Genomic DNA, 71,664 nt, shown 5'->3' on the forward strand with positions numbered 1-71,664 from the left:
GTGAGCGCAGCTCTGGGGTATAATACAGGATAAGTAATGTAATGTATGTACACAGTGACTGTACCAGCAGAATAGTGAGCGCAGCAGAGTATGGTCTTCATAGAACATTGTAGTAACTGTGTAGTCATATCATGCAAAAATACCCTGAAGTAATACTCTAAAAGGGGTCATTCAGGAATTTAGACTTTACGGCCTCTTAGCATAAGTCATATATATCTGATTGATGAAGGGCCAACTTGTGGCCCCTGAACGGATCAGCTGTACGGGGTCGCCTCCAACACCCATGCTATAACACAGATGGAAGCAGTTCCCTCAGTGCCCTGTATAGAGATTGGGGGCGCCATACTGCAGCTCTGATCCTATTGAAGTCATTGATCAGATATAAATATCCTATCCTTGGCCATATTCCTGGACAATCCCTTTAAATATCTTCTCGGTACCATCCACTGTCCACCATTTTGAACATCAGAACAAGTCGCATTGTCTTGAAGCAGTTTATTTATAAATTGAAAGGGTTAAAAAAACCAAAACCAGTTTCCAGCATATAATAGATGAGAGAGGACGGGGGACGATGGTCTGGAGCTCCGGACCCTACAGAGACCCCAGAGAAGGGACAGAAAATGCATTTAACAAGATAAACAAAGATCAATCGCTTTCCGAAACTGCAGGGGTTAATATCGCCCCTCACCCATTCAACCAAAAAAAATAGCACCAGAAGGCAATGTCAGAAAACCGCCAGCTAAGACGCGACAGCTGCGATGTGCCGCGGACAATGGAGACGACGTTCATGGCACAAACATGACAAGTGGTGAGACAGAACAAAGTGAAGAAAGTGGTGTCGCCCCCTAGCAGTCATCTATCTACCTGGAGGACCCAAACTATTGCAACGAAGACCACCATTGCCCTTAACAGCCGAGGAAGGGAGTCCAATAGGGTGAGAATTGGCAAAAAATAAAAATTTGATTTGCTAGGCCCAACATGGCTACAGACATCTGACTTGCTGGACCAGTAACCATTGTATACATTGTGGCCTTATATTCTGATTTAAAGGGGCACTCCATCTAATACAAAAAAAACTGATTAATAGCGCACCAAGAGAGGGAAAAAGTCAATATGGAGCCTATCGACTATGCCCTTCCCCCACATTTGTGTTCTTGAGCTTAAATGGTTTGGCCAGGTTTAGAAAACATGGCTTCCTTCTTCTCAGGAAGTGACATCTCGCACACTGGTCACATGGCCATGCCGAGTTGCATTCAGTGATGTGATGTCACTTCCTGAGAAGAGTTTTTTTTTAATCTCTAGGACCATATAGAGAGGACCATGGTTGTTAGGCAGTGTATCCATAGCAACGGCACTGTCAGACTTGGATTTGTCAGACCTAACTTTATTGGCACTGTATCCATAATAGGGAAGGATAAAGACGCCACAGGCCGCTTTGCCTTATTAATCAGATTTTTCCTGCAATGGGGAGGTATTAAACAGGTGGAGGTAGAGAATGAAAAGGGTTAATGAGGGTTTGGAGGGATTTAACATATCATAGGCCTCATCACACAATACAGGCCGCCATTTTGTTAAGTCATTGTTATTGAGCCAAACCACTTCAAAATGGCCACCAGAGAATGTAGGAGACAAATACAGCTTAAAGATGGAGTGATGGCAACAAAAGTAGGTGGGCAACCTAGCACCAGAAAAACTGCAGGCAAGCATTCCAGTTAAATGGATACTGCGGATATAGATTAAAGGGGGCTCCCATCTAAACAAGCCTTTGGAAAAATCTGTTCAATATGGCAAGCGCCGAGATACCGCTCTGACCCTCCATTACACTATGCAGACCCAAGTAAGCCAAGGCTGGTCTCAACCGGTCTTGAGACTGTATCGGCACGGTAGGGATGGCCATGATCGGTAGAGTCAGCGATACCAGGCAACTCCCCGACACAGCCTGCATTAGTAATCAGATTTTCTATGGCCAGCTGTAGCCATATTGAATTTTCTAGTGCGCGCCATCACCATCTAGTGGCCATATAAGACATTACAGCCGCAGTCATTCCAATAGGGTCGTTAGACTTTTGTAGGGACACGTTAGACTTTGTACTCCAAGATGAAGCCCGACAAAGAGCCTCAAACATTTAGCAAAGGGTTAATCTTGCCGGAATGTCATTTATAAACTATATGGTATAAGCCACTAAAAACGGAGAGAATCGGCAGCCCATGATAAGCGGACGCGGTCATCTCCACCAAGGTCTATGTCCTCTCACCTACAGGAAGAACGGAAAAAACAGAAGGTCTAATTCCAGATAACTAGTGAAACCTACGGCAGCCTCGGACATTCAGACGGTTCTAGATATGGATATACACACTGTGCTACAGGCGGTGTGCATTGGTGGAAGATATGGAGGATACCATGAAACCCATAGACGGATACGGTATGGCGATATAAGAGACATTATAGAGGAGGCTGCCTCTATACTAACAGCGCATTGTCAGCGTGGGTGGCCTGACAACTAGCCTCAGGGTGGACGACAACTCAGATCTCCAGCTTGCGATTGATCAGTATCGAGCAGGCGGTCAGACATCCTCCGATCTTCGACACCTCCGTGCAAGATGCCGGGACTAGCGTATAATCTGTCAGCTTCTGAAAGACCTGCAAGAAGGAAACGGAGCAGATCGGTTATAGCGGGTGCAAGTCATGGGCTATAGACATGGTAGTCTTGCATTAGGGTGAAGGGGATTTTATACTGAAGGTCTATGTAAGAGGTTAGTGTCATGGTACCCCAGATTAGGATGGGACAGTAATGGAGACTGGCATAGTAAGGTGAACGGTGATGGCTGTAGACAAAGACCCATTCAGACACTATTACAGCGGACAGATGGTTGGCCGTTCTGGGTTTGTGTAGGATTGTTCGTTCCTGAAGGCTGAAGGTCCACCACTTCATCAGTCTACAGTCAGGCATATGGCCAACCTTTAGCATTGCTGCACAGCTTGGCCGGTATGATGTGTATTCTAGATGTATTCCCTACTGGAGTGAGAAGATTTAGGATACACAGCCTGCCACTGTCAGAAAGGAGAACGTAACCCATTCATCGTAAAATATTAGTTTGTCCTCAACATATAGTAATGGCAGGATTCTTGGGTGAAAGATCTGGCACAGAGAGGGGATGGGAATGATCTTGTGTGTACAGACATGTTGTGAACAAGTCTTTATAGTCATCTGGCCCAGGATAGAGAAGGAAAGGGAGAATTAATTAGGGGACGCAGCCTGTGGTGGTCCCGACTTCAACTCATTACACAGAGGAGTTGAATACAATGGTGAAGGCCTCTGCTTCTTGCATCACCATTTAGTGCCAGGAGCAGGACATGATATTGGGGCAACTGGAGGGGGCACAAAGAAATGGGTGGGGTCAAAGTGGTGGTGGGTGTGGCTAAATTCTAAATAGTCCCTTTAAGTCCTTTGAAAGTTGAGAGGAGAAGTTATGGAGGGTCCCTCGTGTCCCCCCCCCCCCCCCCCCCCCCCGAGTTTCAGCTCCGGGACCCATAAGCCTTTAGTGACGCCCCTGTTTGCAATGACAGCACAGCAGACCAGACAGTCATGGAGCGAGACCCTCACAGCCCAGAAAGTTATCACCTATCCTAAGACATCAGGGTAAGCTGTCATCTATAGGAGACCCCAGAGTGGGTCACACAGACAGGACAGTCACCTGAACACTGTTTGGATATTCCTCCGCACTGCGATGAACCAAGACGTTGGATTTGGGCCCCACGCGAGCGTAGATGCAATTGGCAGCAGGGTCATCGGGCACAGTCAGCGTCTCGTAATGGTGATCCGTCAGCTGCTCCATCATCTGAGAGGGAAGGAAGTTTATGCGGCTTTTAGGTTTACGTTGCATTATTTATAGGGACAGAGCGGCGAGGTCTAAAGCGAGCGACTCGTCCGACAAATGGGCAGGTGTAGGCGATCCCTCATTTATCAGTCTTACCTTGAGCGCCTTCTTCGCGGTGTCACTGCTGCCGATGACCAGGGTGTCAGGGCCGCCCATACTGCAGAAACTTTTTAGATGTAAATCTCCTGCAACAGGGACCGTGGAAACGGCGTAATCCTGAAAAACAGAATGGGGAAGGTTTAGGGCAATTTCCCAGGGGGATGAAATACAGAATTTGTGCAGGAACCCCCCCCCCCCCCCAAAAAAAAAAAAAAAAAAAAAAAATTAAAAAAAAAATTAAAAATAAATAAAAATTCCCTAAAGTCTCAACCACTGCAAAATGCTGCAAATTTTCCACGGATATTCTGCACCATGTCATCCTTGTGGAAACGCGCCGTCAAGACTTTTCTCTAACCATCTTGGTGATGACAAGCGGTTGCCATTGGATAAGACCGTAGATCCTGCCGCAAGTGTGAACCTAGCCTTAATTGTCTACAAACTAAATCTAGCGATGTTCATGGTAAAATCCCTTTAAGACCCAATACAGTCCAACCTCTAAAGGGTTAATAATCCATGCAGCTCGGAGTCCCTGGCGCCCCTTGGCTCTACTCTCTTGTACGGACCAGGGACTCCGAGCCGTTTAATTTGGAAGAATTGCAAAGACGCTTCATTGTTCCCATCTTTCCCTTAAAGCTGCAGAGCCCAGAACAAAGGTCCGTCCGTTACTTCTAGTCTGGCGCCCCTTTTACCGCTACTCACGAAGATCACCCAACAGCCCCGATCTCCGATTCTAGCTTATACCCTTCTCTGGTCACCTCCAAATCTACAGTCACAATTACGTCGCTTTCCTTTGGAACCGAGCAGCATCTCACCATCCTACACATCTCCAAACCATCTCCTGTCCCATAATGGAAGAACGTACTACCTCAGATTAAGGTTTAGGCCTTGGTTTCAAGATGAAAGTCATCTTGATGTGAATGGAGTAGAAGACATGAGGTTACGCTTCTTCAGTTCTATCCATGTTCATAGCTGACATTTCGGGTGGTGAGGACCTTAAAGTGTCTGGTTTTGGTCAAGTATGTGTAGTTTACGGAGACCTCAGGTGGCCTCATGGACATCAACGTGTGACCGTCACCAGATCTTGTGACCTCATATCCTGGCTATGGCCATTTGAGGTTTCTGAACACGTCTCACAAGGTAAGACCATCGACGTACCCAAATATGGGAAGGGAGCGCTAGTTTACCTGGTAGGTTTTTGCCACCATCTCAGCGCCTCGGAGATTGGTCCACTTTGACAAGCCCACAAAGATTTCTGTACCTGCGATAAGAACATTAGTATAGAAGTAATACCGGCCATGCAATGTACGGTACCGAGCTGCAAAATCGGCAAAGTCAACGAGGAAGAGTGGCGGAGTTCCTAGGACACACGCCGAAACTTTGCTACCTCACTGCTAAGATCGTCTATCCTAGTTTGGGTTTTATGCCCCACACTGAAAACTCAATCACCGCCAATGTTCAGGATGAGAACTAACTGAACGTATTCTGTGTATACAACCTCTACCCGTGTATCTCCATCTTATAGTCTACTCTAATCCTACAGGAGGCAAATGGAGACACCTACTGAGGTTCCCTCCCCTCGTAGGTTATTGCCCATCCAATCCTGTCCAACCCCTCTTAGCAGATTGTCTGCAGATCCCGAGCCTTTACTTATGGCCACCCATAGATTGGGCAACCATTCACATTAGATAGGACAACCTAGCTACAAAGTGGAGGAATCCAAAATGTCTGATCCTTTTTTCCCGCCCAACATCGGCCGTCAAGGATTTTCAGATAAAAGTGATTATTTGTGGGGCCGTCCTGATGTTTATGGCCAAGACCTTGACCATTCGGGAAGAAGGTCTACAATGTCATGAAGGAAAACCACCTTAGACCTCGACATCTTTCCCCGGGAGCTTCTCTCTCTGTGTTATTCATTGTGCTCATATATATGGTTATGACACATATATTGACCATGTTGGAGGCCATGTTGGCCCAATAATAATTCATCTTTTCTTCGAGTCCAAGAACATCTCATGCTACACACGTTCTCCAAACCCCTCTACCGCCAACTACCGGACCCAAGACCAAGACACCATCACTTACCTGTGAAGAGAATGTCGCTGGCATCCAATGTGGCGCCTTCATCTGTAAGTTCACAAACTCGAAATTTCAACTCTTCAAACAACTTACGTAAACCTTCTGTCTAAGAGGAAGATGGAGAAGAGCAGAGAGTGAGGAGGAAGGAACAGATGGCAGATGATGAAACAAAGATGGCACGCATACATAATGCTATGCCAGACAGACGTATACATTAGCACTCACCTCTTTTCTTCTTGCAGGGTTTGACGGGCGGGTGATTAAAGCTGTATCTGCTATTACCACTGCCATGTCACCAATTAGTTGCCCTCGGGGCAGATCTTCATGCGGAGGAAGCTCCATCACTTGAAGCCCCATTTTCTGTCTTAAGATGCCACAAAAGACTCCACTTTCCCTCTGCGCCCTTGCAAGGTCCACCTTTCCATCTGCCTCTTGGGCCAGAGAGGAGGGCACCCCTCTGACCACAGCATGAGTGTATCTACCAGTCATTTCTGACGCCCCAAGATTGGGGTAACAAGTCAAAACTTTTGGGTTGTCAGGGCTTGTCCAATGTGGCCCCCGTCTTCTCCCCCTGGATTATGGCTCCTTCTCGCCCCTGGTCTCCTGCCTGGATGAGTTCCTCTCTCAACTTCGCCTCCGATTTCCTTCCTGACTTCACATCCTGCAAGAAAAAGGAATGACAAGTATGTTCAGAAATGTATACATGCGACAAACACACCGCGGTCACCATGTGGACGACAAGTGGACAATAACATGATAGTAAAACCTCATACCGGCGGGCAGTGGGCACAGCCGCACGTCTAAATTTGGTCCCAAAATTTGTTCCCTTGCAGGAGGTGATAAAAGCCCATGGGTAACAGCAAAGCCTCTGAAACTTCTGGACATTCCACCGGTATGATGGCAGCAGACAACTATAGATGGCAGAGCGGTCCTTGTGATGAGATCTAGTAACTTGGTATGATCCTAGCGGGAAATAACCCAGACCGGGGGCTGCTACGAGACATCATGGCCTTGTTGTGACTGCGCCAAAGGACCTCCTGTGACCTGGACCAACACTAGTGTCACAAGGGTGCACTCAGCTCTGCTACATCTGCTCAGCACCGCTGTGTTACAAGGCACAACCTGTCCTGACCCCTGCCTTGAGTATAGGGGGTTAAGTTACCACTCTTACAACCTTTTAACCCACTCAGTGCTGGAAGGGTCACATGTAACACCCTTCCTATTAGGGACGGCTTAAAGGCACAGCGCTCGATTAGCCACGTTCACGCTAGTTTGTCGACTGCTGGATGTCATACGGTACATATAAAGTAAATGCCATGCTGTCGCTAAGCCCCCCCCCCCCCCCCCCCCCCCAGGGCTGTGCAAGGGATCGGCCTCTCCCAGAGTTGAAAGGGTTAATCAAAGCCGTAGACTGTGGCGATACAAGGGTCATAGGATTACAATGCAGTCTTATAAAGCATCAGGCATATATTTTGGGGGGACGCAATATCAATAGTGGCGATATAACAATAGATTCGGGTGGTCCTACCCCAGCAGACCAGCACTGTAAGTTTCGGGCCCACTGGTTCGCAAGGATATTAAGGATTTTACTGCGCTGCTCTTGTTTTTAACCCTTCATAGGACAGACAGATAAGTGAATTTTGGAGGGGGTGGCGAGGACAGATGGATGGAGGGATGGGAGACACCATGCACCGGAGAAGACATGAAGTCACAGGGCGGAGGGACCCGGCCAGACACCAGCAGGTCCCATGTACAGGAGACTGCGGGCACCTGGAGGATGAGAGCAGGGCATGGGCTGTGTATGGGGGTGACATGCAGCGGGGCTGAGGGGCGAGGGCTGTGACAGCAGGGAGGAGGGTGACAGGGTGAGGCCAAAACTGCAGGGCCTGGGTGCAGGGAGGGAAGTGAAGGGTCACTCACCACAGGGAGGATAGGGTCCAAACACGTGATAAGTCCTTGTCCCTTGTCCCCAAACCGCAGAACGCTGGGGTCACCCAGTCCAGACCGTCCCTGCTGCCTCCCCCCTCAGCCCTCCCTTCTCTCCATCTCCCCATCATCCCTCCTCCAGCCCTCCCTCCGCTCTGCTCCCTCCTCCTGCAAGCACAGCCCTGCAAACATACAAGGAATGGGGCACAGACTGCCAGGGACCCCTCCGTATACACACACTGGGTGTATACAGAGATATATACAGCTATACACACAGCACAGGCACCGCCATCATCTGTATACAGGAGACTGACACTTATACATGGAGTATACGGTATATAGGCACATATAGGACAGTCTCCTGTATACAAGGGGAGGAGTGTCTATCCTATGCGTGTCTATATATACTGTGTAGAAGTTTTAGACACCCCTCATCCTGTATACAGGAGACCGACACTTCCATGCTGTGTATATACAGGATGGGATCACTTATGTATATATACACATTGCGCTAGTCATATATACACACAAGACATGCCAACCTATATGTACAGACAGAGAATACATATGCAACCATCTATGTACACAGCAAGGTCTATATAGGATGTATATACACACCAGCATATCCCCTCTGCTCCACCATATCTGTCTAGAAGTCCATATATACTATATACAGGGTTTGTGTCTGTATTAGACCAGGGTTATAGGGCCAAATAGAGTGTCAGCTCTTCCGCCAAGACAGAGCCATCTAAGATCAGCCCCTACACCTCTCACACCCCATATTACCTTCCACCCCATGCAGATCTCCCACAGGAAGGGATCGGCTCATTAACCTTATAACCCTCCAAACCTGTCATTAGGGAGGAGTCACTATAATTAACCCCTCCATTGCTGAGCACGCCCGCACTAGTCCTGGGTAATGGCTTGCACAACAGTAGCAGGTCTGTCTTGAGTTTCTTTAGTTGTTCCGTGTCCCATAAATTTTGCAGCCTCAAGTCCTGCTGCTATTAGGGCGCCCAATGTAAACTCTACCCCCCCTCTCTGTATGGCTGCACATGGAGTCCTGATGGGACTATATTATGGGCCAGTAGGTGCCATCCCATCTATTTACTATTCCAGCTAGGCCAGTGTTTGACCTGATCATAGATCCTTGGGATCCCAAAAAAAGAGGGGATCTATCAGACACCTGGACGTGCAGACAAATATTCTGGCCCTTGCCCACAAACTATCTGGTAAATTGCTTTCTCCCTATAGAAAACACATGCATGCTCTCCTGGACTGTGCATGCATGTGTACGGCGAGGCAGGGAGGAATAGCCCCGAACGCTGAAGTTTTGAGGTTGTATGACCACAGTGTGAAGTGTAATGTGGTTAGTGGGTAACCTACATATTAGGGAATCGTTCCCTACCCAGTTATTACTGTGGTGGGTTATGGAGATCTGAGGTCGGCTTAGAAGAACCACAAGAGCTTACGGGCTCTGCTCTGGTGGCCACAATGCTGGCCTTATAGGAAGGTGTTATAGGCTGAAGCTACACGTTGCGGAAACGTGTTGCAGATTTGCATTTTTTTGTTATAGATATAGCTGTGTTTTTTGTTGCAGATTTTGCTGTGTTTTTTGTTGTAGATTTTGCTGTGTTTTTTGTTGCAGATATTGCTGTGTTTTATTGAAGATTTTGCTGTGTTTTTTGTTGCAGATATTGCTGTGTTTTTTGTTGCAGGTTTTGCTGTTTTGTTGCAGGTTTTGCTGTGTTTTTTTGTTGCAGATATTACTGTGTTTTGTTGCAGATATTGCTGTTTTGTTGCAGGTTTTGTTGTGTTTTGTTGCAGGTTTTGCTGTGTTTTGTTGCAGGTTTTGCTGTGTTTTGTTGCAGGTTTTGCTGTGTTTTGTTGCAGGTTTTGCTGTGTTTTGTTGCAGGTTTTGCTGTGTTTTGTGGCAGGTTTTGCTGTGTTTTGTGGCAGGTTTTGCTGTGTTTTGTTGCAGGTTTTGCTGTGTTTTGTTGCAGGTTTTGTTGTGTTTTGTTGCAGGTTTTGCTGTGTTTTGTTGCAGGTTTTGCTGTGTTTTGTTGCAGGTTTTGCTGTGTTTTGTTGCAGATATTGCTGTGTTTTGTTGCAGATTTTACTGTGTGTTTTGTTGCAGATATTGCTGTGTTTTTTGTTGCAGATATTGCTGTGTTTTTTGTTGCAGATATTGCTGTGTTTTTTGTTGCAGATATTGCTGTGTTTTGTTGCAGGTTTTGCTGTGTTTTGTTGCAGGTTTTGCTGTGTTTTGTTGCAGGTTTTGCTGTGTTTTGTTGCAGGTTTTGCTGTGTTTTGTTGCAGGTTTTGCTGTGTTTTGTTGCAGGTTTTGCTGTGTTTTGTTGCAGGTTTTGCTGTGTTTTGTTGCAGGTTTTGCTGTGTTTTGTTGCAGGTTTTGCTGTGTTTTGTTGCAGATTTTGCTGTGTTTTGTTGCAGATTTTACTGTGTGTTTTGTTGCAGATATTGCTGTGTTTTTTGTTGCAGATATTGCTGTGTTTTTTGTTGCAGATATTGCTGTGTTTTTTGTTGCAGGTTTTGCTGTGTTTTGTTGCAGGTTTTGCTGTGTTTTGTTGCAGGTTTTGCTGTGTTTTGTTGCAGGTTTTGCTGTGTTTTGTTGCAGGTTTTGCTGTGTTTTGTTGCAGATATTGCTGTGTTTTGTTGCAGATTTTACTGTGTGTTTTGTTGCAGATATTGCTGTGTTTTTTGTTGCAGATATTGCTGTGTTTTTTGTTGCAGATATTGCTGTGTTTTTTGTTGCAGATATTGCTGTGTTTTGTTGCAGGTTTTGCTGTGTTTTGTTGCAGGTTTTGCTGTGTTTTGTTGCAGGTTTTGCTGTGTTTTGTTGCAGGTTTTGCTGTGTTTTGTTGCAGGTTTTGCTGTGTTTTGTTGCAGGTTTTGCTGTGTTTTGTTGCAGGTTTTGCTGTGTTTTGTTGCAGGTTTTGCTGTGTTTTGTTGCAGGTTTTGCTGTGTTTTGTTGCAGATTTTGCTGTGTTTTGTTGCAGATTTTACTGTGTGTTTTGTTGCAGATATTGCTGTGTTTTTTGTTGCAGATATTGCTGTGTTTTTTGTTGCAGATATTGCTGTGTTTTGTTGCAGGTTTTGCTGTGTTTTGTTGCAGGTTTTGCTGTGTTTTTTGTTGCAGATTTTGCTGTTTTTTTGTTGCACATTTTGCTGTGTTTTTTAACCCAAAGCCAGAAGTGGCTTCAAATCTATAGGAAGTCCTAAATGTCTCCTTTCTGCTAAATTCACTTCTGGCTTTGGCTTAAAAAATCTACAAGCCAAAAACAAAACTTCCTAGTAACCTGGGGCCTTAGACCTCATGTTGCAAAAATGCAACAGCAATAAAGGCTATGTTTTACATTACCAGCAACGTGAATGAGATTCTGGTTACTCTATAAATCTATATATACCTTCACCCCAGTACATCACAAATATCCACATAATATATCGCACTTGTGCACATGATCCCGGTATCTGGATACACCACATTTCCCATGACCTTTACATAAAGGAGCTTGCACTTTCCATTTTAATGCTTTATCCTTTGCGGTTATATATGGAGGAAATTTCTATGTAATCTACAACATATTATTAGATTTTGCAGTCATGTTTTATATCTGGCCTCATATGCTGTATGACACTATTGTTATATATATCACCGTATAGAAGGTCAGAAGTTGTACTGTGCAGATAACTCCATATATATAGGCAGGGTCGGCTCCAGGTCTGTGTTGGCCCTTGGGTGACGATCGCTGTGGGCCCCTTTGCAGCACAACTCATATGGTGGCAGTGTGATCCTCTAAAAGACTCTGCAGCAAAAAAAACCATCCAAAATGGCACTTTATACCTGCACCCCTAAGGGGGGCAACTTTTAATGCCCCCGTTTTGTCCGCTCCGGTACTGGAATACATAATCTTGTCATTGCTGAGCAGGGAAGGGGCGGGAAGGCTGGTCAGAAAGGATTAAATCTGTACTCGCCAGTCAATCCCTGGCATCTGCAGATGCTGAGTGGCCCCCCTGGTGCACTGGGCCCTGGCACTTACCCCGGTTTACCTGGTGCTGGTACCAGACCTGTGTAGTGCAAATTTTAAGGCACAGAGGAGTCTAAATTATTTTGCACCCTGTAATACCTCCTTTGCCCTGTGGGGGTGCTGCAGGGAAATTGAACCAGGATTACAGTGCAGATTGCAGGATCCTTAGTAGCAGGACACCCTGTTCTCTGTTTATTTTCAGGGGGAACAGCTGAAATTCTTAATAATAGCTTCATCTTTAAGGACAAGAACTTTTTCTTAAAGAAGATACGGCTATCATCCTTCCTTCCTGTCTCACACTGGCTGCTATCTCCGAGCACAGGCATCCTATACTTGGTGTAAATAGTAAACCTCAGGCCCTGTACATTATGACTCACGTATCTCGCTGGCCAATGGCAGGAGGTCATGTTGATTTATATAAAGTGACAGCTTCTTGTGGGAATCCTTGGAGACGTCTCTACTAATGCATGGAGATGGGGTCATATATTGAAGTCTGCTTGATGCTATTATATGTGACATGTACATTAGGGGAGCGACCGGTAAGATTGTTCTCCGCGCTCCATTAAGACTCATTACTCTCATCTCCTTCGTTGTCTAATGTGTTTTCTTGTTTCTGTCTTTAAGGGATGTCCAACAACTTGTCAGTGCCCGGAAATATCTACGTGTCCCCCAGGTGCAGCCCCGGTGCCAGACTCCTGTGGTTGTGGATGTGCGGTTTGTGCCCGAGGCCTTGACTCCGAATGTGATGGGTTTAGACCATGTGATACTACCCAATATCTGACCTGTGACTATCAAGGAGACTCGAGCGGACAGCGAGGGGTGTGCAAAGGTTTGTTATATTAAAGTTCTATTTCTGCTAAATTCAATGGGTTGGTCGCCTTCAGACAACTTTAATACTTAACCCTTAAGTACTGTCATGGTGTCTATCATAAGGAGCCCTGCAGATAGATAGGTTACTGTCACCAGAACCAGCATATCACCCCAGCCCTGCAGATAGATAGGTTACTGTCACCATACCCAGCATATCACCCCAGCCCTGCAGATAGATAGGTTACTGTCACCAGAACCAGCATATCACCCCAGCCCTGCAGATAGATAGGTTACTGTCACCATACCCAGCATATCACCCCAGCCCTGCAGATAGATAGGTTACTGTCACCAGAACCAGCATATCACCCCAGCCCTGCAGATAGATAGGTTACTGTCACCAGACCCAGCATATCACCCCAGCACTGCAGATAGATAGGTTACTGTCACCAGACCCAGCATATCACCCCAGCCCTGCAGATAGATAGGTTACTGTCACCAGAACCAGTATATCACCCCAGCCCTGCAGATAGATAGGTTACTGTCACCAGAACCAGCATATCACCCCAGCCCTGCAGATAGATAGGTTACTGTCACCAGAACCAGCATATCACCCCAGCCCTGCAGATAGATAGGTTACTGTCACCAGACCCAGCATATCACCCCAGCCCTGCAGATAGATAGGTTACTGTCACCAGAACCAGCATATCACCCCAGCCCTGCAGATAGATAGGTTACTGTCACCAGAACCAGCATATCACCCCAGCCCTGCAGATAGATAGGTTACTGTCACCAGACCCAGCATATCACCCCAGCCCTGCAGATAGATAGGTTACTGTCACCAGAACCAGCATATCACCCCAGACCTGCAGATAGATAGGTTACTGTCACCAGACCCAGCATATCACCCCAGACCTGCAGATAGATAGGTTACTGTCACCAGACCCAGTATATCACCCCAGCCCTGCAGATAGATAGGTTACTGTCACCAGAACCAGCATATCACCCCAGCCCTGCAGATAGATAGGTTACTGTCACCAGAACCAGCATATCACCCCAGCCCTGCAGATAGATAGGTTACTGTCACCAGAACCAGCATATCACCCCAGCCCTGCAGATAGATAGGTTACTGTCACCAGAACCAGCATATCACCCCAGCCCCGCAGATAGATAGGTTACTGTCACCAGAACCAGCATATCACCCCAGCCCTGCAGATAGATAGGTTACTGTCACCAGAACCAGCATATCACCCCAGCCCCGCAGATAGATAGGTTACTGTCACCAGAACCAGCATATCACCCCAGTCCTGCAGATAGATAGGTTACTGTCACCAGATCCAGCATATCACCCCAGTCCTGCAGATAGATAGATTACTGTCACCAGAACCAGCATATCACCCCAGCCCTGCAGATAGATAGGTTACTGTCACCAGAACCAGCATATCACCCCAGTCCTGCAGATAGATAGGTTACTGTCACCAGATCCAGCATATCACCCCAGTCCTGCAGATAGATAGATTACTGTCACCAGAACCAGCATATCACCCCAGTCCTGCAGATAGATAGGTTACTGTCACCAGATCCAGCATATCACCCCAGCCCTGCAGATAGATAGGTTACTGTCACCAGAACCAGCATATCACCCCAGCCCTGCAGATAGATAGGTTACTGTCACCAGAACCAGCATATCCCCCCAGCCCTGCAGATAGATAGGTTACTGTCACCAGACTCAGCATATCACCCCAGCCCTGTGATTGTATCTAGTTCAGATATATATTTGGGATTCAGGTCAGTACATTTGACCTTCACAGATACATTGTAGCATATTATTAGGGCAGGAATGGAATTTGTGACTCTGGTGTTTCTAGGTATCAGAGAATTGTTTTAACTGGTTGGATTAGTAGCAGACCCTCAGCTGTGAGAAGTTTATAGTGATATAATTTCCATCAGTTTCATCTTTACCTTTGTTTCTATTCAAACTTTGTTTTTAACCCTTTAATCCTTCCTCCATTTCTTTAGTCCGCTATGAGGGTCAGTCCTGCTTCTATGATGGCAATGAGATTCCCCACGGAGAAGGCTTTGAAATAGACTGTGAGAGCTACTGCAGATGTGAGAATGGGAAAACCGTCTGTACCCCTCTGTGTCCCGAACCTGAGAAACCCCTCAACCCTAACTGCAAGGAAATGCAACTGGTGACTGGTAAGATTTGGTTATTGGAGGGTAGTTGTTACACCCCAGCGCTGGTGTCTGAGCTCCTCAGAGGGCCTGATATAGATTTCTCATTGCGGCCCACATACACAGTAACAAAGTAGCAAAACTAACAAAAGTAACATATTTTTTTCCAAAAACAGCGCCACCCTTATCCATAGGCTGCATCTGGTATTGCAACTCAGCTCAATGTAAACATTTGCGGATGAGTTGCAATACTAGACAGAGCCCACAAGTCAGAGTGGCGCTGTTGCTTTGGCTTTTATCTCTTGGACACCCCCTACTATTATTTGAGCGACCTATTAGCAGCCATGTGAATGTCACTCTCATTTTAGTAGGAGACCTCTTCCTGGCAATGTCCCGGGCAGGCAATCTTCCATGTCCACCTGTGTCTATGTTCATGTGGTTATCGTCATTGGTAAATGTTTTTTAATTTTTGATTATAGTTTAGGATTAGAAATATATGGCTCCCTTCTTCCCAAAACAGCGCCACGCCTGTCAATAGGTTGCATATGGTATTGCAGCAGTGTCATTCCCTGTAATGGAGCCGAGTTGCAATTTCAAACACAACCTGTGGACAGGGGTGGCGCTGCGTCTGGAGGAAAGCAGCCATTTTTTTCTAATCTCTACAGCCCCTTTAATTTGGGGGTCTTATTGATCTGGAGATCAGTTCAGGCTCTCCACATGTCAGATTTAGGACATTGCAGGAATGTCCTTTCTATATAGATTGTCGTAACTTCAGTTCCAGGTGAGTGCTGCGCCCAGTGGAGATGTGCCGAGGAGTCAAGTGGCTTGGCTGAGTCCCGGGATGTCTACGAAGCTCCAGACGATGAGTCTATGGATGAAGAGGCAAAGACCAGGAGCAGAAGAGAAGCCCCTGATTCAGGTGGTGACTTATAACTGGGTGTGGAGGGGAGGGGAAGGGATAGAGTTTTGGATGGTGGGGACTGGGGACAGAAGGTACTGGGGGTCTACCCTCAACTACCTATAGGAAGTAGACCATAGTACCCTTCAAATTTGGGAGTCTTCTGTAGGAATATTATTTTGTTGGACCCTGGGCCCACTGGAGGATGATTTGGTACTTGGTGGCCCAGTCTGACCCTACTGGTACCTGGTACTGGTATCTAAATATCCAAATTCTCCAATGTTTCGCTAAGGAGGTCCAGCATGGCCCAGGCCCCACCAATTCTTGGAAACATGACTAGTTCTTCTTTTGGACCTTGACTCATAACCAAAACCGCTTGGTAGACGCAATTAGGGGGTTATTTAAAATTAGGATCAGAGGTGTCACATGATCTACCATGACCCCCAACTATTATGTATCATTTATTGTTCGGGTCCCCTCATATTGGGAAGAACCACATCCGACAGCCGACAGTGCCCTCTGAACCCCCTCAAATGACTCCCCGATTAGTAAAAGTGAGTCTTGTATGTTTCCAGAAATAGCACCATATCTTTATAGGCTGTGTCCGGAATTACAGCTCCTCACCAATCAAGTAAGTAGGAATGAGCTGCAATACCAGACACAGCCATTGGCTAATGGTGGCGCTGTTTCCAAGAAAAAAACAAAACTACAGATCCCCTTTTCTAGTGCTGAACAACCCTAGATGTCACAGTGGAAATGGGACTATGTTACTGGCAGGTTCTGCTCTGGATTGACGCACTGCACCAGTAACATGTACCATAGAATATATTACTATTAGCTCCAGTATATTATAGTATACAGGACTGTGTGAGGCTTCGTGTGACAATAACGACATAAGGAAATCTCATTGTCATGCTCTATAGATACAGAACAGAGTGAAGAGCCAATGGAAGACCCCTCCCCCTGTAATCCAGACACCGAGTGGACCCCCTGCTCGCGCACATGTGGATTCGGCAACTCAGTGCGAATAGTGTACGACAAGGAAACGTGTATCCCTAAAGCTGAGAAGAGGCTGTGCATGATCAGACCCTGCAAGGGACAATACCCCAGCGCCAATTACACGGTAAATTCTCTACATTTTCCATTTCTAGTTCCTTCCTGGCCCTTAAAGGAGTTTCTCAGTTTTTGCTTTGTTGGGCCAAATAACTGGATCAATGCAAAACTCGATTTAAATTCAGCACTATTTATCCGATTTCTTATCAGGTCATTGACCTCGGCTGTGATGTTTCCTTTGCAAGCTGACTACCCCTCCCTGTGAGCAGTGCAGCCAACAAACAAAACATCACAGCAGTATGTAAGAAGTCTAGATAGACGCAAATAATGAAAGATACAGGTATTTTTCTTTAGTTAAATATATTGTAAAATTTGTTCCCTTCACCTGCACTGTGGATTTATGAAAAAAAAAAAAAGTTTTCTTACACTTTAAAGTTTACCTCCAGTTAATTACAATATTACATTTGACCAACTCCACCAACTCTTTACATCCTTTGCTGATTCCATTGCAGTTGGAATTTTTTCTCTAGCCCCCACCATTCCTGAGCAATCAATGCTCTAAGTTTCAGTACTCAATATGCTAATTAGGTTCCCTACTGTCAGGAGGGTGGTTCCAGACTATCTGCTCCTCCCACCTGACAGTAGAGAGCCTCTGGATGACAAACTAACAACACTGGTTGCTCAGGAATATATATAATTTATGCGCTATAACCAAGGACAATCCTTACGATCCTTCCACTGTGTATTGTCTCCTCAGGGGTGTTCGCTAGTTTTGGAGGTCGTCTTGAGGCTCTTACTGATTTCTTTCCTATTCTTGTCTTTCTGGCAGGTCCTTAAGGCAAACAATGTCTGCAGCCACATCATGCGCTGGTCCCATCCAATGCACCTCCGTTTCCGTGACTGTCTGTCCAGCCGCCCCTTACTCCCCAAATTCTGCGGTCTTTGCTCAGATGGGCGTTTCTGCACACCTCTAATGAGCGAGACGCGCCCAGTGGCATTTAAGTGTGCCCAACTCAACAAGAAAGTCATCCGCCAAGTGATGTGGGTGCAGAGGTGTCAATGTGGGGGCAAAAAGGGGAAGAAAGGGAAGAAGGGAGGGGGTGTAATAAGGCCGAAGGGGGAGATCACCAATGAGGTGGTGGGAGATGACTAAATGGTGCCAGTAAGGTGCCATAACAAATGGGCAATAAAAATAGGGAGTGAGATTATATCACATGACATCTATGGGGTCCAGCACCCATAGGTGACTGATGGTAATTAAAGGGACCGTGTCACCAGAAACTGGCCTATATTATAAACCAAGTTGTTTATGTTAAATCTATTTTGTTAAGAATTTTTGATAAATTTTTTAAAAAAATTTCCAAGTCACTATTTTACAAATAAATACTAAATCCTGCAATTTTCACTCTTGCCACTAAGCCTAATGATAGACAGACAACTGCCAAATTTGTAGGGCTTTTCTTTGGAGCAGGCACGTAATTTACATCACAGACAGTATTATTATAGACAATAACACCTTTATAGATAACACCCTTAGTGACCTATCATGGCACCACTGAGAGTAGATGATGTCACAACTTCCTTAGACAGAGCATGTACCCCTTTAAGCCCACAAGGAATCAATAGTTTGGGGTATTGGAGGAACTTTAAAGCTAAAGATCCGGCTATCCTTTGGCTCACGTGTGGTCCCATCACGAAACAGTGGGTTGGGGTCTTGCTCTGCTTATGGTGCAGATTTGCAGTTTTAGAATTCTATTCCTATTCTCTCTCAGTACAGAATCACTTTTATGTTCCGCATCTGTCAATGAATGTAATAAAATAGTATCACATGTTTCCTCTGCCTCTTGTACTCTACATAATGAAATGCAGATGACAAGTGGGGGTGGGATCGAGGAATTCAGAATGGGAATGACTGTAACAGCTGAACATCATCTTATTATGATATGTCATTTGTATAGTCTGCAGCGCGATGGCCGTTCATAATGGGGGGCTCGTGGGTTCCCTGTCTCAGGTACTTTGCATTAGGGTACATTTCAGTATAATGCAAGGTTCCAGAAGAAGCAGATGGGTTACAACATTTCTAAAGATTGACGTAGACGGAATCTTAGATGCTGAGAAATCTCAAGGCTATGGGCAAAGAATGCAATAAGTATGGGGCCACTGGATGGTAAGGGGCCGTGTCCAGGTCTCTCCCTCATTTTAATGATTGTTGAGGTCCTGCACAGTCATGTGACCTCCAGGGGTCCTGTAACAGCAGTGGAAATGGTTGCACAGGTCTTATAGTAGCCTGGGGGCACCTGAGCCTATAGTCTTAGGTGGTTAATGTCAAGCAGCTCCTGAATGGGGCTCCAATTGGACCGTCTGAAGTCTATGTAGACCACCATGTAGACCACTATGAAGATCACTATGTAGACCACCATGTAGACCACCATGTAGACCACTATGTAGACCATTATGAAGATCACCATGTAGACCACCATGTAGACCACTATGTAGACCATTATGTAGACCACTATGAAGACCACTATGTAGACCACAATGTAGACCACTGCCCCATTTCTATTTACAAAAGCCAAGTTCTGGTGAAGACAAAATAAATAGACAAGAAACAGAGGTTGCGGACAAAGAGACAGTGTATGACAACACCCCTGCCCCCTCCGAGCTCCTTATAATGGGAGGTCTCGTCCCTTGTGATAATCACGAGGGTGTTCACACACAGCTATAGTGAGTCACCGAGCAGTTATGTACGGAGTGAATACAGCAGCTTATTATCCTTCTAGAGTTTCCTCGTCCACCTCTTATAAAGCGCTCCCCTATTACTGGATGAGGTCTTAGGTACTGTCAGAGATTCCTTCTAGGTGATGGTCACCCTGGATTCTCAAGAAAGCCAAGAATTCTTTGTAGGGTTACCTGCAATTTGGTCAATTAGGGTAAAATGTTAGAACTAGAGATGAGCGAACAGTGAAATGTTCGATTCGAGTAGCCGCTCAATACTCTACTGTTCGATCGAACATCGAATCCCATTATAGTCTATGGGGAATAAATACTCGTTTAGGGGGAAACCACTATTCGGCTCAGGAGGGTCACCAAGTCCACTATGGCACCCCAGGAAATGAGGCCAACACCCTGGAATGCAACTGGGACAGCAGGGGAAGCATGTCTGGGGGCAGCTAACAAGCCCAAGTCACTGTATTACATCGGGATCCCTGTCAGCTTGCGATATGCGGGAGCTGACTTTTTCCCATAGGAATGCATTGACCAGCGTTGATTGGCTGAATGCCATACAGAGTACAGCATTCAGCCAATCAACGCTGGTTCTGCCGGAGGCTCGTGTGTGAGGAGGCGGAGTCTAAGATCAGACCAGAATGGAGACTGCTGTGGACCGATTTTAGACTCCACCTACTCCAGCAGAACCAGCGTTGATTGGCCAAATGTTGTACTCTGTATGGCATTTGGCCAATCAATGCTGGTCAATGCATTCCTATGCTGAGATGTAGCAGTGCTGGCCGTGCGCTCAGCTTGGCTACACCGGAGATGTCAACCCTGTTGCACACTCAACTCTGCTGCATCTCACACTAGAGCTTACGATGATGGATTCTGGTGAATCTCTTCTACTCCGAGTAACTACCACATCCTACCAGCCATGAAGTTTATTCCCTGGTCACGACAGACTATTGGACATATTCTTTAATTTTCAGATTGGGGGTTATGAATACCCATCTCTGATTTATGTCACGTCTCCCTATCTACATAGACTCAGACCCCAGCAGACAGATTCCACCATTTCTAGGTTTCATGGTTTGGGGCAGGACACAGCCAGAGACGCTAAACCAAGTGAAATAAATAAAATTACATTTAATTAAGAGAAGGAGGTTGGTAATAAAGGAGAAGGAAGACGATATATAAGAGGCAGAGGAGGGATACAGGAAGCTCACTGGGACCGGACGGACAACGATGAAGACCCTGACTGTGGCCACGACCTTGGTCTTCCTCCTACAATATGGTAAGTGAAGAGAATATACCGTAGGTGCATGTCTGAAATGTGACAACGGACTCAAAGCACAAAGTAACCTCTTAGTCATAAGCTGGAGGGATCACTGATCCCTACAGCTAATGTACCATCCCCTCTACAGTAGGTTCATGTCTTCCGTTTGTAGCTAGACCTTCCTTCTCCTGGGGCAAAAATGTTGCTCTGTATACTCTGACCAAGGTGAAATGGCTTGTGCCTTAACCCCCTCTCCAGCATCCAGGGGACATAGGACACCAACTACCGCCCCCTACTGTCTGGCATATTCACTGTAATAGTGCATAGATGTGCCAAATATTGCTCTACACCCCTAATATATAAATCATTGGGGAAAGCCCATTCACTTAAATAAGACTGAGCTGCAGTACCGGACTCAGCCAGCAGACCAAAGTGGCGCTGTTTGTGCATAATAACAGCAGATCTGTAACTCTTATCTCACATATTCCTTGAGCTTGTGCTTTGTGACGTCTCATCCCCTGGGAGTGAATGGAATCTGTTACATCCAGTTTTTATTACGGTCCAAGTATTTGTGGGATTTGGATGTAACGCGGGTCACACCCCAGAGAGGACGGTGGAATATTAGTTTATGACGTCCTGGCCAATCCCATATCTGCAGTGTAAATGCAGCCGGTGGTAGATATGGGAGAACCTCACTGAGAGTGATATCTACATCTATAGGGACCGACGTTGTATCTGGAGCCGCTGAGGTTTGGTCATACTCAGAGCTGGGAAAGGGGTGACTACTTTACCCACATGACCTATTAGGGGCAACAAGGAGGGCAAGAGAATGAAATATTGAATATGTGTTTCACCCTTAAGCATTTAAATCCCGCCCTCAGCCATGACCACACCCAAATCTGCCTCCAAATCATGTGCAATCTTTAGGGTGGGGTTTGTAGGCCACACCCCTCATTGGGACAGAATATAGCCACATTTCTTAGGGTTGCTTCCAAAAAATTCCAGTCCATAGTGACTGGGTCTTACTGCATAGTGTCCACTCATGCCAAGAAAGACCTGCCCCTTCTAGTGGTTCCTTGCTGTGGCTACAGTGGAGGACCCCTTTAAGTCTTCCATATATACTAATAGGGTATCACATGGTAGTGGGTTATCTTCGTAGTCCAGAAAATGCAGTAAGGACGTATCTTGAAGCAAAGTAATGATGATGATGACACCAGTCAAGTCAAGGAGGCCTACAAAAAACAAGAGCCCCGTAAAAGCAATGACTATAGCGCCCCCTCTATGTTATAAGGGTTGTCTCACAAAAACAAGCCCTGTTAATATACCCAGTTAGGTTATATGGACATCATAAAGGAGGGCTATTGCTGGGGTGCGCTTAAGCCATCTACATATGGACACCTGTAATACTAGATTTCACCTACAGGGGTGACAAAGAGCTCCTTCCTGTGTAAAGAGAATATGTACTCCACTCTAGGGCACGATGGGAGTGACATGGAGGACTCTGGACTAAATTCAGTCCATACATAAGCTCGACCCAAATTCAGTCCTGAGCGCCAGAGTCCAAGTAACCCAGTGATCTATGATACGGAGAGCCCTCATTGGGTTTGGGTCGGGAAATTTGGCCAATGTCCAGACTGGATTTTCTGGCCATTGTGAATGGGGCTGCTGCCTATTAACAAGAAAGCAGAATTTAAAGGGGTTGTCCAGGATTTTGGCCCTAACTATCTGGAAAGGTGGGAGGCCCAGCACAGAGTCTGCCCCCGGTGCCTGCCTTATACACATCAATGGGCCAAAAGCAGTTGACTTTGTGCCCTATATATAATGGCCAGGGGCGCCTATACAACAGTCGACAGCCATTGAAGTCAACCTTCCCCCTTCCAACATGACTGCTGCCCTCCAGAAACAGCGCCACACTTGTCTTCAGGTTGGGTGTGGTGCTGCAGTTCAGTCCCATTCATTCCAATGGAGCCGTGTGTCTCCGATTCTGGAAGAAAGCGGCCATGACAGAAAATAAATGTAACCACTTATAAAGAAATTCCATCGACCTCAAAGAAACAATAAAAAAATTCAAGCCCTCCAGCAAAAATAAAGCCCAAACCCTCATCCGGCAAATGATAATGGAAAAAAGGTCTGGACGTAAAGGGGTTAAAGGTCTAAACCTGATTTCTCGTGAAGCGAACCCAGAATAGCGATGACATTTTTCAGTGAACGTGTCACTTTCCTTTCGCTCTCTGTGTGTAAATCTGCATATCCGTAGGGCATGACCAGAAGCGACATATCTGACACGGACGGATTGTAACGCTGCAATGTTTAACCCTCTAGGGGACGCTCTCCGGTGCTACACTTGCCTGTTTCCAACCCTCTCGCCAATGGATTGTATTAAGTTCCCAGTGCAATGTCCTCCTAAGGAGAGATGCCTGTACTCTACAGCCACCGGCAAAACAAGTAAGTGCCCCCCGGTGGTCAGTATGTGCATGACAGCTCGATGTACAACATTAGGCCTAGTCATTAGAAACTTCCCGTAGTGCAGCAGGGTGGAAAGTGAGCCGGGACCGGCCATGAGGTCAAAAAATGCACCACAAAGTACCCAGCTTTCCGAGACGGTTTTAGCCACGTGATATGTTTCAATTGTAGTAGCCGGGTGGCCAAAACTACATAGCCAGCAGTAAAGCGGTTGCAGATTTCCATCATGTGGCACATTACCTGCCCATGTGCATACATAATACAGCAGCCATATTATATGGATCATATAACAGCCCCATCTGCGCTCTCATGACCCAAACTAGCAGCATTAGAGAGAATGATCATATGCGTACCCTTCCAATTTGCAAATATTTAGAAACAAGGCCGAGGTCAGGATCGGGGTCAGAACAAGGAATGAGAGTATGAGCCGCATCTACAGGTTGTGCATGGCAGGAGGATTTCCCTTTAATAGTCTGTCATGGCCAACACCGTCTTAAGGTGTCCATCCTGACATTGCCCCCTCCTCTTAGTATTAGGTACCACCCCGATGCCATGTCAAGCCAGGTGGGTTAGGTTTAGGAGACTCCTATTTAGTTACTACTTGGACCAGGGTGCAACAGCAAATGCCGAGGCGGAGCGGCAGAGACTGAATCCACCGCCTAGCGAACAGATCCAGCCATGTCGGTAATATTCCTCCTATGGAGTTCTGCCCATTATAAACTTTATCAGATTGACGTTGGTCAAATTTTAAGATTTCTGTTAAGGTCATTTCCTATCATGTGTCTGATAATCTCCTATAGACTTTTTCATGCCTCACAGCTGAGGGTTTGCTACAGTTGCATGTAGTGTAGGCAATTCTAGGGAATCAGATGAACTATAGCTACAGAAGCCGCCTAGTGGTGATTGTGAGTATTGCAAGTTGTAGACCTCTGTACAGTGACGCTCCGTTTCTCCCACAGAAAGCTTCCCATTTATCTTACATGAGATGAGCTGCGCCGTGAACAGTTTGTGCGGGATCAGCGGTGAGAAGAGTACGCTGGGAATCAACGTGACCTACCATAACACCTGCTGCGATACCGACCTCTGCAACTCTGCCGTTGCGTCCAAATTGTCCCTGAGCCTTGCCCTGATACCGCTACTCCTGCTATTCCTCCTGTCATAGAGCTGCACTGACAAGTAGTCACTTTTCTCCATACAAGTTACAAGTACTTAGTATATACCTACACGTTAGTAGAACCTATACTGTCACATACAATGAAGTGTCTATATATGCTATATGGTATACAGAAGATAATAAAGCAATAGATGTTCACACAACAGGACACGCTCCTTTACATTTGGGCATTGGGAAAAAAAAATGCAAATAAGTCCACTGTGATTGAAAAATGAAAACTTGCTTTAGGGACGACCTTGTGGAAGGATCTCCATGTGGATCAGTGCCTGGTTTTCTGGAAACCTGGTGGCCTGGGTGGGTGAGAGGTGCTAAACATGGGTTAGAAGGGGTACTAGGTCTCCTTAAGGACAATGCCTTTTCAGGGACTTGGAGACCAAACATGCCCTACTACGGATTCTGGGAAATGACTCCGCAAATAAATTCTTCTTGCTCTAGCGCCTCCTTTTGGATTATAGCTCCCTATAGATCAATTCCTGGTTTGCCAGAAACCAAGTTGCAAGATCTGGGATTAAAGCCAAACCAGAATATCTCCTCCAAAAGGAAGAGGGACCCATGGAGGGATCGTGTGTTTACTGTAGATCTCTGTAACTAGCCGTACATGCGCAGGGACCCTTCAATGTGGACATCAGTGAGACCACCTGATAACGCCCCTTCGTAGGTCCCTGGTATCTCATCCAGACGTATCGTCCTCATCCTCTGCAGCACTCCCGCACGTATGAGTCTATGTAGCATGCACGCAGCAGCATGTTCAGGACACGGCAGGTTCCTGCTAGAACATTATTTCCCAACATTTGATGTGTAACCTATTTGCATCATCTGCCCAAATCTGTGGGATTTATTCTAAGCGTAACTCCAGCCAAAATCCCTAATCCCGCACTATTGGATGGATATCCAGTACTTTCTATAGACCAGCGGCCCCAACCTTTGATCGCACCACAGACCAGTCCCAAGTCGAACTATTTTTCCAGTGCGTGGTCCGGCCAGGACACTCACAGCACACTGGGGGCTGCCCACAACTAAGAACAGCAATGTGTACAGTACCAGGTACCAACGCCAGCACCAGGTGGTTCATAGCTCGGTACTAGTATGTCTGGTGGTGGGGGTCCTCTGCTATAGACAACCAGGGGTCAGCTGGCTTCAGCAATCCAGTGTGACTTTTTGCCTGTACTTTGCCAGCACCTACTGTAGAGCGTAAGTGATGTCACCTAATAAGACAACACCCCGCCATCCACCTATCACCCACCACCTGACTATTCCCGTGTGCACACAGTCTCAGATGCAATGATCTTCCCCCTTCTTCCCGGCAGCGACCTGAATGTAACCCAACCCAAGAGCAAACTTTTGAGGAGCCGCATGATGTGCCTTGTGGGACACTTATGGGACACACATGGACCCTGCTGCCGATCACAGAGACTGTAGCTGCACAAGTGCAAGGGCCTAGAAGGAACATGGGGCCATACGTGGGGCCAGGCCAGGCCATATGAGGAGGAGACAACACACCACAGCAGCCACAAAACCATAACCAAAGACCCCATCCATCCCCAAATCCTGCTCAACATGACTGAAGGCATCAAGCTAATTGAGAAACAGGCACAGGGCTGGGTAGGGGGTTTCTGTGGGTCTAAAAGTGGGAGCCTGCACTGGTAAATACTGAGGGAGACATTCAGGAATTCGGAATGGGTCCTTCCGCACTTTCTAGTTATACTAATACCCATATCACATTCGGTTCTGGGAAAGTTGGATCAAATACAACATTACTAGGCCTCAATGAGCGAATTGCCCGTCACCCATAGCAACCAATCGGAACACAGCTTTCATTTCTTAAGCTGCTTTGGTCAAATGAAAGCTGCGCTGTGATTGGTTCCCAGGAGCAACAACAAAAAAAGTCACCTTTTAGTAGACATTGGATTCAGGGATCTGTTGTCAAAATTATTTACCGCAGCTCTGTCCACTCTATAGCGGTGGTGCCAGTGTACATAGCTCTGTCCACTCTATAGCGGTGGTGCCAGTGTACATAGCTCTGTTCACTCTATAGCGGTGGTGCCAGTGTACATAGCTCTGTCCACTCTATAGCGGTGGTGCCAGGGTACATAGCTCTGTTCACTCTATAGCGGTGGTGCCAGGGTACATAGCTCTGTTCACTCTATAGCGGTGGTGCCAGGGTACATAGCTCTGTTCACTCTATAGCGGTGGTGCCAGTGTACATAGCTCTGTCCACTCTATAGCGGTGGTGCCAGTGTACATAGCTCTGTCCACTCTATAGCGGTGGTGCCGGGGTAGAACAGCTCTGTGTCCTCTATAGCGGTGGTGCCGGGGTAGAACAGCTCTGTGTCCTCTATAGCGGTGGTGCCGGGGTAGAACAGCTCTGTGTCCTCTATAGCGGTGGTGCCAGGGTACTGCTGCCCTGTCCACTCTATAGTGGTGGTGCTGGGGTATGAAAGCTCTGTCCACTCTCTATAGGCGTTGTGCAGCTCTGTCCACTCTATAGTAGTGGTGCCAGGGTACCATAGCACTGACCGCTTTCTATAGGTGTTGTGCCGGGGTACCACAGCACTGACCACTCTCTGTAGGTGTTGTGCCAGGGTACCGATGCCCTGTCCACTCTATAGCGGTGGTGCCAGTGTACATAGCTCTGTCCACTCTATAGGTGTTGTGCCAGGGTACCACAGCTCTGTCCACTCTATAGCGGTGGTGCCGGGGTAGAACAGCTCTGTGTCCTCTATAGCGGTGGTGCCGGGGTACTGCTGCCCTGTCCACTCTATAGTGGTGGTGCTGGGGTATGAAAGCTCTGTCCACTCTCTATAGGCGTTGTGCAGCTCTGTCCACTCTATAGTAGTGGTGCCAGGGTACCATAGCACTGACCGCTTTCTATAGGTGTTGTGCCGGGGTACCATAGCTCTGTCCACTCTATAGCGGTAGTGCCGGGGTACCACAGCACTGACCACTCTCTGTAGGTGTTGTGCCAGGGTACCGATGCCCTGTCCACTCTATAGCGGTGGTGCCAGTGTACATAGCTCTGTCCACTCTATAGGTGTTGTGCCAGGGTACCACAGCTCTGTCCACTCTATAGCAGTGGTGCCGGGGTAGCACTGCTCAGTTGACTCTGTAGCGATAGTGCCGGGGTACTGCTGCCCTGTCCACTCTATAGTGGTGGTGCTGGGGTATGAAAGCTCTGTCCACTCTCTATAGGCATTGTGCAGCTCTGTCCACTCTATAGCAGTGGTGCCAGGGTACCACAGCGCTGGACGCTTTCTATAGGTGTTGTGCCGGGGTACCATAGCTCTGTCCACTCTATAGCGGTAGTGCCGGGGTACCACAGCGCTGACCGCTTTCTCTAGGTGTTGTGTCGGGGAACCATAGCTCTGTCCACTCTATAGCGGTGGTGACGCTCCATGCCCATTACTCGAACAGGAACAAAACCCAAATCAACAATCGGACTTCTTACTGACTGTTCCATACAGACAAACCATATACACAGAGACAACTCCATTGTGTGGTTTTCAGGTTCAGTTTTTAATATAAATGTGAATATCCAGGTTGATTTCTTCAGAATATTAAATATACAACTTCTATGTCGGGTTTATAGCGTGAAGAGGAGTCCTACCCAAATTATTGCAATAAACAAGTTACTTGCAGCTGATAGGAGGGAACTCTAGGGGGCGTCATTGCAGTCTACTAATCAGAACTAAACGTCAGGGTCTATTAGAGGGATATGTACGGTCAGGTCTGTTAATCCAAAAACAAAAACGCATCTTAATGGGGTCGTCTGGATTAGAAAAACATGGCTGCCTTCTTCTAGAAACAGCGCCACACTAGTCCACAGGTTGTGTATTGCAGCGTGGCTCCATTATACTAAACAAGGGCTGAGCTGCAATACCGCAAGCAGCCTGTGACCAGGGGAGGCAGTGTTTTCTAATAAAGTACAACCCACTTAAATATACACAAAGGTCTATAAATGGCAGGTTTTATGCCCTTGAAGTCTTCTGCTGTGAGTGGTTGCTCTCCGTTATCAGATACTCAAAGACTCCTGCACAGTCACACACTAACAGGAAGTGGGGTGCGCTGGAAAAAGAGGCTCTCCCCTATAATTAACCCCTTGTAGAGTCAGATTTGTGAACACTACTATAAAACTCTATGGTAAAAAATGCACTTAAAGGTGACGAGCGTCTTAAGAAAATAAAGCCGCGCCCATCACTACCTTCAGATAACATACATGGAATGTGTTGTCCTACTTATTACCAAGCCTCTGCGCTTCTCGGCCTGGTCTTCTTATCGTAAATCCGAGCTCTGCTCTTCGGCCGCTCACATTCTACTTTAGAGAACAAGGATAGGATAAAGAGGTTGTCCAGTTTGGATGATCCACATTTTAGAAGGGTGCCCTTATGCTGACCACATGGTTTCCCGCTGTTGGTATGACTGATGATCACCTGTGATTGTTGCCATCACCTGGCACTAAGTGTTCTATATTCCTGCAGTGCCGCCGCAGGTGAAATGAAGTATTACACTCTCCCCACTGAAATCACTGGGCAAACTGTGTAGTGGATGAACATGTCAGGTCCTCCAGAGCCAGAAGAGCTGACTCTGTGCTCAGAACGTGGGACCTCCTACATTAAAGCTTCTCAACTAGACAACTCATTTAACTATCTCCTTAAAAGAAGGGCAGAGAATTTTGTGTGTCAAATGGGCTCCCCTATGGAACATTGGTCCCTTGTACTCATCATATTTACAGCAGGTGGGTATTACAAGGCACTTGTGGCATGGGTGTGTGTGTGTGACCGGACTCAGACTATCTTCCCATAAACATTTTAAGTCTATATGGACGACCGTATGGCATAGAAAGCTCTTCGAGGGAGAGGTAGTAGGAACTGATTGTCAAAGCCCATCTACCGGAATAATGGAATCTATTAGAAAAACATAAAAATCCATACAGGATGGGGGTCACAAACCGTAAAAAAGTAGCCTTAATGCACAGCGGAAATGGATCCTCCTCTATGAACAAAACAGTGGGAAGAGACCCAGCCAATAACAGAAAGTTATCATATATACTGCCACCTGGAGGTGGAGTGTGGGAACTACACCGATCCCGGTCTACAGTGCCCTGTGTTAGATGAGGAGGGTCTCGGATTTACTGAGTAGCAGTCAGACAGGTCAATCTTTGCTCTTTCCTTCTTAAAGGGACAGGAGCTAGTTTTTTTTTTTTTCTTGCTATTTTTTTTTTTATCTTAAGGAGTTTAAATAGGAGGAGTTCCCCTCTCTCTGTCTCGAGGAGCTGGTCTTTTACTTGAGGGGTTTGGCCACCTGGGCGTATGCAAGTTCAATTTCCGCTTTGGCCGGGCACGTGCTAACAAATTCTTCTCGCTTGTAGGCGTTTGAGAGATAGCGATGGATTCCTGTGAACTCTTCTGGGATTTTAAAGCCTCGATACGCCTCACAGACCACCTGAAAAAGAGAGAGGAAAGGAGAGAGGAGATTTCAGGGGTCTGAAAAACTGATGGGAAGGTAGGAGGGGGATGGAGCTGCAGTTTCTCCATCTCTGCGCTACTGCCTGTTGTCAGAAGGCAGGGGGAGCTATCTTATAGTATCATCCTGGATGACCTTCATCTGCTTCTTCGCTGTTTTCAACATGTATCTAATCTGAAACTCATGCTGATCCCCTTTCCCTCCACCATGCTTTATACTGCAGCTCTGATTGCTCAGATTTAATACAAGCTTAAAAGGATCCTATCATTGGATACCCTTTTTTTCCCCCTCGATAACACGTAGGAATAGCCTTAAGAAAGGCCATTCTTCTCCTACCTTTAGATGTCTTCTCCGCACCACCGTTCAATATAAATCCTGGTTTTCGTCAGTATGCAAATTAGTTTTCTCGCAGCACTGGGGGCGGTCCCCGGTGCTCAAACAGTACTGGGGGCTTCCCCAATTCTGCAAGAGAAATCTCCAGCGACGCCTCTATCTTCTTCTGGAACGCTCTCTCCCTGTGTCTCCTTCCGTCCTGGGCTTTCAATTTTCTAGGCCTCGGGCCGAGCTGACTGCGCATGTCCGGGCCACAAGAAAATGGCCACTTACATAGCTTACAGTGTAAGCGGCCATTTTCTTGTGGCCCGAACAAGAATTGGGGATGCCCCCAGTGCTATTTGACCGCTGAGGACCGCCCCCAGTGCTGCGAGAGAACTAATTTGCATACCGAAGAAAACCTGGATTTCTACCGAACGGTGGCGCGGAGAAGACATCTAAAGGTAGCAGAAGAATAGCCTTTCTTAAGGCTATTCCTACGTGTTATCGAGAAGAAAAAGGATATCCAATGATAGGATCCCTTTAACAAGAAGTCAATGCACATTAGAGCGAGTTAGACTGTCCACCACCACCTTCCCGCTCTCTGGTTGCCCCTGAATTAAAGACCCTAGGCAATTGCCACATTTGCCACACCCCTATAGCCGTTCCTTCCATCAGCTACACAGAGCCAACTCATGGACTACTTCACTTGTACGTCTCTAGACTATGGCCATTTCTCACCTGTACTATGTGTAGCTTAGGGAGGAGGTTGCAGTCAGCTAGCGTCAGCTCATCTCCATCCAGGAACTTACGGCGAGACACGGTCTCTTCTTCGGCGCAGTTCTCATCTATTTCGTCCGGAAGAGGAGTGTTCAAAAAATTGTTCAGGACTCGCAGAGCCTTCATGAGACCTTTCTCCAAAGCTGGGGGGGTAGAGAGAAGACAAGGTTATAGCACGGCATCATACAAAGAACTGCTCACGTACAAGACCATGCTGGGCGGGGGGTGGAATATAGGCCATTACCAGTACCTGGAGTAATACGTCCATTAGTGTATGCTCCTATGCAGATCTATGCATCTCCATGGCTCCAGACTACAAACAAAACCTGTGTAGTCAGGTCATGCGGTCAGAAGTTATACCGCTCCTGCTGTCTTCTCTTTTAGATGACGTATAGACAGCCAAGGAGACTGCAGAAGGAATGGAGCAGCACATGATATGACTACACAGAGTGAGTTTGTAGTCTGTAACCATGGAAAGACATAGGTCTGCATAGGAGCTGCATACAGAATCGTTACGAAAAATGTTCACGTAACTAAGGGATTGTTCAGTCTTCAATCAAAACTCGGGTCCTAAGATAGGACTACACTGGTAAAAAGGTCACGTCATTCCCCTTTATGGGTTACAATCCAAACAGCATCAAAATCTTTTCCAAAAATGCACTAAGGCCTTGTTTGTTTTCAAATTTTCTGCAACGAAGGAAACTCCCTCCGGCAAGATGTGACCTCATGTTCTACACAAACCACAGAAAGAGTGAGCAGTCAGCAGACCCTGGCAGTAAGAGGAAGCTGTGGTTAAGACCGTGGCGGGCTCCCAGTCTTCTACATGCACAGAAGTGAACGTCTTCTGTATCTGACTATTGCATCAGTCTAGCGGTATACATCTAGGGGAGCGGGTCCTGTATATAGCAATGGTATTAAATGGGCCACCCCTGGTGCAGGCCAGGTCACCGCACTCCAGGGGCCCCCTTGCAGTCCCGTGGGGTACCGCTATGGTTTGTATGGCCCCTTTTTAGGATTCCGTCCTGATTTTGGAGGTCCAGGTTGTGTTTTCAGAGGGAATAATGGGGAAGATTAATCAAGACTGGAGTTTAGTACCTGACCTTGATAATCCCTGTGCCGCGGGGACGGAGCCTGAAGGAGGTGCATGCCAAGTCATCTGCAGGGGTGTCGCACAACTGCACCATCTCATAGCTGGCATAGAGTACAGGCACCATTTAGGCCAATAAACGGGCGTAAGTGATCATAAATCGGATGAGGCCTTTACACTCCCCCCCTTCCCCACACACACACACAAAAGAGAACAGTTACAATATTATTAGCAAAATCTAGATTTGCACTAAAATTTGCTTCTCTCATGTTTTTTACATCAGAAAGTCGACATACAAGGCATAATAGGTTTCCCCCACTGTGTGGGGCAGAAGGGAACATGGCGGACCCCAGCCCTCATTGTGCACTTACTTTGGTTCATACCAGGGTTGGGATTCTTGATGTAGGCAGAGAATTTTGCAAAGACATCGAGTCCAGCTGTGTTAGACTCTGGGTTTTTGGCAGCCAACTTTGGATATCTGAGCAAGAAACATACAACACATTAGATGCAAATTAAAAGCGGTACGGCTGAGTAAGCACGGCCTAGTTATGGTCCCTGCACTGTGTGGTTATGTCTACTTGGGTGAGGATATACAATGCATAGATTGTACTTGAGCCAATACAACGGCAAAAATATATATATGTATATTCCCACAACTGGTCTCAAAAATCCTGAACATACATGTCTAGTCTCCATTGCACTGCATGTATAAGGCTTGGTGGTAGTATAAGTTTTCTTTAGGATTATCAATTACTACTGTAATGTTCTACACTATATATATATATATATATATATATATATATATATATATATATATATATATATATATATATATATATATATATAGTCCTAGGAGCCCTGACAGTGTCATACACTATGTATTATAGATATATATAGTCCTAGGAGCCCTGACAGTGTCATACACTATGTATTATAGATATATATAGTCCTAGGAGCCCTGACAGTGTCCTACACTATGTATTATAGATATATAGTCCTAGGAGCCCTGACAGTGTCATACACTATGTATTATACATATATAGTCCTAGGAGCCCTGACAGTGTCCTACACTATGTATTATATATATATATATATATATATAGTCCTAGGAGCCCTGACAGTGTCATACACTATGTATTATATCTATATATATATAGTCCTAGGAGCCCTGACAGTGTCATACACTATGTATTATAGATATATATATAGTCCTGGGAGCCCTGACAGTGTCATACACTATGTATTATAGATATATATAGTCCTAGGAGCCCTGACAGTGTCCTACACTATGTATTATAGATATATAGTCCTAGGAGCCCTGACAGTGTCATACACTATGTATTATAGATATATATAGTCCTAGGAGCCCTGACAGTGTCATACACTATGTATTATAGATATATATAGTCCTAGGAGCCCTGACAGTGTCATACACTATGTATTATAGATATATATAGTCCTAGGAGTCCTGACAGTGTCATACACTATGTATTATAGATATATATACTCCTAGGAGCCCTGACAGTGTTATACACTATGTATTATAGATATATGTAGTCCTAGGAGCCCTGACAGTGTCATACACTTTGTATTATAGATATATACAGGTAGTCCTCGACTTACGACGTTGATACGTTCTTGCGCGGCGTCGTAAACCGAATTTCGACGTACCGTACGGTGCAGGGTGAGCGGGCGGGCATTCAGGCCTCCTCTTCCTCCGATGTTCCGTCCTCCTCCTCCGGCGCTTGCAAGCTGATAATGGCCTGGGCGCATGCGCAGTAGCCGTAATAGAAGCATTATGATACTGCGCATGCGCCCTGGCCATTAACAGTTCGCGAGCGCCGGAGGAAGTGGTCAGGACATCAGAGGAAGAGGAGGCCTGAATGCCCGCCCACCCTGCACCGTACGGTAAGTTTCACATTCTGTTTCAGGGTTTTATTTTACAAGCTCACTTGTAACAGCAAGCTGCCAGCATTGATTTTCCGCAGGCTAGTCCTTGCTAGCTGGGAGTGCTGGCAGTTTTCTGTTACAAGGGAGCTGTCGTAACCACGAAACGTCGTAACCCGAGACCGTCGTAACCCGAGGACTACCTGTATACTCCTAGGAGCCCTGACAGTGTTATACACTATGTATTATAGATATAGAGTCCTGGGAGCCCTGACAGTGTCATACACTATGTATTATAGATATATAGTCCTAGGAGCCCTGACAGTGTCATACACTATGTTTTATAGATATATAGTCCTAGGAGCCCTGACAGTGTCATACACTATGTATTATAGATAGGTTCCTAGGAGCCCTGACAGTGTTATACACTATGTATTATAGATATATATAGTCCTAGGAGCCCTGACAGTGTCATACACTATGTATTATAGATATATATAGTCCTAGGAGCCCTGACAGTGTCATACACTATGTATTATAGATAGGTTCCTAGGAGTTCTAAGAGATAATTTTAAACCCGCTTTTATAATTCACATTTTTGTGTGGCCTCCCTGCTTGGCCATGCTCGGATGACCCACAGAAATGAAAGGAGAACACTGTCATTCTCTCCACTCACTGTAACCAACAACATGGGTTGGGGATCCCAATTCAAGATCGATATGGGTACCAACTCTGGGACATTTAGGACACATCCAGTGGATCCATTAGGGCACATGCATCCCTAGCAGCACCAAGCTACCCCCTACAATACAGATTTGCCTAGTTTTGGGGTAAAAGAAGAAACAAACCCAAAACAGTATTTCTTCTTGACACTTGACATATTGGTCCAACCAACAGAATGGCTGCCATAACTGGGCTCTAAATGTCAACGCTCCTTTATACATTTTTGCTGCTCAAATATGCTGATTTAATTGGGGGCGGCCACATACTTTGGGGGACACAGGACCTCTTCCAGGAATTCCTCTATCTTGTTGGTGTCTGTTCGGACGTCATCTTGGAACATCAGGAAAGGCGGCTGAGCTCCGGGCGCGATATCCTTTAGGCTGACTGGCTTCCTAAAAATATAAAAGTTTTAGAAATGTTGAATTTTGTTATTGTATTATTTATTTATACAGTGCCATTGTATTCTGGCGTTCATCATACAGGCCGCTAAACTGGAAATACTGGATCTCACGTGAGTAACGCAAAGCAGAATTTTATAATAGAGCGAGAAGTGGCCGCTATCGATAAAAGTAACCGACAAGATCAACGAATAAGACAAAGGCGGACAGACGGGGTCCTATGTCTGGGCTTCCACCTAGGGTCCCTGCTTGACTGGTTCCTTGTCAGGATAGACAGGCACCTCAGCAGTCACTGCTCTATTAATTATGCGCCACCTCTGGGACTAAGGCCGGTTACAGACGACCGTGGCCGTGCTCCTGTCCATGGGTCTGTGCACATGACCGTGAATTTCATGGTCACGTGGGTGGGCCGACAGTCCGGTCCGCAAAATATACAACAGGTCCTAGATCAGACAGCTGCTTGTATACACAGAGGAGTGACTAAAAGCACCTGCACCCTAATGCCTACTAGTAAGACCCTGTTCATTCCTACACAATTACACACATGGTAGCTTTATTTTTTACACTGGATGAACTGGAATATTACAAAAAAAAAAAAAAAAAAGGTTGCAAAAGTGTTCACACCCTTCAACTCTTCATGACAAAACAGATATCCCTCCATGCATTTTGCAAACTGGGTGTGGAAAGGAAAACAGCGTTGCCAAATCTTCCTCTGTATGAATGGCTTTACATTATGGCAGGCGGCCATTGCGGAGACGTGATCAGTCCCCGCAGTCGTCTCATCACTTCCCGTGTGTGCACACTCCTCTGTTCACACACGTCGACAGCTTTTAAGAAGCGTAGAGCTGCTGATCTATCCTACTATGTGACGGTCAGCCTCTCCTCTGCCTGTCATGGCTGATACCAGAGAACAATAACGCACAAACAACATAAGCTGACCGTACACCATAGATGTGGCTCTGACAAGACCTCTGATGATGGATTTTTTTCAGGCTTTTCCCCATTCTCAATAGGGAACTGAAAAGTCCAAATTTGTGACCAACAAATAAATAAATTAATTAATTAAAAATTCACTTTATTTATTTATTTTAAACAAACCCTGTGCGGGCCCCAACCCTGACCTTCCATGGACCCACTGATAAGCAGGTACAGGTGCTCTATTTTTGCACATACATGGCAAAAGATATGAACATGTTTGGACTATGGCTTTAAATTAAACTCCCTACTGTATCCAAAATTCACCCTATCACCCACTGGGCATCCCATTCCATGTGCCAGGACTCTGGTAAAACACCACGAAGGGCACATGAGTACGTGTACCACCTGCACCTTCACGGACCCATTGATTTGCTTTAGTGAGCCCAGGCCACAAAGTCATCAGGTATAGGACTTGTTGTAACTTTTGTCCCGGGCTCAGGGTCTCCTACACAGGCCCGTGATATTACATGGGGCTATGGAAAATAATGGGTCAGTGTGTTAGCCATGAAAAACACAACAAGCACGCTGGCCGGGAACAGATTTGTATGTATGGAGCCTTAATAGGGTAATTTTTGAGGAAGGGGCCCATCTTTTGCATCACTTCCCAGAATTGTTTAATCCTTCCACATTTCCGTAACATCTGGATCATCCGCTCCAATGTAACGGAGTATTCGAGGGGTTAAACGTGCACATCTTAAGTGGTGAAAGGTGGAGAGGCAAATGAAATTTTTTTATAGAGGCAATACAGTGGAGACATCATGTGTGTTTGCACGTCCGGCTCCTTACTGTATGTGGGTGGCCTTCTGCAGATGTTTATGGGCACCTGACACAGACAAGCCGGGGGTTTCCATATGCAATTTGACACCGATTTCGGTTCAAATTCGACAATAATCTACATATTATGCATTAAATGGGTGTAGGGGTCAATTCACATGGCCATGTCCAGGCTGGGAAGAAATATCCATAGGGTGGTCACATTTCATTGACTTGGTTGACCTGAGCTCAGCATCATATTAGGAAATGCAGTTGTCAGACCGTTTCCTGACCTTATTTTTATGTGGATCGGTGGCACTTTGTAAAACTTAGTAAAATTCTTATCAGATGTGCAATATATGGATATGCTCCAAGACTAAGTGAAGAGTCACATTTTTCTCCCAACCAAAACCATCCATGTTTTCCTGACAACCTGTTTTTCTCCATATACAGTAACTGGAACAGGACTAGTCTGGGCAGTGGTTGATGGAGACTCCTTAGGTTTTAAGGTGGTGGAATACCCCCGTGTCCCCTCCTCATATCCCAGCCCTATAGGCACAGGCATAACTTGAAGCTTGTAGGCCCCAATGGTAATGGAGCCCCGCTTACCATGTGCTATCTATAACACTGGTGTCTTCAGATGTCTTTTGGCCCCCCTGAGGCTCCAGGGCCTGGTATCGATTATTACCTCTGCACCCCCCATACCTTTGCCCCTCCATGTAAGCGTTATACCAAGAGTTCCTCACTTTTTCATATCCACGGTGGTGACGTTGAATGTGACTCCTTTCAACCAGAGGACCATGAAGAGACGCTGGGAAAAGGGGCAATTTCCAATGGTCTGTCCATCAGAGCCCGCCTGAAGGGGGACAAAAAAAAAAAGAAGAGATTTGGGTTTACAACAGGGAGAAACACATATCCCGCACATTTCTAGGCACACAGATATAGGTTACACATTAACAATATCAACGTTGTGCAAGAGAAGAACAAGGCCGGGGAAGTGGCGAGGGGAGTCAGCGACTGTGGGGAGGGCGGAGGAGAAGAACTGAGCAAATAATGAAGAGGAATTAGTAAAGAACAAGGAGAAGTGGATTATAAAGTGGAGGCTGAGATGTCTATGGAGGAGGGTGCGGGTGACGTGGAGGAGTAGGTGAGCAATAGTCCCGTCTCCATTACTTGGCACATCCGTTCTAGTAAATTCCTGAGTTTTAAAGGGGCACACCCATGTCTTCCTAAACCTGGCACAGACCAGGCGATGTGTATACTGTAAGCAAAAATAGAAGGCCCCCGGGGCTAGATAGAGGACAGAAAGCAGGTAGGAAGGTGTTAAATCAGTAAAGCCTGCAGAGCAAATTGGAGCTGTCAGTGCCGGGTAGAACAGGGTGCAAGACTAAACCATGGGTGTGGAGAGTCTGGAGAGAATACAGACAGCGGGCAAACATTAACAGCACAGAAAACAAAACTCTGCAGGGAGAGATTGGAAGAAGTCAAGACTGCAAAAAAATCAATATACAGAACAATATATGGCAGGCGAACATAGTCAGGGATTGTTGGGGTATGGTCACACACAGCAGTTGAGGTGGGGTTAACACTGCATTGGGAAAAAAAAAAAAGGTTTGGACACAGTTGCAGATTTCACCGGTGAAACATTTCAGTTGCTTAATATTTTTCACCTGCAAAAACACTGCAGCGCCTCAAGTGTGTGCAACGTGTGAACAGACCCATTCATGCAGCTCAGAAGTCTGACTTGTATCTTCACATATACTGGAACGGCTGGGAATTTTTTTGTCCAAATTTTTGGAAGAGAATCCGCAATATAATAAAGTAGGAACAAAGTAGATGAAATTCGAACCAATCTTTACATGGCACAGAAATGGTCTGCACAGGAACCGACCGGCAGTAGGGATTTGTGTTTGTTGCAGAAGTTTGAGGAAGACAAAACCCAATTGTTGCAAATTTTGCTGCAAAATTTTCAGGTGCAACAATTGTAAAAAAGAAACAAAACCCATTGTCCTCAACTTCCCAGTTTTTATCTCTTGGTAACGCCATCTTAGACCCCCGCCAGTATCCGTACCCTGGCCGCTAGTTATGGCACGTCATCATTGGAGCTAGACGACAGAGACCAGCGGGGTATAGATTTAACATGGACGTGGCTGAAAATTAGGAAATTGGGTATACAGCTGATCTGTAGCACCAACGCTGTATCATAATAAGTAAAACTTGGGGCGTACTTGCAGCTGTGATTTGTGGATTTTCACAGCAAACCCGGTACATGTTGAACAACAGCAAGCCGAAATCTGTGAAAAAGTAATGCAAACATATAGAGGAAAACGCTAGAAGTTTTCAATACTTTTTAAAAAATTATCTTGATTTTTTTTTTGTTATTTTTAGGTAATATTTCTCTCTATATCTATATTTTATTTTTATTTTTTCCACTGAAACTGTGATACCCCTTTAAGAAAAAGAAACGCAGGTAAAATAAACTCCAGGAGAAATATTTTCTTACGTGTCCAGTCAATAATCTCCTACAAAGGAATGAAGTTATTTTTAGTTGGCCACACCTGTCTTAAATGACTGGATTAGGTTCGGTTGCGTGACAAAGGCGACCTAACTAGTGTCCAGGTCATGTCTGCCATATTAGGGACCTGTACAGGGCCTGGGGTTGTAGTGTTGGGTCATCTGCAACATAAGTCTGGACATCATCTCCAAGTTAGTAAATGTAATTTGCATATCTTTTTCCCAGAATTCCTAGGGTAGGGGGGGATATCGTCACTCCATAGGGAGAGACCACATTTAGGTGTGTGGAGTCTTATTAAGCCATTAGCGCTCCACTGTGCAAGGGAACATGGGAAGAATATGCAAATCTGACTTCCATGATGTAATTAGGAAGTCAGTGCCTCAGTCATGCTCACCAATAGAGGGCGCTCACTGAAGATGTGCAAGTCTGTCTTCCATGATGTAAATAGGATGCAAGTGCCTCAATCATGCTCACCAATAGAGGGCGCTCACTGAGGATGTGCAAGTCTGTCTTCCATGATGTAATTAGGAAGTCAGTGCCTCAGTCATGCAGCCCAATAGGTGGCGCTCCCTTTAACACGATGCCCGACCTTCTCAGAGGCCTTTGTTTGCAAGACTCCACACACCTAAATGGTGGTCTCTCCCTATGGAGAGACGATATCCCCCCAACCCTGTCTAGAAGCTTCTCACCTCTGCCAGGTCAGTCCTCTCTGCACCAAGCTGACGAGATGCAATAACACCGAAACAGCTGTCCTTGGCTGACTACCTGGTAAAATCCCAACATCATTGCAAACAAAGGCCTCTGAGAAGGTCGGGCATGATGTTAAAGGGAGCACCACCTATTGGGCTGCATGACTGAGGCACTGACTTCCTAATTACATCATGGAAGTTAGATTTGCATATTCTTCCCAGAACTCCTAGGAGAGCAGACAAGACTTCTAAGTCTCCCTAAGCTAATACAGGGAGTCTCTATAAAGAAACAAGACGCCCCTTCTGGCCAGGTGTGACCACTGCAGGATAGAAGAGTCGCCAATTCTGTAACCGTGGCTTTGGAGACCTGCCACGTATCCCAAGCTTATATGTAAAATTTTATTGCTACCTAAATGGTATTGTGACCCCGGGGCATGGAAACCAAATAATGAAGTGTTTAATAGCAAAATAAAATAATCTGTGCACCGAAATAGCTGTGAGCAAGAAAGTACACACACCACACCCCGACCCTACAAAGAGATGAGGTCACTGAGTAAACCTTCCATAGGGTGGTGTCCCACCAAATCACCCGGTCCCTCCCATAGGAAAGGGCAAGTCAGTGCTGAGAGTTCTTCTTATAAGGGGCAGGATTACTTGTAAGTATGGCCTCTCCCTCCTACAAGAAGAGAATTATTACACTTTTCCTGCCACAAGCTGGCATCGGAGCCTTGAATTCAAGAGCATACAGAGGAACGTGAAAGATCTTCTCTTCTAATACTGCTGGGCATATCCGGGATGTGAGAGTCTTACGGGTATTGTCGGAGAAGGGCTAGCTGTGGCCAACAAAAAGATTGGACTTCAAAAATTGGCATCGGAATGCTAAAAGGATCAAAGAAAGCTTCTCGTTGGCTGCCAAGGTCAACACCAGAGTCTTCAACACCTCCTTATGAGTCATGGTTGAAGAAGTACCCATGCTCAAGTTCAACAAAAAGACTCAACAATAACTAGAACTTGACAACAGAAATGAAGGGTTCCCATTCAATGTCTTAGACTGATCTTTCAACAAGGGTTGGATCCGAAACTTCCTAAACACAAGTGATCGTTGATACCCAACCAAATGGTGGCAAAGAGGGGTGGAGACTGTTCACGCACAAAACATCAACCTGCCCATACACCTTTAGTCAATACTAAGCCGAGACAAAATTTTTGGGTATCGGTCAAGCATCTCATGTGTATGGAAGCCTCTTTAATCTCTACAATGATACATTTTGATATACTGACACTGGACTCCATTGGTTCTTAAGACGTTATACCTCGTTGTCATCCAAGGGTTTGCTTGGGTTTGCACCCACGGGTGCAGGCTATACCATAGCATCTCCCCAGGGCCTTCAAAATTACCAATCACTCCATGGATCATGGAAAGGAGATGAAAGACAAATTCTCATTCTTGTAGTCAGGGGTGGGGGTATCAGACCATGAACACTCCAGTTGTGGTCATTCCGCTAGCACATTGTTCCCATGAATTAGTTGAACCAATGGTGGTGTCCTATGTTGTAAAAATGGGGGACAGTAGTAAAACGCCAATGATGGAAATTTTTGGCCAGAGAAAAAGGACACGCCATAAACCAGATTCAAAAGCCGTTTAAGGATGTGCAAACAAGACACCGGATCCCGAGGACAACATCTGCTTTATGTAACGCAATGTGTGCCAAAACCACAAACCGAGAAGGCAGGGGGTGCAGTAACTCCCAACATTGCTTTCAGGAAGTGATACCGAGTGTGCATAACAAAAAATCTATAGGCAGACAACTGTGCAAAAGTTTTAGGCATATGTCGAAAAATGGATGCAATGTCTTCACAAATAGAAGGGTTAATAATTTTTGGAAACGAGCAAATGAAGTGAATTGAAAATATAAATCCCTTCACGATTTGGTGTGACCTTTACCCTTTAGAGGAGGAGTCCTGGAAGTGATGTAGCCCAGATCTCAGCATCGTCCAGTCTGTCTGAGATGACATGAAGAGACAGACGGATTGGAGCAAGCAACATCCACAGAAGAGCTGGGCTTAGTTCTCCAAGATGGCGGCGGGAACAACCTCGCTGTCCAATTCTACCAAAAACTGTCTGCAAGTAACAAGAACTGATGAGGGGCAAAGGGCAAAGGTCACACCGAATATTGATGGGGGTTTACATCTCTGTTTTCTTCATTCACTTTCAAACATCCAATAATTCATCAATTTGAGGCCAAATTAAAAGGATTTTATAGGAATATTAATTCTGCACTAGATTTTTACGTCCCCTCAACAATTAAACAAGGAAGCCCGATCTGTTCTTGTAATAGGCGTTGAACTGAGCTTTTGCAGACTTCCCAATATGGCTAATTTTCTACATCACAATGATGGGTGAGGGGCCGCATAGTAAGAGGCTAGAATTATGTACGAGCAATAGACCGTCAGCTCAGGAAACGAACCGCAGACAGGAAGAACCGCGCCGCTTCACAACATCGTACACACTCGGTAGGACAGGGGTGTTACTGAAAATGTGACCAAGGAGTGCAGGTGTAAATAGGATGTAAATAGGGGCCAAAGATTGTTCTATTAAGTATCACAAAGAAAGTCATTGATTGAATGGGGCTCAGCGGCAATAGCAGACACAGCCAGGTTTGGACTGACTTATGAAGTCCCCGAGTATCCTCTGGTGGCCCGGGCTATAAACTATAATAATGGGCTCCAGATGTCCAGACCAATTTACCCCATTGACCGGTTATTCAGGGGCTTCTTCTTATGGGATGAGTCACAAGTGTTATAGATTATTAACCTTATATATATCTTCTACATGGACTTGCACAGGTGCCTGTATATACAGGGGGTCGGCCCTCACAATCACCAACCCTGGTAGGCCCAAGGCCTCTGAATCAGGAACAGGATAGAGCCCAAAAAACACACATGTGCCTCGTACCGGACATAAGCAGATTCCGACCCTGGATCCCCTTTAACATTCTTAGCATGTTTGGTCGAGTAGAAAGGCCTCAGATTTTCTCCGCTGCTAATACAGACGATTTAGGCCTCATGTATGGATAATGTATGGATACCTATACAACTCAGGCCTCATGCTAACGTGTATGGATACCTACACGACCACATAATCCCTACAGATAGGGAGTTCTTAGGGTGGAAACTAAATTCTGCGTGTGAACTTTCCATGTGGTTCGCCTCAATTTTTTTCCCGCTAGCGGAAACAAAAAGCGAGCGGCTCCCATTGTAGTCAATGGAAGCCTTTTTTACAGGCGGATTTTGAGACGGATCCACATCAAAATCCACAAGCTAGCACTTATACTTCTCCCTTCTGGAATATTTATTGGTGGCTTTGGCTCAAAAAAAATAAAAAATAAATTTTGCAAAGTCTGCAAAAAAAAAAAAAAAAAAGCTGTGTTTCTGTAAGATGGGGCCTCAAATTTAAGTATGAAAGCAAAAATATACTTTTCTAGCAAACACAGTTCTTGGCGCATGCGCAGATCAGTTCTGCACTATATCTGGTGCCGTGCACTGTGGTTTTACTGCCGACATCCAGCCTAGGCGTACTGAAGCCAAGACTAACTATAAATAAAATTATAAAAATAATAAAATTAAAAAATAAATCTATAATATTTGGGGTATTAAACCTTTGGTCCACAACGACCCAGTGCTGGTGTAGCGTCCAATATTTAGGTGTAAAGCCGCATTGTCAATTTTGATAAAATTGTTCTGCTACATAAAGTTCCGATTAACCCTTGCAGCCATAGTAAACAAGGGCCTACACAATCTCGGGGGGGCAGAAACGTCAAGCACTGGGTATATACTACCTGTGTACTGTATAGAGAGACCGTCACAGTTTACACAGAAGCCTCCTGGGACGTCACATTCTGCAAGGAAATACTAGAACTTCTTCCCCTTAGAAAAGAGACGAGCGGCCAAAACCACCAAATATGAGCCGTTGAGTCAACGGGAGTTTCTACATTTCCAAAAGTTTCCACTCAAGCAAACAAATGAGAATATCAGATGGCAGCCGCGGTGCCGGGTCTAATAATCTAGACTTGTGATGGAAAGTTTGTCTGGTTTGGAAAACACATTTTCTTGCACCCTATTAGTAGATTCTGAGTCAAGTTCCTCTGCGCAGGACCGTCATCCCTTGGGGAGAGCGAAAAGTGGTTATATAGAGTGTCACTTGCTCTGGAGGACCCAACCTGTCCTTCATTACACAGAAAATACATTGATTTGAATGGACCATGTGTAATACTTCATTTCTCCTGCGGAGGTGCTGCAGGGAAACTGACTACTTACTGTCTGATTGTTTCCCATTACAGCAGCCCACTGGGGGCCTTAGCAAGGGTGTCACTTATAGTTAAGGGACCCTTGTAAGTGCCCAAAGTGGAAATCCACCTTAAGGGAGAGTGTGTCAAACCCTTACCACCTACTAGGCTGGGTAGGACATGCTAACTTACCTTTGTTTCCACAAATAATAGACTTAGCAGTTCAGAAGAAAAGAACTTTTATCTCTTACGCAAATAAAGTCACAAGTGCCCCCAGGGTGATACCAAGTATGACAAGTGCCGTGGCCAAAGATATTGACGTCACGCCATGGAGAAGACATCAATCAAGGCTTTGGGCAAGATTTACTCACAAGAGTTGGAGCACTTGCTAGGCTTGGGACCGCCCTCTGGACACCTATGACCTAATTTGCATAGAAGAAAATGTGCTGCAAATAAACCAAAAATTTATGATCGCAGATATTATTAAAGGGGCGTTTTAGTACAATCATGTTAAAGAGGTTGCCCAGGTTTTTTGGCAAGGCCAGGGAAAGTGAAGAAACCCAGACTGAGCAAAGAGCAGAACAACCCATACTTACCTGTCCCCAGTAGTCCGGAATCTCCCACCGTAGTCCAGTCCTGCTGCTGCGGGCAGGGGGAGACGTTTCTAGTGACGTCTCAGGCCGCTGTGGTCAGTCACGTGCGTCAGGGACTTCCAACAAAACAAGACCCCGAAGCCGCAAGACTGGGCCACAATCGGAGACATCGGCGCCCTGGGGACAGGCGAGTATAGCTTGATTTTTATTTATTTTTTTCACCTAGTGCTGCAACTTCTACCAGGTGTTGATGACTCCACATTCATAGGTCACATGGTACAGCAACAGCTCAGTCCCATTCAAGTGAATGGGGATGAGCTGCAATACAAAGCACACCCACTACGATATGTCCGGCACTGTGGTTGGGAGTCAGGGCCTCTTCAACCAGCTGATTGGTGGGGGTCCCAAGTGAAATTGATGACATCCTAAGGAGAGGACATGTAAGCCTCAAAATACCCTAAAAAAACTGTGACATCATGGCGGACAACTGTATCTATAAGGACCAAGAGCAGAAACCAACAGGCCCATACATGAAGGGTCTGGTGAAACATATGGCACTACATTCAGCAACACATTATAGAGGTATAGCAAACATGGAGCAAGACAGAGAAATACCGTATGGCCACACCAAGGAGGTTGTTACAATAGTCCAAGTGAGCAATGATAAGGACACACAGACGACTGAGCAAAGAGCAGAACCATAGACAAAAGATCAGGCCAGGGCAGAAAATACCCATAAATGTAGATACAGTAATGGCAGAGGTATTTATGGCCGTGCGAGGAATGCAGCGTTTATCAAGAATGGGGACATTGATAACGGTACGTCACAGTATATGGTGCGCGGCCGTGAGTCAGTCCCCATCGTAACAATGACACATTCAGGACTTTCACTATAGAGCCTTTAAGGACAACGCCGGGTTATCCTCGCAGCTACGAGAGCAAGCCAAAGTCATAAAAACAAGTGACTTTCATTCACGCAACGAAGACCTCGCAAGGCCTGTAAATGATCTACTTTATTATAGCGGTCAGTAATAATCCGGACTGTCAGCAATCCACGACTACTGGGTGAAAAAATTGTAAAAAAAATTGAGAAATCGTAGGTCTTATTAAAAATTTGCAGCAGTGTTGGAGGCGCTGATGTGTGATCACTATTATGAGTCACAACTACCGGGAAAGTCACTTCATATAGAAAGAACATAGGGCACAGATCACAGTTTCTACTCTATAGGGGGGGCATTTTTAGCACGGGGTCGGTCCCATCTCATGACAGTCTTGGTGTCTGTCCCCCAAACTGGAGACCAAAGAAGCTTACGCAGATGAGAAAGCGGAGTCCCTGTGATCGGCTGATGATTAGGGGTTCAGCGCCCGGGGTTCTGCAAAATGTCTAATGTTGTGGTGCCAACAGTCAGTGTTACAATTTTAGTGGGGATAGCTCACACTCTCATGTACTTGGGGACTTCCTGACCAGTTTTGGTCCTATGATGGGTCCAATCTCAAACACAATGGTGGTCCAAGTAGAAGATACCACAATTTGGAGCCTATTGTACCAATTTCCAAGGAGTTGCAGGAGGTTGATAGATTAGAGCTGATAGAGGAACCGATCAGGGATTATGACCCTTTTATTTTTAGGGTAGATAAGCCACTGCCAGAGGCGCCCGACATCAGCTCCATTCCCTACCCCCAACACACGTATGCTTGTCCAGACAGAGCGTTCGTAGATACTCGGGAGTGGCGAAGAATAGTTGTCCAACAGTCAACTATTTATGGGCATTTTTACAGAGTGTCCCTTTACGCTGAATTACAGGGGGCGCCCCTGGCTGTGGGCCCCTATTTAAAGCCTAAACTCCCTAACTCATGGAAAGGATTGTCTTCTTGAGCCAACTCTACGATCGGACAGCTGTCCTAGAATGTCCGCCACATCAGTGGTGTCCGCACATAGACATACCATGGGAATTTCCCAGAATCCCCTACTACAGGAACATTACTATACCAAGTATTGCACCTACAGGGACCAAGTTCTCCAAGAACAAAAAGTCCTGCAACTTGAGATTCATGAATCTGACAGCAAGAAAGAAGTTTCTGACCCTCTTACCGGCCGTCATTGAGTGGATTTTTAGGATCCACGAGGAGATTTACACATCGACAGAGTATTTTAGGAAACATTTCTTCAGGATAAGCTTTGCAAATAGAAAAGATCTCCTAATATGGAGACAAGGAGCAAAAGGCAGCAGAGAATAAACATGAGATACTACAGTAGTAGATGCAGACTATATACAGCTTCCCAGGGTCGTCTCAGCCTAAGCCTGCACTATAGGATTCTATCGTGGACTCGGACTGCTCGGGATTTGGTTCGGTACAACCTCTGAGCTCAGTGATTGGGCTACAAAAATCCTCTGATACAGGTCATAGGATAGGACATCAATTTGTCCAAAGCGGTACAAGCTGACCAAAATGTGTTTTTTTTGTTTTTTTTACAGACACGGTAAAAACCTGCAATATATACTGACATGCTGTATATAGAAAACCTGCAACACACATCAACTTAGAGCCTATTCAGACGACTGATATCTGTGGCCATGTGCTGCCTGGTATTAGTCAAAAACATAGCATGCATTTTTTATGGATTGGGGTAACAGTGTTTTCCACACAAGTCTGCAAACTGTTGCTCTGTGCAAAGGACTGAAGATTCTGCAAATTTCACAGAATCTTCTATGTGCTTGTAACAACTTCTGCCTACTTGTGTGGTTACAGATGAGATATTACTCACAAACAGAAAGCAGCTTTACTGGCTCTGCTCATACATTGTTTTTTTTCTTGTGTTTTATCTGCTTGGCTGCGTGTATTTGCCTTGTATTTGCAGTACAGAGTCCCTGGATCTCCTACTATGGTCAGCTATTATGTTCTCAGTTATTTGCTATTGTATAGTTACTCCAGGCAGAACATGATCAGTAATGGATAGGCTAGGGGACAGACTACTCCATGTCATACATGCCCACAGCCTCAGAGAGAAATGAAAAATGTGCTGCAGCCATAATGTGATTATTAGCATCAGAAAAACTGATTGGACATCATGTGTGAAACAGTCATAGATCAGACGGCTCAGCAGGACTGCAAATATTTCAACATTTTAGGAAAACCCTTGAAAAACACATGGACGAGTCTCAGCTTGGTCATGTGAACAGACCCGAACAATGCAGAATATTTTCACAGCATGTGCAGGAGATTTACAGAGATCACATCTACACAACCCAGAAATTTTTTTCTACACACAGTGGAAAATCTGATATGTACAACCTGTAAAGACACCCGAAAGATTTCTGGTTTCTTATATGGTCGTGGAGGCCTTTGGAGCCCTCCAGTCTAGGGTCTGGTCTGAATCCCACCCAGGCAGCCCCTATAACTACCCAAGAGATTTGTGACTCACCTAAATATCTTGAATGGCATCATTATTGTACTGACATTGACCCAGTGCCAAGAGAAACTCCCGGGCGTCACTACTAATTCTGGTTGATGAATAATCTCCAGTATTACCTGACGTCACCTGCTGATCGCAGCCCCAGTGACTACCACAGTCCAAACTGCTACTATATTGGAGCACCCAGTGTAATGCAATAAAACACTAACACATTACAGTGTAATAGACCGTAATACGCAAGACGGAACGGTAAGCGACAAAGTGTTTTGTCCTTGTGAATCACTGTTGCATTTTTTGTCAATATAGAAATGAGTTTTTTGGAGCAATGAGGGTGCTGCCATTGCTCCAAAGGTCGATTGCATATTGACAAAAGTGTCAGTATATCAGCAATGGAGGTACCAGTTCTGGTGACAGTAACCTATCTATCTGCAGGACTGGGGTGATACGCTGGTTCTGGTGACAGTAACCTATCTATCTGCAGGGCTGGGGTGATATGCTGGGTCTGGTGACAGTAACCTATCTATCTGCAGGACTGGGGTGATACGCTGGGTCTGGTGACAGTAACCTATCTATCTGCAGGGCTGGGGTGATATGCTGATTCTGGTGACAGTAACCTATCTATCTGCAGGACTGGGGTGATATGCTGGGTCTGGTGACAGTAACCTATCTATCTGCAGGACTGGGGTGATATGCTGGGTCTGGTGACATTAACCTATCTATCTGCAGGGCTGGGGTGATATACTGGTTCTGGTGACAGTAACCTATCTATCTGCAGGACTGGGGTGATATACTGGTTCTGGTGACAGTAACCTATCTATCTGCAGGACTGGGGTGATATGCTGGTTCTGGTGACAGTAACCTATCTATCTGCAGGGCTGGGGTGATATGCTGGTTCTGGTGACAGTAACCTATCTATCTGCAGGGCTGGGGTGATATGCTGATTCTGGTGACAGTAACCCATCTATCTGCAGGACTGGGGTGATATGCTGGTTCTGGTGACAGTAACCCATCTATCTGCAGGGCTGGGGTGATATGCTGGTTCTGGTGACGGTAACCTATCTATCTGCAGGGCTGGGGTGATATGCTGGTTCTGGTGACGGTAACCTATCTATCTGCAGGACTGGGGTGATATGCTGGTTCTGGTGACGGTAACCTATCTATCTGCAGGGCTGGGGTGATATGCTGGTTCTGGTGACAGTAACCTATCTATCTGCAGGGCTGGGGTGATATGCTGGTTCTGGTGACAGTAACCTATCTATCTGCAGGGCTGGGGGGATATGCTGGTTCTGGTGACAGTAACCTATCTATCTGCAGGGCTGGGGTGATATGCTGGTTCTGGTGACAGTAACCTATCTATCTGCAGGGCTGGGGTGATATGCTGGTTCTGGTGACAGTAACCTATCTATCTGCAGGGCTGGGGTGATATGCTGGTTCTGGTGACAGTAACCTATCTATCTGCAGGGCTGGGGTGATATGCTGGGTCTGGTGACAGTAACCCATCTATCTGCAGGGCTGGGGTGATATGCTGATTCTGGTGACAGTAACCCATCTATCTGCAGGGCTGGGGTGATATGCTGGGTCTGGTGACAGTAACCTATCTATCTGCAGGACTGGGGTGATATGCTGGTTCTGGTGACAGTAACCTATCTATCTGCAGGGCTGGGGTGATATGCTGGGTCTGGTGACAGTAACCTATCTATCTGCAGGGCTGGGGGGATATGCTGGTTCTGGTGACAGTAACCTATCTATCTGCAGGGCTGGAGTGATATGCTGGGTCTGGTGACAGTAACCTATCTATCTGCAGGGCTGGGGTGATATGCTGATTCTGGTGACAGTAACCTATCTATCTGCAGGGCTGGGGTGATATGCTGGTTCTGGTGACAGTAACCTATCTATCTGCAGGACTGGGGTGATATACTGGTTCTGGTGATACTAACCTATCTATCTGCAGGGCTGGGGTGATAGGTTACTGTCACCAGAACCAGCTTATCTATCTGCAGGGCTGGGGTGATATGCTGGTTCTGGTGACAGTAACCTATCTGCAGGACTGGGGTGATATACTGGTTCTGGTGACAGTAACCCATCTATCTGCAGGGCTGGGGTGATATGCTGGTTCTGGTGACAGTAACCTATCTATCTGCAGGACTGGGGTGATATGCTGGTTCTGGTGACAGTAACCTATCTATCTGCAGGACTGGGGTGATATGCTGGTTCTGGTGACAGTAACCTATCTATCTGCAGGACTGGGGTGATATGCTGGTTCTGGTGACAGTAACCTATCTATCTGCAGGACTGGGGTGATATGCTGGTTCTGGTGACAGTAACCTATCTATCTGCAGGACTGGGGTGATATACTGGTTCTGGTGACAGTAACCTATCTATCTGCAGGACTGGGGTGATATGCTGATTCTGGTGACAGTAACCTATCTATCTGCAGGGCTGGGGTGATATGCTGGGTCTGGTGACAGTAACCTATCTATCTGCAGGACTGGGGTGATATGCTGGTTCTGGTGACAGTAACCTATCTATCTGCAGGGCTGAGGTGATATGCTGGTTCTGGTGACAGTAACCTATCTATCTGCAGGACTGGGGTGATATGCTGGTTCTGGTGACAGTAACCTATCTATCTGCAGGGCTGAGGTGATATGCTGATTCTGGTGACAGTAACCTATCTATCTGCAGGGCTGGGGTGATATGCTGGGTCTGGTGACAGTAACCTATCTATCTGCAGGACTGGGGTGATATGCTGGTTCTGGTGACAGTAACCTATCTATCTGCAGGACTGGGGTGATATGCTGGTTCTGGTGACAGTAACCTATCTATCTGCAGGACTGGGGTGATATGCTGGTTCTGGTGACAGTAACCTATCTATCTGCAGGACTGGGGTGATATACTGGTTCTGGTGTCAGTAACCTATCTATCTGCAGGGCTGGGGTGATATGCTGGTTCTGGTGACAGTAACCTATCTGCAGGGCTGGTTCTCAGGACTCTAAAGCGGTTGGCCCAAAAACAATATAATGATAGACCTGGAGTTCATATACAAGTGAAATCTAAAAAGCAAGGCCTCAGGCTATATGTGTAGCCTTAAAACACTATTGAGCCCTGGGATGAGGGGCACAAGGGCCGTGGCTGAGTCCGGAGCACAGACGTGGTCTTGGTATGTCAGTACAGGATGTTTATAGATAAGTCACACTTCCTGTAGGATTCGGGCAGCTGTTCTCATAGGAAGTTCTCCTATTATCTCACACTATGGCCTCCATTACTCACCAGGCCTCCCTTACTTATAAACTGTGTGTCATTCAAGAACAATTCGCCTCCATCCCTGAGCCCAGACCCTTCCAAGGGCCGCATCACTTCCATGTAAGAACAGAAGTCTGGACCCATCGCCATAGTCATGTACAGCTTTATGGCCCGCTTTATGACCATGACTGTTCTCATTGACTGGTCAATTAAAAACAATGCAACTGGTTCCTGGAGTGGTGGAACTGGCTGGTGTATTGTGTCCATCCTTGCCGTATACAACGCTCGTAATACACTGGTTTGTAGGGTTTGCAAGTTAATATTTGCTGAAGGGGAGGATGCCTGATACAAAACAGCACATTCTGTGTGCACAGAGCGCGTTATTGGTGGGGAGACAGAGTCCAAAATCCAAACACCCTGTGCAATACAGAAGATCCATAGGAAGCCATATTACAACTCCCAGTATTCCCATGCCAGGAGTTGTAGTTTCCAAACAGTTGAAGAGCCACAAGATCACTGCCCTAAAGTGTGAAGGGTGAAGCTAAGAATCTTGTAGAACCTGCTTCTAATACCATAACCAAATATGCACAACAATGTTCTCTTGGACCATGGTCTCCATGCTGTGGACCTCCAGCTGTTGAGCAACTACAACTCCCAGCAGGCGGTCATGACATGCTAGGAGATCTGCTTGGGCAGCAGCAACAATTTGGAGACCACATGAGATAGGTCTTCTCATATGTTGGTCAAGTTCTACTGTGGCTTCCAAAAAGGAAATTCCGAACAGTGGGTCTCAAGTCTAAGAGTGGGACCAAACAATTGGTCTGACATGAAGCTGTGGTGGCCGCACCTGTGATGTCCGCCATGCTTCATCCTCACGGGCCACAATAAGCAGCTGGTTGACATGCAAATTCTCCTCCATGGAAGAACTGCTAGGAGAATCTCAACAACATAAACATGGAAATGGCACACGCTTACAGGTATAAACATCATTTACACTTTCCACGACAGACAATGCGTGGTCAAAATAGGAGGTCGGTGCATACTGGGAGTTGTTCTTTGGAGACCAATGATTTGGGAGACACCTTATCGAGCTAACACCTCACTACCATTTGGAAAGCTTGTTCCATTTACTCTAGGACCCCCAAAGCTACGAATACCATCTTACTCTTTGGAATGATACATCTTTAACGCTCCATAAAGATTCCGGGATGGGAATAATGATGGCTTCAGGATGGGACATCAATATCAGATTGGTGGAGTTCTCTCTTGGCACCCCTGCCGATCAGTTGCATGAAGGGGTCTTGGTGATCTACCTTCAATATTCTGGTCCCATAACACTCCTTTAATAGGATGTGGATTACTAGAAGGATAGATTCCGAACCACTGATTTTTACCCCAATCATTCTCATCAATGGCCAAATGGTGGAAGGAACACAGTTGACCTTAAAGCACAGTTGATGGAAGCCTCAGGGAAGTTTTCCCTTCCAGGGATGTTTCCATTGGCCCTCACCCATAGAAACTCTTGAAAAATGGCCTACTCCATAACTACAATCATCAGCCATGTTGGAGATCATGGTCACTGCTCTGCCCCGTATACTCATGCCCTGTATACCCACTTCTGTCTTCTACATGGCTAGGATTAGCTGCCACGATGCTAGAGAATCTATAGTAGTCTACTGATCTTGAGGTCCTTCTGCAAGTATTTAAGTAGAACCTTGAAGACAAAACTCTTTCGACTGCCTATACCATCCGTCAAGCCATCTTATTCCCACACCATGGATATGTCCCAGATGCCGTCTAGTTACAGATAATCTGTTGAATATTTGATCGAATTAGTCAATAATTGCTCGTAATATTATAAAGCAAAAGATATTTCCCTCAGAAACAGGAAGTCTGCTCGGCTGATTTTGGTTGAATAAGTGAATGGAGAGTCTCTCACATGCGTGGCCTTCTCTGATTCACTTGCAACCATGAACGGGGCCCTGTTCTTGGGTTAGATGGATCCCAGAGGTGTGATCTGTATCTATCCTATGGACAAAGACATACATGCCAAGATAGGAATACCAGTGTATCTGCTGCAATACCAGACACACCCTGAGGACACGAGTGGCGCTGTTCTTAAGACCAACAATGGTATAAAAGAGCAGACAATAGTCACTTTTCTACAAACATGTTTCTGATGACTGTTATGAATGACTGTAGGGTTTTAGCATAAATGACAAGCCATACAGGCCATATTGCAAATTTCTATATCTATCTAGTGCCTACTATTCACACATTGCTGCAAAAAAATATGTTACGACCCCGGTGTGTCAATACACACAAACCACCTATTGCATTGCTGATGCTTTACGATCCCACTACGACACCCAACAGAATATTCAATGTATATTTAGTCACGCTGCAATACCAGCAACGACGAGGCCATAAGACCTGACCATGGGCCATAGAGGAAAAGTGCAGTCAGTCTCATTATTTACTAGGATCCACCATCTCCCATCCCCCTTCACCAACAGCCTAAACCTGTTCCTCTACAGAGTGACTCCAAGTGACCATTGTGCACAAGATCCGCATGGATAGACCTGGATAGACCGGCGCGTCCTACTACATTTAGTACTATTAGTATTTTACCCCACCATTTACATATCAGTTCCCATTTTACTAGAGCTACAGGCGCACACGTGCTAAAATTTACGTATAATGCAAAAATTGAGTCTGCAAGCAAAGAGTATTTTTTGGGTCTGTAGGATGCGCCAAGTAACTCGTAAGGGAGCAAGCCGGCAGGGCACGTGCCATAAGTGCCGGGGTTGTAAGACTCTGAGCAAGGGCAACAAATTTAATCCTGCCCTCTCTGGTGGAAATTTTGGGTGAAAAGATTTGAAAATGCCATAAACACCCAAGATTGGGGCAAAGGGTATATGGACCAAATAATTAACCCTGTCCGAGGTGTCGGACTTGCTAGAGTCCAGTTGAAGACACCCAAATTTCAAGGGTCCCCAGGGAACCTCAGGTCGATACAGACCATCTGATATGGTGTATAACTTTTTTTTTGAAGCGTGGGTCCACCAAGTCCAGTGGGCTCTGGCGTCTTCTCAGATTTGGGGTGACCACATAGGTCTATTGCTGTACTCAGTGGTAGACACATCTCCTGCGCATCGACCACCGGGAACAGAAATATAAACCACCTGGCGCCAAACGCTAAAGCAAGAAAGAAAGAATCGATACGGTAAATAGATCTCTGCACGCTCGATGCTTCCCGATAACCCCTCGTAGGGAGTGTCACTCCCACCCTAGACATACATTACAGACCACTCATTCATCTGTAATATACAGTTCTCTTCATACCATTCAGATTCTTAAAAACAATTTTAAATTTTTTATTTTTTTTTTAATTTTAGCAAATTGTCAAATTTTACCTTTTCTGGGAGAACTGGGCAAGGAACGTAACCACAATGACCACTCCACCAGAAGCTCCAACGTGGATTTCTAAGAGTACTACTCATCTGTTGGGAAGGGTATAGCGGCTAAATTTGCCTTTCGAGGCCTCTAGGAAAGTTAGGTTGGAGCCATAGAGTCACACCGCTAGCCACCCAGCTTTCCCCCATCCTACCACCTGTTGCAGAACAATGACTAAAGTCGCATCAGATACGCTGAAACCAGATCCTACGCGATCCTCACCTTGACAAAGAGCTCCACCTCAGCCTGCTCTGACATCTTGCTCGGTTCTTTGAGATTTCCGGCTTTGGATTGTGCACGGTCCACAGATAAATAAAAGTTTTGCAGTAGAGAAAGATCCAGAGAGTGCAGTGTGAATGGGTGCTGGCTGCTGCTTTAGAGACGGGTGGGGTGGGAAGTGACTACAGGAGGCTGTCTCTGAGGCTGAGGCAGGAAGAGACAGCAGAGCTGGGGGTGGTGGACTCTGCGGATTGGAGAGAGCAGAGAGGTTGGGTGGTGGCTGGGGTGAGGCAGGAGAGGAGACACAGACACACAGTAAAGTTTTTTTGCTTGGGCTACCCACAGACTTTTTGTGGAGCGACAGTCGCATGTACGGTGTATTCGAGGGCGTGAAGGTTGCAGCACGTTGTGTGTTGTAGAAGATTATTGTTGCTAGATTATTATCGTGGTTACAAGTGTATACTATTGGGGTGTATTCACATGTGGCAGATTTGTTGCAGAATTAAGGAATGAAAATGCAGGCACTTATTTGTAACAAAAAATGCTGCAGAAATCAGGAGGCGCGTTTTGCATCAATGAAGATCTACGGGCTGCTGAACCGCATTCAATGAAACGTATTCACATGACGTAACTACCAGGGTAGCAGAAACAGCAGCCGCTGTGGGGCCCAACAACGAAGGGCCCATTGTCACGAGACCTGGGGAACCATTACTGAGAACTACGGATAATGAAAGGGAGTGCGCAAAACTAACTGCACCGCCATTACTATACTAGGACGTCATTATAATGACCGAACTCTAGGTACACATACACACCTGCGTTTGGGGTCCGCTCGGGGGCTCCACAAATAGAAGCCTAATCTGCTTTTAAAAGCGGTTACCCAAGGAAATCCGCAGACCGCATAGACTATAATGGCGTCCGCCTGAAAAATACAGAGAAAAGAATCCTGATTGCTAAAGTTATCTCTCCACATGTTTAAAGTAGAAAGGGGAACAGAATCCCTGAGCAGAGATCAGGCGCAGGTGTGAACGTAGACTTAGTCACATGCTGTGATGTCACAAAGTACACAGTGATCACTAAACTTGTGTATTATCTCTGTTCTGTGACATCACTGTGTGTATTATCTCTGTACCATACCTCCCAACCATCCCAATTTCTGCAGGACATTAACGATTCCGGTGACGTGTCCCGCGGTCCCGGTTGGAGGGAGGTATGTCCCGATTTCAACTCAGATCTGCGTCCAGAGACATGAATCTGGGGGCAGAGATGGGGGACATGAATCTGGGGGCAGAGATGGAGGAACATGAATCTGGGGGCAGAGATGGGGGGACATGAATCTGGGGGCAGAGATGTGGGAACATGAATCTGGGGGCAGAGATGTGGGAACATGAATCTGGGGGCAGAGATGGAGGGGACATGAATCTGGGGGCAGAGATGGAGGGGACATGAATCTGGGGGCAGAGATGGAGGGGACATGAATCTGGGGGCAGAGATGGAGGGGACATGAATCTGGGGGCAGAGATGGAGAGGACATGAATCTGGGGGCAGAGATGGAGAGGACATGAATCTGGGGGCAGAGATGGAGAGGACATGAATCTGGGGGCAGAGATGGAGGGGACATGAATCTGGGGGCAGAGATGGAGAGGACATTAATCTGGGGGCAGAGATGTGGGGACTTGAATCTGGGGGCAGAGATTGAGGGGACATGAATCTGGGGACAGAGATGGAGGACATGAATCTGGGGGCAGAGATGGAGAGGACATGAATCTGGGGGCAGAGATGGAGAGGACATGAATCTGGGGGCAGAGATGGAGAGGACATGAATCTGGGGGCAGAGATGGAGGGGACATGAATCTGGGGGCAGAAATGGAGGGGACATGAATCTGGGGGCAGAGATGGAGGGGACATGAATCTGGGGGCAGAGATGGAGGGGACATGAATCTGGGGGCAGAGATGGAGGGGACATGAATCTGGGGGCAGAGATGGAGGGGACATGAATCTGGGGGCAGAGATGGAGAGGACATGAATCTGGGGGCAGAGATGTGGGGACATGAATCTGGGGGCAAAGATGGAGGGACATGAATCTGGGGCAGAGATGGGGACATGAATCTGGGGGCAGAGATGGAGGGGACATGAATTATTTTGCTTGCAATGAAAAAACACAAAAGAGAATGAAAAAAAGTCACATCATTGATCATTTTACACAAAACTCCAAAACTGGTGCGGACAGAAGTATTGGCGCCCTCAGCCTAATACTTGGTAGCACAACCTTTAGACACAATAACTGCGCACAACCGCTTCCGCTAACCAGCAATGAGTTTCAGTTTGGAGAAGGCCCCCTTCACATCTCAGGGGGGACCTGGAGCAGTTTGCCAAAGAAGAAGGGTCTAAGATTCCAGCAGAGCCTTGTAAGAAACTCATTGCTGGTTAGCGGAAGCGGTTGTGCGCAGTTATTGTGTCTAAAGGTTGTGCTACCAAGTATTAGGCTGAGGGCGCCAATACTTCTGTCCGCACCAGTTTTGGAGTTTTGTGTAAAATGATCAATGATGTGACTTTTTTTTCATTCTCTTTTGTGTTTTTTCATTGCAAGCAAAATAAATGAAGATATTACCAAAGAGATTGTGCTTGTAATCATTATCTGGGGGACAGCGAGGATTATCTGACAGGACTGCAGGGGGCGATACTTATACTGTATATACCCTGTGTCACTTATATACTATATAAGAGTCTGTGCTGTGTAATCATTATCTGGGGGACAGCGAGGATTATCTGACAGGACTGCAGGGGGCGATACTTATACTGTATATACCCTGTGTCACTTATATACTATATAAGAGTCTGTGCTGTGTAATCATTATCTGGGGGACACCGAGGATTATCTGACAGGACTGCAGGGGGCGATACTTATACTGTATATATCCTGTGTCACTTATATACTATATAAGAGTCTGTGTTGTGTAATCATTATCTGGGGGACAGCGAGGATTATCTGACAGGACTGCAGGGGGCGATACTTATACTGTATATACACTGTGTCACTTATATACTATATAAGAGTCTGTGCTGTGTAATCATTATCTGGGGGACACCGAGGATTATCTGACAGGACTGCAGGGGGCGATACTTATACTGTATATACCCTGTGTCACTTATATACTATATAAGAGTCTGTGCTGTGTAATCATTATCTGGGGGACAGCGAGGATTATGTGACAGTACTGCAGGGGGCGATACTTATACTGTATATACCCTGTGTCACTTATATACTATATAAGAGTCTGTGCTGTGTAATCATTATCTGGGGGACAGCGAGGATTATCTGACAGTACTGCAGGGGGCGATACTTATACTGTATATACCCTGTGTCACTTATATACTATATAAGAGTCTGTGCTGTGTAATCATTATCTGGGGGACAGCGAGGATTATCTGACAGGACTGCAGGGGGCGATACTTTTGGCCAACACTGTACATGGATTCCAGAACAGAATCTGCACAGAAATTCACATGTACATTGTCAGTCTTTAGGGCATAATTTTGGATGCTTTTCTTTGCCAAAGTCAGGAAATAACGTTTAACCTTTTAGTGACCACATTCTGTGTTTTTAAAGAGTTTTATTGTTCAATACATTGTAAAAAAGTTTGTGTGCGGCAACTTTATGTAGTATTGTAGCCGCGCGGGTCAAGGGTTTGACCTGTTTACAGCGATCAATGAGACTGTGGGGCAGATGTGGTGACTGTGCATTATACAAGATTTGTTTACTGACACTGTAAAACCCCTTTAAGAAGACCCAGCACCACTGCACAACCTCGTGATCGGACCTTTGTCCCACAACTATGTTACTAATAAGGGATTCTCCGAAGACCACGGCCCCTTTAAGCTGCAGAGTTTTTTGCAGTGTGCCCAAAACAAAGAGGTTACATCTACTCCAAGGGTCAGCGCACTCCCCTCCCCCAAGTGCAGGGAGCCCTGGCAATGGCACAAATTCACAAATCATTGACTCTGGGCTTACACCATGTCATGTAAGACGTAGACTTTTAATAAATAGGGCCTCAACATTGTGTTTGGGGAAACCAAGAGGTCCCGCACACATCACACATGACCGCAGTTGGTGAAAGTTCACATGCTGTTTTAACAACCCCAAACCAGTGTGAATACGCCCTAAGGCCAATGCAGAATTTCCAGCAGTTACACTTGGACGCACTAGATCCCCATAGTTTAGGCATTGCAAATTTCTCCCTCTATATATCCAAGTCTATGGGTAGGCAACCTCCGGCACTCCAGCTGTTGTGAAACTACAACTCCCAGCATGCATACTTGCTCTGCTGTTCTTAGGACTCCCATAGAAGTGAATGGAGCATGCTGGGAATTGTAGTTTCACAGGAGCTGGAGCGCTGAAGGTTGCTGACCCCAGTCCTAGTCGCTTTCAGGTCTCCGCGAAGCTGGCGGTTTCTCTGCCCCCTTCCATGGATGTAGATATGGCGCCTCTCTGGTGTGTGGCCCTTTTTGTTCCAAAGACGCTCCACATTGTTGGTTCTGTCCCCCACTTTTTACAAAAGTGGGCAAAGGGTAGAAATGACTGAACAGTTTTAGATCGATTTGAGCCAAATTTTCCAAAAGTTTATGGTTTGGCCTCAGGGGGTTCATGAACCGCATTAGTGACCTAATTATAGTCCGGGGTGTCTTCTAATGAGTGGGGGTCTGGGAGAGGTGCGGAAAGGTAACACTTTTACAACCTTGCCTCACATCCCCTAGCATCCTTGTGGGATCTGATGCCCCTTTAAGGTCCTCTTCCGGCCTCCTGGGTCACGTTACGAGTCCTGGGGTCACTACTGAGGCCTCTCGTACCAGCTGGGTAATTCAGTAGGACTGGCATGCAAAATGGGCCAAATATTTCCTATAAGATATTACCAACCATTCCCCCATAGTTTACCATAGAGCAGTGATGGTGAACCTTTAAGAGACTGAGTGCCCAAATTGCAACCCAAAACCCACTAATTTATCACAAAGTGCCAACACAGGAATTTAACCGTAATAATGTGCGGATCCAGAATTGCAGACAATTATGAACTTGCAAATTACGGACATGTGAATGGGGCTTTATAGAGCTTTCTGCTCCATTGTGAGCCCCACACAGTCCAATCTGCTTCACAGTTATCCCCACACAGTATAATCTGCTGCACAGTGGCCCCACACAGTATAATCTGCTGCACAGTGGCCCCACACAGTATAATCTGCTGCACAGTGGCCCCACACAGTATAATCTGCTGCACAGTGGCCCCACACAGTATAATCTGCTGCACAGTGGCCCCACACAGTATAATCTGCTGCACAGTGGCCACCACACAGTATAATCTGCTGCACAGTGGCCCCACACAGTATAATCTGCTGCACAGTAGCCCCCACACAGTATAATCTGCTCCACAGTGGCTCCCACACAGTATAATCTGCTGCACAGTGGTCTCCACACAGTATAATCTGCTGCACAGTGGCCCCACACAGTATAATCTGCTGCACAGTGGCCCCACACAGTATAATCTGCTGCACAGTGGCCCCACACAGTATAATCTGCTGCACAGTGGCCCCACACAGTATAATCTGCTGCACAGTGGCCCCACACAGTATAATCTGCTGCACAGTGGCCACCACACAGTATAATCTGCTGCACAGTGGCCCCACACAGTATAATCTGCTGCACAGTAGCCCCCACACAGTATAATCTGCTCCACAGTGGCTCCCACACAGTATAATCTGCTGCACAGTGGTCTCCACACAGTATAATCTGCTGCACAGTGGCCCCCACACAGTATAATCTGCTGCACAGTGGCCCCCACACAGTATAATCTGCTGCACAGTGGTCTCCACACAGTATAATCTGCTGCACAGTGGCCCCCACACAGTATAATCTGCTGCACAGTGGCCCCCACACAGTATAATCTGCTGCACAGTGGTCTCCACACAGTATAATCTGCTGCACAGTGGCCCCCACACAGTATAATCTGCTGCACAGTGGTCTCCACACAGTATAATCTGCAGCACAGTGGCCCCCACACAGTATAACCTGCAGCACAGTGACCACCACACAGTATAATCTGCTGCACAGTGGTCTCCACACTGTATAATCTGCTGCACAGTGGCCCCCACACAGTATAATCTGCTGCACAGTGGTCTCCACACAGTATAATCTGCTGCACAGTGGCCCCCACACAGTATAATCTGCTCTACAGTGACCCCCTACACAGTATAATCTGCAGCACAGTGGCCACCACACAGTATAATCTGCTGCACAGTGGCCCCCACACAGTATAATCTGCTGCACAGTGGTCTCCACACAGTATAATCTGCAGCACAGTGGCCCCCACACAGTATAACCTGCAGCACAGTGGCCACCACACAGTATAATCTGCTGCACAGTGGCCACCACACAGTATAATCTGCTGCACAGTGGTCCCCCCCCCCCATATGGGGCCTCCCTATCCCTCCAATACCAAAATGGCTCTACATGTGAGTGTATTGAATCCCATAAGACCTGGTGTGCCTCCATTAGAGCACGGGGCTGTATAATGGGCACCTATAGACTTCTGAGGTCACTAGTCCTTCACATGTCTCTGATCTCATCGTGTCGCCATATAAAATACATCTAGCGTGCCGAAGACTATTTTTCCACATAAAAGTCCAAGGAGAGTGGAAAGTCAGATCCGCCGTCATCCCGTCCTCAGAGCAGAGATCTGGCATGTGTGCGCTATGTTCACGGTCACGAGGTTTCCAGCGTTTCATCTTCCAGTGTTTTACCTCATTCCTCAGTTCTGTAGATCCGTCCTATCCTATTATCAGGCTGCGTTTTCTGCGATTCCGGTGAAGATTACAAATGGCGGCTTCCTGTGTGAGGAGGAAAGACTGGCAGAAGCTATGAGTACGATAATGGAGGGAAAGAATCCCATCTGTCAGATCACATGCCAAGGAACTAGGAGCCAAACCCTAGAATAATGAGGGTCCGAGCATGCCTGGAGAAGACGGGAGGAGTGGCACGTGCAGGCCTGTGCTCTGCCATCTGTATACGGCTGCTCATGTGTGTATATATACTGTATATATAATGGCAGTGCCTGAAACCACCGGCCGAAAGGGTCAGACTTACAGAAGTGTTTCATCCACTGATTTTTGACAGACACCGCAACGTCTCCAAACAGATGCAAATATAGCCTTTGATGATGCCGAAGCTCACAGCTGCTGCACAACCTCATGATATACAGCTGAGTTGTTACAAAGCCTTATAATACACCTCAGCTGCTGCAGAACCTCCTAATACACACCTCAGCTGCTGCAGAACCTCATAATACACACCTCAGCTGCTTCAGAACCTCATAATACACACCTCAGCTGCTGCAGAACATCATAATACACACCTCAGCTGCTGCAGAACCTCATAATACACACCTCAGCTGCTGCAGAACCTCATAATACACACCTCAGCTGCTGCAGAACCTCATAATACACACCTCAGCTGCTGCAGAACCTCATAATACACACCTCACCTGCTTCAGAAGATCATAATACAGACCTCAGCTGCTGCAGAACCTCATAATACAATAATACACACCAAAGTGGTTCTGCAGCAGCTGCGGGGTGTATTATAAGGACTAACCTACTCCCTACTATCATGATGAATAATATGAGCAGTCCTTGCGTCCTATGACCTGTACATTGTGCGCAGTCTGCGGCCTTACACCTTATAGGGTTCTGGGCTCCTCTGTGACATCTACAGTAATACAGTTGGGGGAGGGGTAGACATTAACCCTTATATACTCAGCTATGTGGATCTTCTTGATGCGTATATACATCCAGATTTTTTCCTATAAGAACAGCATATCTAAGACTCCATATAGCGCTGCTGTATACCGTATAACATACATAGAAAGTCATCAGGCGTGTCTTCAAAGTGTCTCCAAGTCTCTGCAAAAAGCGGGAGGAAGGAAGAAGGGGAGGGGTGAAGTATAAGGACGGATATTAGAAAAAATATCCCTGACATGTGCTGGGAGTGCTGGGAGGGGGCGAACTTCCTCCTTGCTCAAATTTGGGCCTTATTTTTGTTGTACAGAGACAGCGCTCGGATTCTTGTGGAACTACAAGTCCCAGAACGTAAATATTTGCAGGGTTATAAGGAGTCTCACAGGCCTGAATTAGCTAATAGGATTCCCTTATGGACAATTAGTATAGCAAGCGGTATATAATGAGCGCTGCATACGTGTCCTGGCACAATATGGCGCCTCGCTGTGGGATGACACGCTGTGCCATATTTAGCACCCACCAGCGTTCCTGGTGCAGTTTTCGTTACGTGAACACCATAGGAAACTGCATGTAGCAAAAATGTGAAGACTCATAGTGAGGGCGGTGCGGGGTGACTCTGCAGTCGTAATCAGACATCCCTGAGTCAGATCAATTTACTGCTTTAGCCATGTGTGTACCATGCCCAAGGCGGTGTGGCGTATGAACCTCCGCAAAAATTTGCACAGTGGAAACTCTGCGATTTCCAAAAACCGTTGCTGGTTTGGAAATCACAGCCTGTCAATTGTACCGAAACGCTGGCGGTTTCCCTATAGATATAATGGAAGCAGAAAGCAGAGGAATCCTCTTCGGACTTTCTGTGAAAAGCGCTGCGGAAAAACTGTGATACGTTGCTGCTGCAATTTTTCCTGCAGTGTTTTTTTGTTGTCGGCTGCTATGTGGGCATACCTCCCAACCGTCCCGATTTCCACGGGACATTCATGATTTCAGTGTGCTGTCCCGTGATCCCGATCGGCAGGAGGTATGTCCTGGTTTCAACTCAGATCAGCGTCCGGAGGACGCAGATCTGAGTTGAATACATACGCGACTAAAGCAAAGAGCTGTCACAGGTCAGCTCCTTGCTTTGCCGCGGCGCTCCAGCTAGTGGCTGTGTAGAGGCGATGTGATGACGTCACATTGCACCTACAACTGTGTTAGTGAGAATGCGGAGAGCATACCTCCCAACTTTTGAAGAACCGAAAGAGGGACAAAACATGCGTCGCGCATAGCGCACCGCGGCAAATTTAGCCCCGCCCACATTTTTGTTGACTCCGTCCATTCTCATTAATTTTTCATGTGCCCGCACACAGTATAATCCTCCTACAGTCACCCGTAAATTATATGTCCCCCCTCTATCTCTACCCGTTTCATATACACCTTTTATCTGCCCCCAGTTTCATGTCCCTCCATCTCTGCCCCCAGATTCATGTCCCTCCATCTCTACCCCCAGATTCATGTCTCCACATCTCTGCCCCCAGATTCATGTCCCCTCCATCTCTGCCCCCAGTTTCATGTCCCCCCCATCTCTACCCCCAGATTCATGTCTCCACATCTCTGCCCCCAGATTCATGTCCCCTCCATCTCTGCCCCCAGATTCATGTCTCCACATCTCTGCCCCCAGATTCATGTCCCCTCCAACTCTGCCCCCAGATTCATGTCCTCTCCATCTCTGCCCCCAGTTTCATGTCCCTCCATCTCTGCCCCCAGATTCATGTCCCTACATCACTGTCCCCAGATTCATGTCCCCCATCTCTGCCCCCAGATTCATGTCCCCTTCATCTCTGTCCCCAGATTCATGTCCCCCATCTCTGCCCCCAGATTCATGTCCCCTCCATCTCTGCCCCCAGATTCATGTCCCCTCCATCTCTGCCCCCAGATTCATGTCCCCTCCATCTCTTCCCCCAGATTCATGTCCCCTCCATCTCTGCCCCCAGATTCATGTCCCTCCATCTCTACCCCCAGATTCAGGTCTCCACATCTCTGCCCCCAGATTCATGTCCCCTCCAACTCTGCCCCCAGATTCATGTCCTCTCCATCTCTGCCCCCAGTTTCATGTCCCTCCATCTCTGTCCCCAGATTCATGTCCCCCATCTCTGCCCCCAGATTCATGTCCCCTCCATCTCTGCCCCCAGATTCATGTCCCCTCCATCTCTGCCCCCAGATTCATGTCCTCTCCATCTCTGCCCCCAGTTTCATGTCCCTCCATCTCTGCCCCCAGTGTCATGCCGTCCTCTCCTTCATCTGCCCCCAGTTTCACGTTCCACCTCAGTGTACACATTACACTTACCTTCTCCTCGCTCCCCCGCCGCTCTCTCCGCGCCTCTCTCTCGCATACAGTTGTAGACGCGATGTGACGTCATCACATCGCGTCTACACAGCCAGTAGGAGGCGTGCAGCAGCGAAGCAAGGAGCTGAGCTGTGACAGCTCCTTGCTTTAGCCGCGTATGTGTTCAACTCAGATCTGCATCCTCTGGCAGGGGCGTTGGAAGATGAGTATAAGTGTTTTTTGTGTTAAACATTGAGGTGGAACATATTGAAAGGGGTCCATGAAAGTGGGGGCAGATGAAAGGGGGGGGGAGAACGGCATGAAACTAAGGGCAGAGATGGGGGGACATGATTCTGGGGCAGAGATGGGGGGGACATGAATCTGAGGCAGAGATGGGGGGACATGAATCTGGGGGCAGAGAAAGAGGACATGAATCTGGGGCAGAAATGGGGGACATGAAACTGGGGGCAGAGATGGGGGACATGAATCTGGGGGCAGAAATGGTGGACATGAAAGTGGGGCAGAGATGGGGGACATGAATCTGGGGCAGAGATGGGGGGACATGAATCTGGGGCAGAGATGGGGGACATGAAACTGGGGGCAGAGATGGAGGGGACATGAATCTGGGGGCACAGATGGGGGGACATGAATGGGGGGGCAGAGATGGGGGACATGAATCTGGGGGCAGAGATGTAGGGGGGACATGAATCTGGGGGCACAGATGGGGGAACATGAATCGGGGGGCAGAGATGGGGACATGAATCTGGGGCAGAGATGGAGGGGGGACATGAAACTGGGGGCAGATGAAGAGTGTATATGAAACTGGGGGAGAGATGGAGGGGGACATATAATTTACGAGTTACTGTAGGAGGATTATACTATGTGGGGGCACATGGAAAATGAATGAGAATGGGCGGAGTCAACATAAAAGTGGGTGGAGCTAAATTTACCGCACATTTTGTCCCTCTTTCAGTTCTTCAAAAGTTGGGAGGTATGATGTGGGGCCTTAGCCTAAAAGAAGTTCATTATGGGAATAATACGGTATCATAGGAAAGATTGCACATACAATAGGAAAGGGAATACGCAATATGTAGCAGCGTGTTTTATCCGTGATATCCTCATGTTCACACACGGAGCAGAAGATCTGACAGAGAAATCCAATGTTCTGTAGGTTGCAGTGACCAGACAAAGTCTGAGGTCTGTCCGCCAGGTCATTAACTTCTCCTCTGCTGGTTTACTGGTTATCCATGAAATCTGTTTCGTTCTATCTGTTCTGCTTTATGGAAGTTTCAGTTACTAAAACTGGCCTGAATTCACACACAGCATTGTCATTCTTGCCGTGGATTCCGCTGCAGCGTCCGTGGTGAGACACCTCCTTCCCGACTAGGCTCATTCATTTGGGCCTACTACGGAATAGAATGCCGCGACTGGATGCCGGCGCACTGCTAGCCTTTTTTTGGTCCGGATTCTGAGGCGGCCTCCACGTCAAAATCCGGTCCAAAAATCCCCGCGTGAGCCCAGCCTTTAGCTATCCCAAAGCACACGTGGTTGTTTATTTGTGTTCCTAAAAAAACATCAAAAAATTCTACTGTAATACATTGGGACGGGGGCAGGGAACCTTCGGCTCTCCAGCTGTTGCAAAACTACAACTCCCAGCATGCATACTTGCTCTGCTGTTCTTGGAACGCCCATGGAAGTGAGTGGGGCATGCTGGGAGTTGTAGTTTCACAGCAGCTGGAGAGCCAATGGTTCCCTACCCCTGCATTAGGAGATGGGTGCCAGGTTATCAATTATACTAGAGGACCAGGCCAAAAATGACTAAAACCCCCCTTTCTACTCCTTAGATGGATTGTAGGACCTTATTACCCTGTAACCGATGAGACACATGGCAATGTTGTACTGCGCTGTAGAATAGGTTAGTGCTATAATAAGATACGAGAAATAAATATTGACGCAAAAGCATCAAAAATATAAGACAGGTGGAGCTGATCTTTAATCTCGTATTTTACGCACTAGCAGCCGCCACCCTCTATCAGTCATGGCTGGACCTTGACCTTCACCTGCATCATCCGAGTGTTTCTGGTACTTCTGTAGGTGCATCATCCAGAGCTGGAGACTAAAGTGACTCACCGGGGTGGGGTTAAGTGTCACCATGATCCACGCGACTCCAAGGCTCTGCACAAAACACAACTCCACCCTAAGAAAATGTCAGCACTTGGTTAATCTGGGCAGAAGGGAAGCCCCTGACAATCTGGAGAAGTAAGCTTAACTCAAGCCGGGGCTGAGGAACACAGAGGGCTCATTGTGTCCCAATTGTCCAGGAGCTAAAACCACGAGAGTTCCCCAGTGGCTCAGCTTTGTCTCTGACTTCCTAAAGACTGTTTGGTGTGGACAGTGGCGTAACTAGGAATGGCGGGGCCCTGTGGCGAACCTTTGACATGCCCCCCCCCTGCATTCCTGCGCGCACTATTATGCCCCATAGTGGCCCCTGCACACAGTATTATGTCCCATAGTGGCCCCTGCACACAGTATTATGCCCCATAGTGGCCCCTGCACACAGTATTATGCCCCATAGTGACCCCTGCACACAGTATTATGTCCCATAGTGGCCCCTGCACACAGTATTATGCCCCATAGTGACCCCTGCACACAGTATTATACCCCATAGTGGCCCCTGCACACAGTATTATCCCCCATAGTGGCCCCTGCACACAGTATTATGTCCCATAGTGGCCCCTGCACACATTATTATTCCCCATAGTGGCTCCTGCACACAGTATTATGCCCCATAGTGGCCCCTGCACACAGTATTATGTCCCATAGTGGCCCCTGCACACAGTATTATGTCCCATAGTGGCCCCTGCACACAGTATTATGTCCCATAGTGGCCCCTGCACACAGTATTATACCCCATAGTGGCCCCTGCACACAGTATTATGTCCCATAGTGGCCCCTGCACACAGTATTATGTCCCATAGTGGCCCCTGCACACAGTATTATACCCCATAGTGGCCCCTGCACACAGTATTATCCCCCATAGTGGCTCCTGCACACAGTATTATGTCCCATAGTGGCCCCTGCACACAGTATTATGCCCCATAGTGGCCCCTGCACACAGTATTATGTCCCATAGTGGCCCCTGCACACAGTATTATGTCCCATAGTGGCCCCTGCACACAGTATTATGTCCCATAGTGGCCCCTGCACACAGTATTATACCCCATAGTGGCCCCTGCACACAGTATTATCCCCCATAGTGGCTCCTGCACACAGTATTATGTCCCATAGTGGCCCCTGCACACATTATTATGCCCCATAGTGGCCCCTGCACACAGTATTATGTCCCATAGTGGCCCCTGCACACAGTATTATGTCCCATAGTGGCCCCTGCACACAGTATTATGTCCCATAGTGGCCCCTGCACACAGTATTATACCCCATAGTGGCCCCTGCACACAGTATTATCCCCCATAGTGGCTCCTGCACACAGTATTATACCCAATAGTGACCCCTGCACACAGTATTATCCCCCATAGTGGCCCCTGCACACAGTATTATCCCCCATAGTGGCCCCTGCACACAGTATTATGTCCCATAGTGGCCCCTGCACACAGTATTATGCCCCATAGTGGCCCCTGCACACAGTATTATCCCCCATAGTGGCCCAAGCACACAGTATTATGTCCCATAGTGGCTCCTGCACACAGTATTATGTCCCATAGTGGCCCCTGCACACAGTATTATGTCCCATAGTGGCCCCTGCACACAGTATTATGTCCCATAGTGGCCCTTGCGCACAGTATTATGTCCCATAGTGGCCCCTGCACACAGTATTATGTCCCATAGTGGCCCCTGCACACAGTATTATGTCCCATAGTGGCCCCTGCACACAGTATTATGTCCCATAGTGGCCCCTGCACACAGTATTATGTCCCATAGTGGCCCCTGCACACAGTATTATACCCCATAGTGGCCCCTGCACACAGTATTATACCCCATAGTGGCCCCTGCACACAGTATTATGTCCCATAGTGGCCCCTGCACACAGTATTATGCCCCATAGTGGCCCCTGCACACAGTATTATGTCCCATAGTGGCCCCTGCACACAGTATTATGTCCCATAGTGGCCCCTGCACACAGTATTATGTCCCATAGTGGCCCCTGCACACAGTATTATACCCCATAGTGGCCCCTGCACACAGTATTATCCCCCATAGTGGCTCCTGCACACAGTATTATACCCAGTAGTGACCCCTGCACACAGTATTATCCCCCATAGTGGCCCCTGCACACAGTATTATGTCCCATAGTGGCCCCTGCACACAGTATTATGTCCCATAGTGACCCCTGCACACAGTATTATGTCCCATAGTGGCCCCTGCACACATTATTATTCCCCATAGTGGCCCCTGCACACAGTATTATGTCCCATAGTGGCCCCTGCACACATTATTATTCCCCATAGTGGCCCCTGCACACAGTATTATGTTCCATAGTGACCCCTGTACACAGTATTATACCCAATAGTGACCCCTGCACACAGTATTATCCCCCATAGTGGCCCCTGCACACAGTATTATGTCCCATAGTGGCCCCTGCACACAGTATTATGTCCCATAGTGACCCCTGCACACATTATTATTCCCCATAGTGGCCCCTGCACACAGTATTATGTCCCATAGTGGCCCCTGCACACATTATTATTCCCCATAGTGGCCCCTGCACACAGTATTATGTTCCATAGTGACCCCTGTACACAGTATTATACCCAATAGTGACCCCTGCACACAGTATTATCCCCCATAGTGGCCCCTGCACACAGTATTATGCCCCATAGTGGCCCCTGCACACAGTATTATGTCCCATAGTGGCCCCTGCACACATTATTATTCCCCATAGTGGCCCCTGCACACAGTATTATGTCCCATAGTGGCCCCTGCACACAGTATTATGTCCCATAGTGGCCCCTGCACACAGTATTATGTCCCATAGTGGCCCCTGCACACAGTATTATGTCCCATAGTGGCCCCTGCACACAGTATTATGCCCCATAGTGGCCCCTGCACACAGTATTATGTCCCATAGTGGCCCCTGCACACAGTATTATGTCCCATAGTGGCCCCTGCACACAGTATTATTTATCACTGACGGGTAGTTACTCACATAAAGACTAAATCACTGTAGGAGTAAATAAAATATAACTTTTAATAATCTTTCTTAAAAATGGCCTCGATTTATTTAATGTTTTTTAAATATTTTATTTAAAAAAAAAACTGTACTATGACCTCATTGATAAAGGGTAACCAATAATTATTAAGTCAATCCCTGTCTGGTACAGCCATTAACAGTTTCATTCCCTGATAGTGTGCCAGGAGCTAATCTGGTATGCCCCAGTACACCTATATATCCCTGGAACTCTAGATGAAATCAGGTGCGAGGAAATCTAGATACAAATCCCTAGTGGTTCCACATAGGCTGTGAGTAAGGCCAGAGGGAGGTCCTGGAGGAGAAAGCTCTGTGAGCAGTCTCTGTTACTGACAAATTAACCCCCGTATATGATAATGACAGCAGGAGCTATATTGAAACGGAGGATATTCAATACAGTACAGTCTCACGTTCTCACAAGCCGTATTCCACTCAACTACACCTCACACAATGCCCTACTGATCTCAAGTATGCTTCAATTGCCTATGTTAACATTGTTGCCACTTAGGGTATAGTTACATTAGCCCTATTAGTCTCTATTCATGGGCTACGTATCCTAACTAGATAAATACAATATATGGTCCCTGATGTATCCACCACCTATAAAATTATTATCCCCCATAGTGGCCCCTGCACACATTATTATTCCCCATAGTGGCCCCTGCACACAGTATTATGTTCCATAGTGACCCCTGCACACAGTATTATCCCCCGTAGTGGCCCCTGCACACAGTATTATGTCCCATAGTGACCCCTGCACACAGTATTATCCCCCGTAGTGGCCCCTGCACATAGTATTATGTCCCATAGTGGCCCCTGCACACAGTATTATGCCCCATAGTGACCCCTGCACACAGTATTATGTCCCATAGTGGCTCCTGCACACAGTATTATGTCCCATAGTGGCTCCTGCACACAGTATTATGTCCCATAGTGACCCCTGCACACAGTATTATGTCCCATAGTGGCCCTGCACACAGTATTATGTCCCATAGTGGC

The 71,664-nt window shown here is 46.6% G+C and overlaps 4 protein-coding genes across 4 annotated transcripts; 2 read left to right on the top strand and 2 right to left on the bottom strand.

Annotated features, from left to right (window-relative positions):
• Window positions 1-487: 487 nt before the first annotated feature.
• Window positions 488-8,078, bottom strand: DDAH2 (DDAH family member 2, ADMA-independent). The gene is made up of 7 exons (XM_075260613.1): window positions 7,975-8,078; window positions 6,280-6,715; window positions 6,061-6,160; window positions 5,163-5,236; window positions 3,976-4,095; window positions 3,697-3,840; window positions 488-2,641 (listed from the first exon to the last, which is right to left on the bottom strand). Exons 2-7 carry the CDS (start codon window positions 6,541-6,543, stop codon window positions 2,525-2,527), a joined length of 819 nt encoding a protein of 272 aa, XP_075116714.1. The 5' UTR covers window positions 6,544-6,715; window positions 7,975-8,078; the 3' UTR covers window positions 488-2,524.
• A 4,401-nt stretch (window positions 8,079-12,479) lies between these two features.
• Window positions 12,480-18,775, top strand: LOC142185264 (CCN family member 1-like). Its single transcript, XM_075260575.1, has 6 exons — window positions 12,480-12,565; window positions 12,651-12,855; window positions 14,853-15,032; window positions 15,784-15,927; window positions 16,830-17,029; window positions 17,789-18,775. Exons 1-6 carry the CDS (start codon window positions 12,494-12,496, stop codon window positions 18,110-18,112), a joined length of 1,125 nt encoding a protein of 374 aa, XP_075116676.1. The 5' UTR covers window positions 12,480-12,493; the 3' UTR covers window positions 18,113-18,775.
• A 2,111-nt stretch (window positions 18,776-20,886) lies between these two features.
• LY6G6C (lymphocyte antigen 6 family member G6C) lies at window positions 20,887-24,656 on the top strand. Its single transcript, XM_075259001.1, has 3 exons — window positions 20,887-20,962; window positions 23,267-23,389; window positions 24,367-24,656. Exons 1-3 carry the CDS (start codon window positions 20,914-20,916, stop codon window positions 24,567-24,569), a joined length of 375 nt encoding a protein of 124 aa, XP_075115102.1. The 5' UTR covers window positions 20,887-20,913; the 3' UTR covers window positions 24,570-24,656.
• A 3,414-nt stretch (window positions 24,657-28,070) lies between these two features.
• Window positions 28,071-55,536, bottom strand: CLIC1 (chloride intracellular channel 1). The gene is made up of 6 exons (XM_075259973.1): window positions 55,376-55,536; window positions 37,706-37,815; window positions 35,097-35,222; window positions 32,592-32,698; window positions 31,095-31,276; window positions 28,071-30,020 (listed from the first exon to the last, which is right to left on the bottom strand). Exons 1-6 carry the CDS (start codon window positions 55,409-55,411, stop codon window positions 29,859-29,861), a joined length of 723 nt encoding a protein of 240 aa, XP_075116074.1. The 5' UTR covers window positions 55,412-55,536; the 3' UTR covers window positions 28,071-29,858.
• Window positions 55,537-71,664: the final 16,128 nt, after the last annotated feature.

The sequence above is a fragment of the Leptodactylus fuscus genome, chromosome 11 (genome assembly GCF_031893055.1).
Source record: "Leptodactylus fuscus isolate aLepFus1 chromosome 11, aLepFus1.hap2, whole genome shotgun sequence".
Lineage (NCBI taxonomy): Eukaryota > Metazoa > Chordata > Amphibia > Anura > Leptodactylidae > Leptodactylus > Leptodactylus fuscus.

What these genes read in the sequence shown, in the direction of transcription:
- DDAH2 (XM_075260613.1), bottom strand. Translation starts at nt 6,543, where the DNA reads ATGACTGGTAGATACACTCATGCTGTGGTCAGAGGGGTGCCCTCCTCT. An exon ending in TGGTGGCAAAAACCTACCAG is followed by an intron (nt 4,096 to 5,162) that starts GTAAACTAGCGC and finishes TCTGTTTTTCAG; the next exon opens with GATTACGCCGTTTCCACGGT. An exon ending in CCGCGAAGAAGGCGCTCAAG is followed by an intron (nt 3,841 to 3,975) that starts GTAAGACTGATA and finishes CTTCCCTCTCAG; the next exon opens with ATGATGGAGCAGCTGACGGA.
- LOC142185264 (XM_075260575.1), top strand. Translation starts at nt 12,494, where the DNA reads ATGGAGATGGGGTCATATATTGAAGTCTGCTTGATGCTATTATATGTG. An exon ending in ACAGCGAGGGGTGTGCAAAG is followed by an intron (nt 12,856 to 14,852) that starts GTTTGTTATATT and finishes CCATTTCTTTAG; the next exon opens with TCCGCTATGAGGGTCAGTCC. An exon ending in GGAAATGCAACTGGTGACTG is followed by an intron (nt 15,033 to 15,783) that starts GTAAGATTTGGT and finishes TCGTAACTTCAG; the next exon opens with TTCCAGGTGAGTGCTGCGCC.
- LY6G6C (XM_075259001.1), top strand. Translation starts at nt 20,914, where the DNA reads ATGAAGACCCTGACTGTGGCCACGACCTTGGTCTTCCTCCTACAATAT. An exon ending in GGTCTTCCTCCTACAATATG is followed by an intron (nt 20,963 to 23,266) that starts GTAAGTGAAGAG and finishes TTAACCCTCTAG; the next exon opens with GGGACGCTCTCCGGTGCTAC. An exon ending in TACAGCCACCGGCAAAACAA is followed by an intron (nt 23,390 to 24,366) that starts GTAAGTGCCCCC and finishes TTTCTCCCACAG; the next exon opens with AAAGCTTCCCATTTATCTTA.
- CLIC1 (XM_075259973.1), bottom strand. Translation starts at nt 55,411, where the DNA reads ATGTCAGAGCAGGCTGAGGTGGAGCTCTTTGTCAAG. An exon ending in ACCACCGTGGATATGAAAAA is followed by an intron (nt 35,223 to 37,705) that starts GTGAGGAACTCT and finishes TTATATTTTTAG; the next exon opens with GAAGCCAGTCAGCCTAAAGG. An exon ending in GAGGTCCTGTGTCCCCCAAA is followed by an intron (nt 32,699 to 35,096) that starts GTATGTGGCCGC and finishes TTTCTTGCTCAG; the next exon opens with ATATCCAAAGTTGGCTGCCA.